Source organism: Diceros bicornis (assembly GCF_020826845.1).
Source record: "Diceros bicornis minor isolate mBicDic1 chromosome 13 unlocalized genomic scaffold, mDicBic1.mat.cur SUPER_13_unloc_1, whole genome shotgun sequence".
Classification (NCBI taxonomy): domain Eukaryota; kingdom Metazoa; phylum Chordata; class Mammalia; order Perissodactyla; family Rhinocerotidae; genus Diceros; species Diceros bicornis.
Window position 1 is genome coordinate 9,518,998 of NW_026690866.1, and position 72,089 is coordinate 9,591,086.

Consider the following 72,089-nt stretch of genomic DNA (forward strand, 5'->3'; position numbering starts at 1 on the left):
ATGCTAAAAGACCTTCTCCAAGGCATATAATAGTAAAATTCACAAAAGCCAATGACAAAGAAAAAATATTAAGGGAAGCAAGACAGAAGAAAATAACCTGCAAAGGAACCCCTATCAGGCTTTCAGCTTATTTCTTGGCAGAAACTTTACAGGCAAGGAAAGAATGGAATGATATAATAAAAATATTGAAAAACAAAAACTTTGGGCCAAGAGTACTCTATCCAGTGAAATGATCCTTATCATACAATGGAGAAATAAAAGTTTTCCCATATAAACAAAGGCTGAGGGAGTTCATCGTCACTAGATGTCCCATACAAGCAGTGATCAAGAACGCCATCATACCTGAAACAAAAAGAAGACAAATGTCTACAAAGCTTTGAGCAAAGAGATAAATAGAAAGACAAAATCAGAAAGCTACAGCTCTGTTTCACAACAGGGTAGCAAATACTTAACTATAACTTAAAAGAAGAATGGAAGGAAAGCATAAAAAGTAACTATAAACACTTCAGCATAGTCACAAACGCACAACACAAAAATGAATAACTTGTGACAACAATAACTCAGAAGGAGTAGAGGAAAGGGATGGAACCTGCTTAGGCTAATGGAGATAAGAGGCTATCAGAAAGTGGACTATCTCATCTATGAGATCTTCATACAAACCTCACAGTAATCAGCAAAGAATCAGAGCAGAGCCATAGATCATAAAAAAAGAGAAAACTTCCAGAGAAAACCACCAAAATGAAATAGTAGTCCGAAACAGAAAGGAAGAGAAACAATGGAAATATAGATTAGGTGGGATTAAGTCCTCAGGTATCAATAATCCCTCTAAATGTAAATCGATTGAATTCTCCAATCAACAGACACAGAGTGCACAGAGTGGTGGGGTGGATTAGAAAACAAGACCCAACAATCCGCTGCCTCCAGGAAACACATCTCAGCACTAAAAACACCAGGCTCAGAATGAATGGATGGGAGACAATACTCCAAGCAAATGGCAAATAAAACAAAGTAGGTGTTTCCATAGTTATATCAGACAAAGCAGACTTCAAGATAAAAAAGACTATGAGAGACAAAGAGGGGCAGTATATAATGATAAAGGGGAGTTTCCACCAAGAGGACATAACACTTATAAAGTTATATGCACCTAACGCAACATCACAAAAGAATATAAAGCAACTATCAATAGACCTAAAGGGAGAAATTAACAGCAACTCAATAATAGCAGGGGAGCTGAACATCCCACTTACATCCATGGATAGATCATGCATAGAAAGGCAACAAGTAAATAGTGGATTTAAATGAAAGATATGATCAGATGAACTTGATATATATAGAGCATGCCCTCCCAAAAAAGCGGAATACACATTCTTCTTAAGTGCACATGGAACCTTCTCAAAGATAGACCATATGTTGTGAAACAAGGCAAGACTGCATAAATTTAAGATTGAAATCATATCAAGCTTCTTTTCTGACCACAATGCTATGACACTAGAAATCATCTACAAGACAAAAGATGGGGAAGTTACAAATATGTGGAGACTAAAGAACACACGACTGAAGAAACATTGGATCAATGAACAAATCAAAGGAGAAATCAAAAAATACCTGAAGACAAATGAAAATGAAAAGACCACAAAACTACTCTTATGGGATGCAGCAAAAGCAGTTCTAAGAAGGAAATTCATAGCAATACAAGCGCATCTCAGCAAACAAGAAAAATACCAAATAAGTAACCTTAACCTACACCTAATAGAACCAGAAAATGAAGAACAAATGAAGCCCAAAGTCATCAGAATGAGGGAAATAATAAAAATTACAGCAGAAATAAATGAAATAGAGACTAAAAAAACTGTAGAAAGGATCAATGAAACAAAGAGTTGGTTCTTTGTGAAGATTGAAACAAAACTGACAGACCCTTAGCCAGACTCACTAAGAAAAAAAGAGAGAAGGCTCAACACTTAAAATTAGAAATGAAAGAGGAGAAATTACAACAGATACCACAGGAATCCAAAGGACAATAAAAGAATACACTGAACAACTTACATGCCACCAAATTGGATAACCTAAAAGAAATAGATAAATTATTAGATTCATACAACCTCCCAAAACTGATTCAAGAAGAAACAGAGAAAATGAACAGACAAATCACAAGTAAAGAGATCGAAATGGTCATCAAAAACCTCCCAAAAAACAAAAGTCCAGGACCAGATGTCTTCTCTGGAGAATTCTACACAATATTCAAACAAGATTTAATACCTATGCTTCTCAAACTATTCCAAGTAGTTGAAGAAGATGGAACACTTCCTAATTCATTCTATGAGGCCAACATCACCCTGACAGCAAAAGCAGGCAAGGACAGCACAAGAAGGAATATTATAGGCCAATATCGCTGATGAACACAGATGCAAAAATCCTCAACTAAATATAAGCAAATCGAACACAGCAATATATTACAAAGATCATATACCATGTTCAAGTGGAAATTATACCAGGGAGGCAGGGAAGGTTCAACATCCGCAAATCAATCAATGTGCTACACCACATTAACAAAATGAGAACTAAAAATCACATGATCCTCTACACAGATGCAGAGAAAGGATTTGACAAAACCCAACATCCATTTATGATAAAAACTCTCAATAAAACGGGTATAGAAGGAAAGTACCTCAACACAATAAAGGTTATATATCACAAACCCATAGCCAACATCATACTTAATGGTGAAAAACTTAAAGCCATTCCTCTGAGAACAGGAAGAAGACAAAGGTGCCCACTCTCGCCACTCCCATTCAACATAGTACTGGAGGTTTAGGCCAGAGCAATTAGGCTGGAAAAAGAAATAAAATGAATCCAAATTGGAAAGGAAGAAATGAAACTCTTGCTGTTTGCAGATGACATGATTGTAAATATAGAAAACCCAAAACAATCCATCAGAAAACTATTAGAAATAATCAACCACTACAGCAAAGTTGCAGCGTACAAAATCAACTAACAAAAAGCAGTTACATTTCTATACTCTAATAATAAACTAACAGAAAGAGAACTCAAGAGTACAATCGCATTTACAATAGCAACAAAAAGAAAAAAGTGATTAGGGATAAATTTTAAAGACCTATACAATGAAAACTATAAGACAATATTGAAAGAAATCAATGATGACCTGAAGTAATGGGAAGATATTCCATGCACATGGAATGGAAGAATAAACAAAGTTAAAATGTCCATATTACCTAAAGTAATCTACGGATTCAAAGCAATCCCGATCAGAATCCCAATGACATTCTTCATAGAAACAGAACACAGAATCCTAAAATATGTATGGAATAACAAAAGACCTCAAATAGCCAAAGAAATCCTGAAAAGAAAGAACAAAGCTGGAGGCATCACAATCCTAACTTGAAAATATATTACATAGCTATACTAATCAAAATGGCATGGTACTGGCACAAAAGCAGACTCATAGATCAATGGAGCAGAACTGAAAGCCCAGAAAAAAACCCACACATCTGTGGTCAGTTAATCTCTGACAAAGGAGCCAAGATCATACAATGGAGAAAGGAAAGTATCTTCAATAAATGCTGTTGGGAAAACTGGACAGCCACATGCAAATGAATGAAAGTAGATCATTATCTTCCACCATACACAAAAATTAACTCGAAATGGATAAAAGACTTGAATCTAACACTTGAAATCATAAAACTCCTAGAAGAAAATATACGCAGTACAGTCTTTGACATCGGTCTTTTCTGCACCCTTCCCAATACTATGTCTACTCAAACAAGGGAAAGAAAAGAAAAAATATACAAATGGGACTACATGAGACTAAAAGCCTTCTGCAAGGCAAAGGAAATGATGAACAAAACGAAAAGACAGGGCCAGCCCCGTGGCTTAGTGGTTAAGTGCACGAGCTCCACTACTGGCGGCCCAGGTTCGGATCCCAGACGCTCACAGACTCACTGCTTGTCCGGCCATGCTGAGGCCGCCTCACACATACAACAACTAGAAGGATGTGCAACTATGAAATACAACTATCAACTGGGACTTTGGGGAAAACAAAAAAAAGAGGAAGATTAGCAATAGATGTTAGCTCAGAGCCGGTCTCCCTCAGAAAAAAAGAGGAGGATTAGCACGGATGTTAGCTCAGGGCTGATCTTCCTCAAAAAAATTAAAAAAACGAAAAGACAACCCACGAACTGGGAGAAAATGTTTGCACATCATATATCTGTCAAGGGGTTAATTTCCAAAATACATAAACAACTCATACACCCGACAACAACAAAAAAAAGATAATCCAATCTAAAAATGGGCAGAGGATATGAACAGACATTTTTCCAAAGAAGATATACAGAAGCCCAACAGGCACATGAAAAGATGTATAACATTACTAATTATTAGGGATATTCAAATCAAAACTACAATGAGTGATCACCTTACACCTGTCAGAATGGCTATAACTCCCAAGACAAAAAATAACAAATGTTGGAGAGGATAAGGAGAAAAGAGCACCCTCACACACTGCTGGTGGGAATGCAAACAGTTGCAGCCACCGGGGAAAACAGTATGGAGATTTCTCAAAAATTAAAAATGGAAATACCATAACTTCTAGCTATGCCACTACTGGGTATTTATACAAAAAAATTGAAATCAACAATTCAAAGAGATTTATGCACTCCTGTGTTCACTGTGGCATTATTCACAATAGCCAAGACATGGAAGCACCCCAAGTGCCCTGCTACAGATGAATGGATAAAGAAGATGTGGTATGTAGTATATACAATGGAATACTACTCAGCCAGAAAAAAAAGACAAGCTTGTTCTGTTTGCAACAACCTGGATGGACCTTGAGGATATGATGTTAAATGAAATAAGCCAGACAAAGAAATATGCATGATTTCACTCATATGTAGAAGATAAACATACACAGGGATAAAGAGAACAGATTAGTTCTTACCAGAGGGGAAGGGGGCTGGGGGTTTAGTGAAAGAGTTAAAGGGGCACATGTGCATGGTATGGATAAAAGTCAGACTACTTGTGGTAAGCACGATGCAGTCTATACAGAAATTCACAGATAATAATGAACACCCGAAATTACACAATGTTAAAACCCTTTATAATTTCAATAAAATAATTAAAAAAGAAAAAAAAATCATTATTTTTTATGGTTGAATAGTATTCCACTGTGGGGCTATACCACACTTTGTGTATCCGTTCACCAGTAGATGGACATTTGGGTTGTTTTCCGTTTTTGTCTACTATAACTAGGTTATCATCATGTGTGTACAAGTCTGTGTATACAAATATGTGTTTATTTCCCTTACATGGATTCCTAGGAGAGGAATGGCTGGGTAGACGTATGTAATTATTAAAGACACATCCAAGCTATTTTTCACCAGCACTGATGAGAGTTTCAGTGAATTCACATCTTCAACAACATTTGCTATAGTCAGTTTTTTTAATTTTAGCCATTCTCAAGTATGGTGGAATCGTATGATGACTGTCACTTACATTTCCCCAATGACTCATGTTGTGAAGGAGAAGGCAAGCCACACACAGACTGGGAGAAAACATCTGCAAAACATATCCCTAGAAAAGGATGTGTATTTATAATATATAAAGAGCTCTTACAACCCAATAGTAAGAAGACAATCAACACGTCATGTCTTGCCAGGAGACAGTACATCAGGTTTGTGATGAGCACCAGGAGGCCCGCCAAGCAGATGAGGAAGAGAGCCCAGAAGGGGAGGTCTGGGGAGACAAGTGGTGTGGTGAGCCACGTCCTGTCATCACCCCAGGGCTCCTGGTGACCCCACTGTGCCTCAACTCTCCTTGACAAGGGTTGGCCAACATTCTTCATCATCCAAGGCACTGTGCGCATGGTTCTATTCAATGGGACACAGCATCAAGATACTCGTCTCCTACCATGGGCTAGGACTTCCTGCAGGTTTACCAGGTTTCTCAGTCAAGGTGTCATCTCTATTGGGAAAATATACTGGAAGTGAATGAAATGGAAAATGCACGTGTGTGTGTTTCACTCTTTTTAATAAAACTTTTTAGACACAGAAAAATAAAGGGAACAGTTTCATAAACATCCACCATCTAGATTTAACAATGTATATTCCATCCAATTAAAACAATATTTCATCAATGTATAAATTATTAACACTTGCCACCCTTGATTCATCCCATGTTTTCAATGAAATATTAAAGTCAAGTAGACATCATGATGTTTCACCCCATTTTAGTTTCCATCTCTAAAAAGTGAGCACACTTTGCTACAAAATCCAAGACCATTATCACAGAACAAAAGTGTAATAAATTAAACCAAATTCATACCTCTGGCCACAGAGGACTGAATTTGGGCTGGACTTTCTTATGACGGTTGGGGGGAGAATGGTTCATCACAGTTGGCAAGCCTATGGGATCTCTCTAAATTTGTAAAATCCCACTCAAATGTGTTCTTCCATGCCTGGAAACACATCATCCCCTTCTCCTTTATCTATTTGCTTCATATTCATTTTCTAGGATTAACCTACAATGTAATATCCTGCAGGAAGTCTTCTCTGATTACCACCTCCAAGTATGAGTTTGTTCACATCAAATAATTGAGAAGTTTCATTTCTCTATTCTTGTTATTGCCAGCTACAACATAAACTCGAGGAGGGGAGGACACACAGCACCCAGTGGGCATGGGGGGAGGCGTACAGGTCCCCCTACTTGTACCTCTATCCAGACAACCTCTTAGAGGTGTGCTGTCTGATATGGAGCAGCAACAAGTCTCTTTTTGAATTAAAATTAATTTTAGTTAAATAAAATAAAAAATCTAGTACCTCAGTAACATTAAAAATCAGTACAAATAAAGACCAATCACAATACCATCCTTCGAGTACTCAACAGCCACATGTGACTATGCACTGGAGAGCACAGATATAGAACATTCTAACACTACAGAAAGTTCTAGCGCATTGGTGCTCATCTGGAGCGGGACTGGGTAAACTATAGCCTGTGGATCAGAAACCACATGACGCCCAAACCTGTAAGTCTGCTTCACACACAGCTGGAGACCCTCACTGACCATCTGGCCCAGTGGTTTTCAGTGCAGAGATAAGGAATCAAAAGTCCAGAGAGGGGAGGTGTCTAGCTTGAGGTCACAAAGTTGTCTAGGAGAAGGTGACGGCCTCCTATATTACACTGGTGTCCTTTTCTCTCTCTCAATGGTGGGTAAAGACTGGGGGACTATGCCACCTCCTGCCAGCCTGAGAAAGTTCAATGCTCTCTCAGCCCCAGGCATCCAGAATCCCCAGAAAGTCCTCATTTCCTTTCACAATGACCAGGGAGCCTTATCATTCCCAAGGACACTCTTCCTGACCAGGGTCAAGTTCTGCAGCTGGGTCCATTCTGGGTCAGCCACAGGAATTCCTCCTAGATGGCAACTCTGTCCAGCCTATGTGCCAAGGCGGCAAGGGACACAGGGAGTCCACTCCAGTGTGGTTACTGTGGGGGACAGACCTGGAAGGGCACAAGGGATGAAGAAGGATGTCTAGAATTCTACCCTGATTCTAGATTCCCTGCTTCTGGGTTCTGTCCAAGATAACTTTCTGCAATAATGTAAACATTTGTCTGCACTACCAAATACACTCATTATTAGCCCCATGTTGTTATCAAGCACTTAAAATGTGGCTAGTGTGTGTGAGTGAGGAACTCAATTTATCACGTAATTTCATTTTAAGTAATTAATTTATAAATAAATAACCACAGGGAGAACATTTTTGAAACATTTGAGAAAGGACTTCTGCAAATGCATAAAAACAATGAGAACACTGGTAAAAAAAAAAAGGTCAAAATCAACTTTTCAGAAGTCTAGAAATTAATCAACAGCTTGTAAGAATCTGAGGAGGGTTTAGTGAAGAAACATGGTGGAATCTTGATAACGGGAGCAAACTTTGTGGCATTATAACTTGCACTATTCCCATCGTGCTCTCACAATATCCTACATAACTTTGAAAACCATCAGTCTCAGAACCATGGTAGCTGAGACAACCAGCAGCCAAGCAGACATGATGGGTTTGGAGCTCTGAAAATAGCCATCCCCACTGAACTGTCACTAGGTGACCTGCCTGGCAGCTTCTCGAAAAAGCCCCATGTTCAGGGCTTGACGTTACTTGACTCAGAGCTTGCCCAGGGAGGAAAGTCTGTCACCAGGGCACTTGCTAAAAATATTCAGGGCTGATTGTTTTCTATTGTAGCTGTCTGAGGGAGTGATACCAGCTGAGGCAGGCAATGGTGAGCCAAAAACTTAGAAGAAAAATTGGGGGAATGAGATGTCCACAGGGGGCTTTGAAAAGCTCCAGTGTATTTGCGGGCATCTAGAGGGCCACAAGTGCTCATTGCTGTGGCACGCCCAGGAAAGACTTGAGACCATCTTAATCTCTCACCTCTAGTTGAAGGGTTGGCTTAATATCTGAAAACTTGATTATGTATTACACAATATTAATAGAATAAGGGCCAATACCACGCAATCTCGACCATATATACAGAAAATAATTTTACAAAATACAACGCCCTTCATGTCTAAAAAAGAAAACACTAACAAATTAGGAATAGAAAAAAACTTTCTCAACCTATAAACAGCATCAATGAAAAACCCACGGCTAACAGCATATTCAATGGTGAAAGACTGAAAATTTCCCGCTAAGACCAGGGACAAGAAAATGATGTCTTATCATATCTCCTATGTTAATCACAGGTACTAGAGGTTCTAATGAGGGCAATTAGGCAAGAAAAAGGAATAAAAGAAACCCAGATTGGAAGGGAAGAGGTAAAACTATTTGTTTTGCAGATGAGAAGATATTGTATATAGAAAAACCTAAAAAATACACTCCTCCCCACAAATAACATGTGAATCATATCTTAATAGGTGTATAAAAAATTTAAATTGCCCCATGTGGTTAGTGGCTCCACTATTGGAGAGCACAGTTAGACTGCTGATATTTGTTGAAAGTCTCCAGAAGAGGAAGAGGAGCAGGATGCTGGAGGTTGGTGGCACCAAATGTTAATGCTTTTCTCATCCCCCAAAAACCTATGGAAGGATATGTTAGGATTAGCTGACAAGGATGTGGGGCAGAATGGGCACGATGTACGTGACTTCCAGATCAATGATGTGTCACGGGAGCTCAGAGTCATCAGCCACCAGCTCAGCCAATGCTTCCAATCTCCTCAACCTACATCAAGTCGGTGACCAGGCAGGAGTGGAAAATGTCTCACAGCTGGCTGCCTCTGTAGAACTTGGTGACCTAGAACAAACGCGAGGGAGAGTGGGTGAGGTGGAGGTCTCCTGGGGATGCAGGGCGCCACTGGAGCCAGTGAAAGATCACAGACCTTGGGGCAAGGGAGACCTGACTTCAAATCCTGGCTCTGTCCCTAACACACTTTGTGACCTTAGGCACAATACTCCCATTTCTGAGCTTCAGTTTACCCATGTGAGAAATGGGGATGGCAGCTAGGACATCACCTCTGGACACTGAGAGAACCCAGACATGCAGGGAAAGTGAAGGGTTGAAACAATCACATAACAGATGTAAGTCAGATGGAGGAATGATTGTGCCCTTAGGGCAAGGAGAGACGGGAGAGGGAGACTCCACCTGGTCTTGGGTGTCCCCGAGCAGGGCAGTGTACTCCAAGGATGTGGGCTCCGAGTTGTTGAGGTTCCAGCTGATGATGCAGAAATGTAGCTGGTACTCTCTCTGGATGGATAAACTCTGGACTGCAGAGCTTGAAGCCACCGAGAGGAAGAGCAGACAGGTGGAGATTCTCGGCTCCCAGCACAGAGGCATGGTGGCCCACGGGGTCAGCGTGGTGGGTACAGACAGCGTCCACACTGGTGGCTGCCCCATCCTTCTCAGGCCTGGGGAGAGAGGGATGTGGGGACTCTAGAGAGAGGTCATGAAACCTCTGGGGTTGGGGGCCAGAACAGGAAGGAGGAAATGGGAGGACTGTGGGGAGACAGAGAAGGGTGGTCACAAAAGTGGTCATTAGGGGCAAATGCTCAGGGGAGGGTCTCACCTGAGGGAGAGCAGTCTGCAACTCGAGTAGAAGAGGCCCAGGCTGCTGTTCTTGAACAAGGATCCAGCTGGGGAGGAAGGAGGAGGAGCAGGAGGGACAGGGGTTGAGGGAGGGGCTGCGTGGGATTTAACCCACCAGGAGCTGCTGGGACCAGGGTCTCACCAGGCTCTGCAGGCCCCTCTCAGTGAAGTTAATCGTGGCTTAGTCTTTGATCATGTCTGAGGAATACCAGAGGGTGGAGATGGTGACGTTGACTGTGAGGGTCTTCATGTTGCGCCCCAAAGCTGCAAGACGAGAGGGAGAGCGATGGCCGTCTCTGAAAGCTGGCCTGAGACCACACCAGAGTCCTGCACTCATTATAATCTGTCGTCTTCTGTCCCAGTGGCACCACCATCCACACGTGCGTGTGGATCCACCCAAGTCAGAACCAGCATATCTGCTCAGCTCCTCCTCCCTCCCAGTAACACCCATTCACCTTGCACACTTGTCCTCACATACATTCCCTCTCTCCATACCTGTCCTAGTTCAGGTCTTAACTTCCTTCACCCGGACAAACACCCCAGCAGGCTCATTGGATGCTCTGTCTAAAGGATGTTCTACGTGGACTACTAGAAGAATCTTTCTGAAATGAATACCCCACTAGGGCCACCATTGCTCTAGTACCACCCATGGCTCCCTACGGCCTTCAGTGTTTAGTTCAACCTTCTTGACCTGGCACTCAAGGCTCTACTCAATCTGACTCCTGCTGACCTTTCAGTCTCATTTTATCCATCTACTGCGGGTTAATTATTATGCTTCATGCAACCCAAATTCGGTTCAATTCTCCCCATACGGAATGTTGTTTCTGGCCAGAGTCTTTGCTCATGGAATCCCCTCTGCCAGGAAAACCCTTCATCCTCTATTTGCCGGGGTCCCTCCTACTCATTCTTAAAGACTTCATTCTGGTGAAACTTTCTCTAGCAAGCTCTTCCCCTCCAAATTATGCCAGGTGCCTCTCCCCGAAATATCTCATATTGTATTATAATGGTGTGTTAATTTCACAAGACTAGGGGCTCTCTGAGGGCTGGTCTTAGACTGAATCGTTGGTGTAATCTTTGTAATCAGCATGAATGCCCTAAAACCAGAATTTCACACCCTGGCTTCCCAGCTCCTGGATCACAACTGGCTGGTAGGGGCTGGAGAGCTTCTCTTGCAAAGGAAAAGGCACCCCCAGATACCTGTGGTGGCTTCTGGTGGCACAGGTGACGACCAAGTATGCAGGGATGTGGTGGCCGGCTAGGGAGCTGTGGAGAGGGCTGTCAGCAAGGACGGACAGAGTGGGAGGAGCCCCTAGGCTCACACGGGCTCCATCACTGGCTGTCTCAGGACCACCATTCACAGGTGAAGCATAAATGAGAGTGAGGGGACGGGTGACTGTGTGAGCAGAGGGATGAGCAAGCCTGTGGATGAGAGGAGCCCAAGAGAGAGAGATAGGTGAACAAGAGAGACTGAACTTGGAATAGAGATAGATAGACAGGCAGAAAAATGGGAAGATGGATGGGATACCTGGAAAATGAGGACCAAGAGTGGGGCTCTAGGAGAATTAAAGTGAAAACCACGTGGGGTCAGAATGTGGTGGAGAACATATCTGTGTCTAAGGCTTTCTCACAATGGGCTGGGACTCTCCACCAGAACCCGGGAGGGAGAGAAGGGATGAATTAGGTCACTTCCAGGTGCCTCCCTCACCAAGGACAGCAGGTGAAGGAGAACAAGTGCTCCCAAACCCCAAATGCAGACGAGACATAGGAGATCAGGGCCAGGAATACTCACTGTTGGTAGTCAGGGCCACGGCTCCATAGGTGTAACCTGTGGAGAGAAGGTGAGAGGAGATGAGCAAGAGTTGGGGTGAACATAAAGAATTAAGGGAGAGGAAGGATGTAGGGACATTTGAGGGGAAAGCAGAGAGGATGAGTGGAGGGGTGTTCAGGGGGAAGGCAACTAGATGCAAGGTGGTTGGACCCAGTGATCACACAGTGATGAGAAGACTGAACCCTGACCAGGAGGATAGAGAGATGGATCATAGCTCACTTTAGAACAAAGGAGGGAACACAGAACTCCGACTGGGAGAGAGAGCGTGGCTGTAGCAGAGCCCCTCACCACTGACGTAGAGGCTGTCCCCGTCCAGGGTGAAGGAGCCCAGGTGGGTGATGCACTGGGTCTCATGGCTCAGCTCCCAGTAGAGTCACTCTCTGTCCAGCCTGGGGCCTGCAGGGGTCAGAGTGGAAGGTGCAGATGATGTCCACCACAGTGGCTGCCCCACCCTTCTCAAGCCTGGGGGAGGAAGATCATGGTGAAGTGGAATACTGAGCAGGGGTCATTCTTGGTGCCGAAAGTGAGAGAGGGGAAAGGAAGAGGCTGATGGAGATGCTGAAGGGGCTGCTCTGATGCCTGCAGGGACTATCCTAGGTGTCTCCCGTGTGAGACAACCCCCTCACAAGTAAGGCCTGACTTCTTTTAGGATGTCGAGGGGGGCCTGTGAGTGGCAAAGAGGGGTGAACACACAGACCTGGGTAAGGGGGCACCTGCAGGTCTGCACGGACAGCAGCGAGGAGCACAGTCAGTGCCCTGTGCCATCTGACACATGCAGGCAAGAAAGTACCGTTATGTTCTCTCGGTTCTACACTCCAATATCTTTTCTTTCTACTTCTTTCCTACTCCACAGCCATCATCCAGGCCTAGGCAACAATCATCTTATTCCTAATCTTATTCCCAGCACCTCCCATCTTGCATATTAAGTCTTCATTCTTAACCATGAAGTCCATTTTTACCCACATGCTTAGACCAAACCCTAATCACATCATCCTTCTACTCGCATCTCTCCAGAGTCTTCCCACTGGTCTTAGAACAGAGTCCCAAGTCACCCCTGATCTGGTCCTGCCTTTCCTCCCCTCGCTGGTGTGGCTCACACCCCTCCCCCTGTGTTGACTCGGCTCAGCCATCCCTCTTCTCAGTTCATGGACACACCAGGCTCTCTGCTTCAAGGGTGTCCTCATGCGGTTCCTCTGCCTGAAATGCTCTCTTGAACACACTCTCACACCCTCACTCCAGTCTAACCCTCTGACCAGTTAAATCCAGTCCCAACTACAGCTCTCAAGCTACATATCAGTCCTTCTCAAGAGGGCTTCACTGCCCCCTCAGGTTGATTCCCCTTGTGCCAAACTCCTACATCACTCTCATCATTAACTTTTCAAAATCCAAATTCCCAAATACAATATAAATTCCATGGAGGTGGGACAAGGTCTCTCTGGTTCTCCAGGTCCCCATGCATGTGGCCCAGGGCCTGGCTCATGAGATGAGGAACCATCCCGGTTTGTCTAGGACTGCCCTTGTTTGAACACTAAACGTCCTGTGTCCTGGAAAACCCCGCTGTCCTGAATAAACGAGGATGGTTGGTCACCATAAATTATACACTCAAAGACTATCTATTGCATGACAAGCACACATTCCCCTCAAGAACATCACAGAAAGCTAGAATGAAAAAGTCACACACACATACACACACAATTAGTAGAGGCCAACAACTAAATACAAAATTATTTAACAAGATTCTCTGCAAAGTGAATCACCAGACCGTTATTTCAGAAAAGTTTCAAGAAACAAAGTTAATTCCCTTTAGAAGGCAAGGTGGTGAGGACAGTCTTTTTGGAGACTATTGCCCTTCCCTTCAGTCTACAGTGTTGCTTAGTATTCCTCCAAATGATTTGAAATGTCATAAAGAAAAAAATGTTCTAAATGAATCTGGCTACTGGCAAATTCAATTTTAAATTTGTTATTAATACAAGGAAGTTCCAATCATCTTTTTCCCTGAATGCTCCTCTATTTCAAATTTTTGTGGAGGATTTATAGGACTTTAGAAGTCAAATTGAATGGGTCTAAGGAATGTTGCTGAGTATCCCTGCTAATATTTCATGGGATGTCTTCTAATACTACATACACATGCAAAACATTTCTGTATTTATATTATATATAAATCCTGACTTTTGAGTATTATGCAATGCAAGTAAATCTATATTTTCTACTATAATACACATTTGCAGTTATTTACGTTTGTTTCATGTGTTTTTATTTGCATATAACTGTACTTACTGAAATATTTACCACACAGAACCACACACAGCTTACCATCTTTCCATCCATCAAACATCAACAATATTTCTCAAGATACCCTCACTCTCAGTGACTCCATGTGGTGACAACCTGAGCCCAGGAAAGCCCACTGGCAGGTCTTCTGCACAGCGGAGGCTGCCGGAACCTGTTGGTACCAGGTCCACAGGGTACTCACCTGGTCACACAGAAATCCATGGATCAGCGAGGACAGGTGGACCCTGAGCCTGGTTTCACCTGAAACTTGAGCTCCACGGATGCTTTTCGTGTCTGAGGGGGGATAAAAAGCGCAAACAAGCTTTTGAGGCCTTTTATAGGGTGTTGGATGGAAAGGACAACCCCATTCACTTTTCTATTTTTGTATTTACTGATTTAACTGTAACTGTTAGCTGTGGCTGGATTTTCTCGATTCCTATCCAGCCACCTGCTGCTCCCCGAGATGGGAGAAAGCAGCTTCGTGCTGTGTGCACTTGAGTCACTCAACTCACTTGGCTGGACAGAGACTTTTTGGTGACTCTGGACACTTTAAACAAGCTTGTCATTTAGGGACCCTGTAAGTGACTCGCTGACTTGTCAACAATTTCCACACTTCATTCAAGGCTCGGGAAATTTTCAGGCCCTGGAGCAGGTTTCCCAACCTCGGCACAACTGATATTCCGGGCCAGATAAACCTGTCAGGCTGTCCTGGGCCCTGGAGGACGCTGAGCAGCATCCCTGGCTCCCCCTCTAGATGCCAGGAGCACCCCAATTGTAACAACCCAAACAACGTCTGCAGACGTGGATAAGCCCTCTGGGGAAAAAAATCACATGGAGGACGATGATCTGGACTCTGAGGAGGGGACAGCGGCTCCCGGAGCCAGGAGGAACAGCAGCCTTGGGCGCACTGAGCCAACAGCCCCGGGGGAAACGGGGCTCCGGGAGGACGGAGGGACGCCGGGCCCTGACGGGGCTTCCCCTGGCCCAGGCCCCTCCCTGGACCGAGACTGGAGCCAGGATAGCCCACCGCTCACCGAGCACCGCCCATGAGGGTGAACGTGCACGGGAATGCTGTCCGCGCCAAGACGGAACACACCGCGCAGAACGCCCCCTCCATCCATGGCGCCGCACGTGCTTCCGGTTCCGGTCTCGGGCGGGAATTCGGGGAGGACGAACGTTTGGGGGCTGCGGGTTGAGGCGGCGGGCGGGGCGAGGCCGCACACCCCAGCCTCGGGGGAAGTGTCTAGTTTCTAGAGTGAGTGAGAAGCTGGAAAGCGGGCTGGGTCAGCATCAGGGACAGGGACAAAATCTAGGGGCGGGGCTGTGTGCGGGAACCAGTTCTAGGGGCGGGATGTGGGTGGGCACAAGGCTGTGAGTGACAGCAGGCCTGGGAGGCGGTTCTGTGGGCGGGAACAAGGGTGCGGGTGGGGCAGTGATCCGGGACCAGGCTGTGGGCGGGGACGAGGTTGTGGGCGGGGCAATGAGACGGAACCAGGCTGTGGGCGTGGTCCCGGCTGTGAGCGGAGCAAGACCCGAACGTTGTGGGCGGAGACCAGTTCCAGTGGCGGGAAGAGGCGGGGATGTGGCTGGAATAATTCAGGCAGACTTCACAGGGGGAGGAAATCAGCTCCACGGGCGGGGCTGGAGGCAAGGTTTTCCGTGGACCCCTAGACTGTACAGGTAACTGGATGATGAGCAGCTGTTCTTCATTCCTTTCCCCACCTTTACACAGCCTCATAGAATGATGTGCCCATATTTAGAATTCTAAATTTTTTGTGCATTTGTTGTTAATTTCGTTAAAAAATTGGATCATATATTCCCATTTCTCTACAACTTGCTGTTCCAAGCCAGTAGATAAGGATATAACGCTATTTTAATTTTAAAAATCTGGGGGGAGGGAGACCTACGTCGTAAGTGCACGTATAGGAAAACTTCAAAGAGTGGTCCAAAGTCAATAAAATATTCTCACTCTACCACTGTCTCCCGTTACTTTTGCACAGAGATAAACACCCTTTCCTGCTCTATCCTTCCAGATATACTGTGTATATGTGGGACTGTGTATATGTTCAAGCCCAAGAGGGATGTCCCCAAGCAAAACCTGAAGCCCATGAATTGTCTCATGCATCAGAAGTTAATGATAAGAGATTTAATTTTCTGGTGGAAGGAGATGAACCAGTGATAAATCCATAGGAAGACAACAAAGAAACAAGAGAATTTTACCATTTAAAAGGTCAAAGGAAAAAGTGAGAAAGAAAATGTATTCATACTATCTGACGTAGCACATCTCTGGATAAGATTCATATGCTATAAAATGGTAAACACTTATGTCATAAAACAGTAGACATCGAATTTTGATTTATCCTAATTCATTAAATAGTTAAATTGGGCAAGGGGAATTATGTTTTTCACATATGTAGGAACTTTTCATGCTGATTTTTTCAGAGAAAAAAGCATCAATAGTCAAAAGACGAAAAATGAAAAAGCTGTATGAGTAGCTAATTTAGAAATATAGATTTTCAACCAGAAATTTAAAGTTGTTGTTTTTGGAACCAGAGTCAAGAATGGGGAAGGTAGCTTTTCATTATAAGGCTTGGAGTATTATTTGAGAGATGTGCGTATACATACACACACACGCACACACACGGGAGCCTGAATTTGTATTCCAAAGGGATCATCTAACTCTACAAAGAATTTGTAAAAAGGATTCACTTTGCAACAGTAGAACGTATTTTGAAAACTACAGACTTCATGCATTAAAAAAGCTGTCATCATCCCGGTGGAAAAATGAATGAGACATCACTTTCCAACCCACAGGGTGATAAGCATTTTACATACATTACTCTTGAGTTTTCTCACAGCAACCCATATGGAAGATGGTATTATCTATCTCCATTTTGCAGATGAAGAAACTGGTGACAGCATATTGCTAAAATTTTCATATAAGTTCTCAATAGATATTGTTTTATGTTAAAATTGGTTATTGAATTTTCTTTTCATTAATAAAATATGTGTCACACTTAGAAATAAGCAAAGGCTGTGTAAAAACAATTTAGCAAAACTACAGTTTTCTTTTGATATATTTAAATATAACAATCACTTTATTATTTTTCTGCTCTCTGCCTCACATCTACGAAGATACTTCCTATCCTAAAGGCTTACTAGAAAACTCTACTAAAAATCAAGAATCAGGGAATACCCATATTATGCAAGGTTCCTGAATACATGCAAAAAAAGCCATTATAACAAATTTTTGTACCAAAATCTTAGATCGTTCATGAACTGATAACAACACAAATCATGATTAGGCAAGGTATTTCTGTAGAATGATAAATATTTAAACTTTAGACATTTAGAAAGGTAGTTCATTACAGTAACTAATGTGTATAAGAAGAATTTTTTCAAACACACCAAGTGCCAGGAAATCATTTGACAAAATGCACTGCAACATTATTCACAATAGCCAAGAGATGGAAACTACCTAATTGTGAATCCATGGGTGAAAGGATGAAGAAAATCTGGGGCATCTATACAATGGAATATTATTCAGCCTTAAAAAGGAAGGAAATTCTGTATTCAGAATTGCTTGACTGGATAATTTCAGTAGTCATGTGCTTTCTTCCTTAGTCCCCTCTGGTCCATTCACCAACCAGGAACCAGGGTGATCCTTTTACAACGTAAGCGCAACAACATCTAATAGATCCCTAAAAGAGAATTTGGAGGTGGACTGCCTGGCTACCAGCTGTGTGACATTGGTCAATTACATAACCTCTAATGTTCCTCATCCATACAATAGAGGTTAATAGTATTGTCTTCATGGCACTGTTGTGAGGATTAAATGAGAGAATACATGTCTGATGCCTAGAAAGTGCCTGGCACATGATAAAGCATCATGAAAAATTTAACTGTAATTATAATCAAATTAAATATTGTGATGGCCTATTAATTATGTTGAACCATATGAAATTTCTAATACTCAACCATTTTGACCCATTATTATTGTTGAATAAATGATAAAACTCAGTCTAGGCAGGTTTGGTAGAGTCAAAAAGGATTGGATAAATTAAAATATTATTAGAAAAAATAAGCTTAAATAGATTGCTTTGCAATTTACAAAGCAGTTTCTCATACTTTGTTTCATTTAATCTCTATAGAATGCTTTGCAGGGTATTATTACCACTGTCTCTGAAGGAGTAACTGACTTTCCCCAAATCACACCACATTAAATAACACAATTAGAGTGGAAACATCATTTCAAGTATAAATCCCATATGATATTTTGTTTCCCCTTCAGAATATCATCGGTCCTCACAAGAAAGTGATGAAATAATGCTGATTCCTAGGAACTTAGTCTTAAAGAGACATACTCTCAGATGATAAACACTACGTCTTTGAAACAGAGCTGTTGCGAGAAGTAACTTGGAACCAATGCTTTCTGGGTTTTCAAGTCCATGATTAGACTTCTGGTAAACCATCAAAGAAGGGAAAGGGTGAAAAATATTCCAGAATGAAAAAATTTTGACATATATGTAACATTATTGATCACCTCAATATTCTCTTTTTGTTTATGGTCTGTGTCACCCTACTAGAATATAAATGCTCTTATGGTAGATCACTGCTATCGTGCAGCAAGAAGTAGGTGCTGAGTAAATATTTATTAAAGGAATGAAAGTGGCCTTGAATACATCTGCTCTTTACTCACCAGAGAACAGCCCCATAGCAGGCACATGGCATCATTAACAAAATTTTAAAAATCATATCCTTATTAGCTCCTAACCATGGATACAAGGCTCCCATTTATTTCATACTTTCTAAGTACTTAAGCATTCTGGTGTATTAGGGAGTGTTTCCACAGCCTTTCTGTAAAATAAAGCAAGATTTTTTGGCCCGTTGATTGCTGTTTCTAGCAGGGCCCATCTCTATACTTACCTCTAAACAATTTACTATAGATTTGTTATCCCAATGAACAGCGATTTGGTATGGAACCTGTTTTATTAGTGTCATGCTAAAGTAGACATTTGATGTGTCTTTAAGGGGTGATATGGATAATAATGTTGATGCAGAAGAAGACAAGTGGAAATTCTCCCTGGTCTCTGTCAAGTGCATCTGGGTGAAGGATATCTTGTTGTCACTGGATTTCAGAACTCAAAAAGACTCGTCCAACTCTTCATGTTACAGGTGAAGAAACTGAGGTCTAAAGAGGTTGAGAGATTTGACCAAGACTAATGCCTGGGACTAGAGAAAGATCCTCTGATTCTCAGCTGGCCACGTTGTCATAAGATCTCCAGCTCCAAACAGCCAAGAGAAGCAAGTCTGTTGATTTCCAGACAGAAATGATTCCCCTTCACGTTTTTACTTTTTCCCCCTTAGATGTCTGCTCTGCCGTGACAAGGAATTTATCTGATGTTTATGCTAAACTTAAGAAGATGAAAATGCTCCTGGCAAACACTTGTGATTCAGTGTGGCACTGGCGACCACAGTCATGAAAAAATGAGAATCAAAAGAATAAGAGGTAAATAATATTAGAGAAGAAGAGAAAATCTATTAATTTAGTGGGATATAACTTATAAAGTTTAGAACTGGTAAATAAGTGCAGTAAAGTATAAGGAAGCTAGATTCCTATATGAAACATCAAAAATACTGTTACATGAGCAATAATTACTTTAAACATGTAAATAATTATTCCATTCATAAGAGCAATGAATTATTTAAGATGAGTTGTTAAAATAATTGGAACTACACATTAGTTATATGAAGAAGATTATAAAGAGATACAAAGCGTGTAAAAGCTCTGATTAAATGCAGAGATATTCTATACTTGTGATTGAAAACAGTGTTTCAAAGATATCAATTTTCCAAACATTATTCAGATTCCATATGCTTCAAATCAACTTTTAAAATGATGTAGTGTTTGTTTTATAGACTAATAGATATCCATTTGTAAAATAAAACACTGGACCATCAACTAACATTAGTCACAAGTAAATCATTCCAAATGGATTATAAGGGCTAAAATTAAAAGGAAAAATCCCCCGCGTATAACAGTGGTGGATGACAATATAGAAGAATGTCCATAATCTTAAAATTAGTGAAGATATTCTTAATATATATGCTTAAAAATGTCTGGTTGAAAAGAGGAAGGAGAAAAAGTAAAATGGAACGTGATATGGTCTCTGATTTTCTTTCAGAGATTTAATCTAGAGAAAAATATTCCAGTCTACGATATTGGATAAAGAAATAGAAATCTGTGATAATTACACAAATAATGAAAGGACATATATAAATGGTAGCATAATGTATCAACTAGCTTCTGCTGTATAACAAACCAACCTAAAATTTGGTGGCTACAAATAAGAATAGTTTACTTTTTCTCAAGATTCTGTGGGCTAACTGGGCAGTTATTTTGATCTGGACCTATTGTTGGCTCAGCTGGGATTGGCTGGTCTAGGACGGCCTTACTCACATATCTGATTGTTGACTTGAAGTCACCTGGAGTAATAGAGATATGCAGTCTATCTAGACTCATTCACATATTGATGGCCTCAGGCTTCCCAAGGGCAGACAGAGAAGGACAAGTACCAACAATGAGCAAGTGGTTTTCATGCCTTTGCTTATGTCATTTGTTCATGTCCCATTGGCCAAAGCAAGTTACAAGGCCAAGTCTACCCAGAGTCAACGTGGGATGCTACGACCAAACAGACAGTGGGAGAAGACTAATATGTGGCCATTTTCGTAATCTTTCACACATAATTTTAGATGAGAATTAGTATGAATGTTTTTGTATTTGTTCATTTGAATGCCCAAGGAAAATTGTACAAAGCCAAAACAAACGTAAAGCAAAAAGTTAAGTGGAGATGTAAGGTAAGTTTAGTTGGTACTTAAAGTGGATCTGCAAAAATGTGGTAGTTTATTTTTCAAGTGTAGACAAGTTCTTGTGACCTATGAAAATAACTTACATTTCGATTATTTTCTCGCTGAATGTGTTTAATTCGTTAACACATATGATGTGTTTCTCTCTGGCCTTAGGAAAATAACGTAGCACTTGGGAGCAAAGATGCAGCCTAATAGCCCCACACTGGAGGCCAAGATGGAGCAGACATCCACGGCCACCATGACCTTGCGCTTGGTGCTGTGGTAGACGGGGAGGAAGGTGACCCAGACACTGCAGAACACCAGCATGCTGAACGTCAGGAACTTGGCTTCATTAAAGGTGTCAGGCAGGTTCCAGGCCAGGAAAGCCACAGTGAAGCTGCCCAGGGCCAAGGAGCCCAGGTATCCCAAGACACAGTAGAAAGCAGTGACCGAGCCCTTGTTGCACACGATGAAGATGTGGCGGTGTTCAGAGTGTGCATCTGTGTCAATGAAGGGAGGAGAGGTTCCGAGCCAGATCCCACAGAGACTCAACTGGATAAAGGAGCAGATGGGAAGGATGAAGTTAGGTTCCTCTGACACCAACCACTGCCACATCCTTCTCCCTGGTGCAGTGACCTTGAAGGCCGCAGCCACAGTCATAGTTTTGGCCAAGACACGGGAAACAGCCACAGTAAATACAACTCCAAATGTGATTTTTTGAAGACTGCAGGTGGCTGTCTTGGGACGACAACTGAAGAGGAAGGAGCAGAGGAAGCAGAGGGTGAGGGAGATTAGCAGGTTGTAGCTGAGAGTCCGATTATTGGCCTTGACTATGGGAGTGTCTTGGTGCTTCACAAAGACCCCCGGACCACAGCTGTGAGGACAGAAAAGCACAGAGCTGTGCAGGTCAGGGCCATCCCCAAGGGGTCCTCATAAGCCAGAAAGGTCACAGCTTTTTTGAGGCAGCAATCACACCCTCTGTTGGCATACTGATGATCTGGACACTTCACACACTGATCCATGTCGGGGGAGAGATGCAAAGTGTCCTCAGCCCAGGTTCAGTCATTCTCTCTCATTCGCATGCCCCCAAAGAAGGCATTGGGTAAGTTTAGCCAATTGTCTTCCTTTGTTGCTCCAGGCACCAAATAACAGAATGCTCTGCAGAGAACCATTCCCAGTTAATTCTGCCTATCTTATTTATGGTTAAGTAAACAACGCTATTATCCTTATCAGTATTTATCTTGCATATTCATGAAAGCAATTTTTTTCTCAGCAGAAAACCAAAAGTGCTCCCTGTCTCTCTGAGCTATACCCCTGTAAGATATGGCCTAGATTCACTCGTTCAATGAGCAAGCAGTTACTGGGAAACCTCCATGAGGCAGATAATATGCTACATTCTAGGGAAATAGAGATGACCAAGTCATAGACCTCACTCCTTGGCAGTTTCAAAATGAGACCCTTTCTACCATCTAAAATGATCTCCAAAACATTTCATCTTCATTTCACTTCCACCACTTCTGTTAAGATTTTAGTCACTTCTCTCCTATGTTATCATAAGATTCTTTTACTCTGGTTCCCTGCCCTTGTCCTGCATCACAAGTGATACTTCTACATGTAAGTGGGATCATGTTTATCCTCCATTAAAAAATCCGACAAACTCTTAGGAAGACCAAAAAGACTGTCTAACCTTGGTCTTTCCTACCTCTACTACCTCTGTTCTGATTTGTAAGATTCCCAAATCTTCATGTGGTTCTGAAACTGTTCCGTGCCCACTCATCCCTTCAGGTATAAATACATGCTTTTTCCTTCTACAGGGGCATTGCTCCTTCCTCTTTACGTCCCTTTAAATTCTCTCACTTTTCACGTTTAGAACTACAATCTGCCTGATAATGTTTTCTGTGGATGGTGTGAGGTAGGGTTGGCGAGTCATTGTCTTCTTCATGAAGACAGCCAATTTTCCCAACATGGTTTTTTGAAAAGTCTTTCATTTTCCCACTCCTCCTCAGTGTTTCCTTGTAAATCAGACGTGTATACATGAGTCCCTATATGAGCAGCTTGTATCTGAACTTACCATTTGGTTCCGTTGATTTTCTTGTTTATCCTCTTGATGAACCTCCTCTATTGTGATGCTATAATACTTGATGTCAGGTAGAGTAAGTCCTCCCACTCTATTCATTGTCTTCAAGATTTTCTTAGCTAAGTTTTTCCTTTATCATTTCCATAAGGATTCTATCAATTTTAATTTCCACAGAACGGGTCCTCATTTTAGCTGCAATTTTGTGGAAGCTGTAGATTAATTTGGACAGTTGTGATATCTGTTGAATTTTGAGTCTGTTCAGTCACGAATTTGATTTATCCCTCCAATTCTTTCAGTCTTCCTCCGTTTTTCTAAATGCTGTTCTATAAATTTATGGACAGAAATCTTTTGAAAGTCTCATTACAGTTATTTCTAGGTACTTCATACTTTAAGATGTTGTAAATGTCATTTTTTAAAATTTAAATTTTGAATGCTTATGACAGGTAGATGGAAGCCAAACTTTCTATATTAACCTTGTATTCAGCCACCTATAAACTCAGTTAATACCTTAATTTATATAGATTTTACATTTATACCATAATATCATCTGAAGATAACATCAATTTTACTTCTTCCTTTGAAGGAAATTATTCCTTTTGTTTCTTTTCCTGCCAATATTGTATCAGGCAAGACCTCCAGCAAAATGGCTTATAGAGGCAGTGATGTTGAACATTCTTCTCTTAATCTTGCTTTCAACAGTGTAAGACAAAGTTCCATTCTGTGAATACTGTGTATGGGAGTAAGAGAGTTTCCTTCTGTTCCTGATTTGGTAAGTGTTGTTTCTGTTGTTGTTGTTTGTTTTAAAATATGAATAGGTGTTTAATTTTACTAGTTTTTCTTAACAGTTATTGAGATTATTATTTCTCTTTTTTCAGAGATTAGTGTACTGAATTACATTGCATGAACCTAATTTGGTCATGGTATGTCCTTCTTATAAAATATAGCTAGCTTTGGAACCTTGATTTGATTTGATTTTTTTTTTTAGGATAAATGAATTTAATCCAAGAAAGAGAGTGGCCTGTAATTTCCTTTCCTACAATGATTTTGTTAGATTTTGGTTCCAATGTTAATCTAGTCTCTCAAAGTGAGTCAAAAAGTTTTCACTTTTTCCTATTCTCTGGAAGAGTTTGAGTAGATGTATATTATTTTTTACTTGAATATTTGGGCAGATTCATCATCTTTGTACCAAATAAATAGCTTACAATAAAATTTTGTAGAAATGTTTTAAAGGATGGTCTCAATTTCTGTAATAGGTATTGCAATATTCAGATATTTCATTTTTTCTTGAGGCAGTTTGGTAACTTTTATTTGCCTAGAAATTTGTGAATTTCCTCTAAATTTTCATTGTATCAACATGATGTTATTTACGTTTTCTTCATGTTAAAAATTTTCCATATGATCTGCACAGATTACTCCCTTTTCAGCCTTGGTATTATTTTGTTGTAATTTTTATCTTCTTTTGAACACTGGTACTAGGATTTTATTGAGCATATTTGTTATTTATTAGAATCTAATTTAGTTTTATTTAACCTTTTGATGTTTGTCTTTTATTTTGTTAACACTTCCTCTAATATTTATCATTTTGTGTTTTCTCTTTTCCTTGTGTTTACTTTTCTGCTCTTTTTCTAGTTTGTGATGAATGCTTAGAACTTAGAAATTCAACCTTTCTTTATTTAAATATATACAATAATATATAAATATATATAATCTAGGATTATATATTTCTCTTTAAGGATAGATTTAACTCCACCTCTTAAGATTTGATGAATAATATTTTTAATTGGAAATACATTCTAATTTCCATCATAGTTTACTCATTAATCATCGGTTGTTTACAAGTGTATTTATTAATCTCCAAGCATGTAGGAATTGAAGTTAGTGGACGTAGTGTTCTTTAGATGTGCGTATGGAACATATACCAAAACTTACCACATGCCAAATGTGCACGTGGAAACTTTATCTAAATAGACGACATGCCAGACTATATCATCAATCTCAGTACATTTGAAAAAAATTGAAATTATACAAAAGATGTTGTGAAATTAAGCTTCATATCAATCACAAAAATAAAATTAGATAAAGCCAATATTGAGGGGATTCCAGCATTGCACCGTTTAATATCATAAATCTGAGTAATTCCAAGATGTTAATTATTGTATGAAAAATCTTCAGTTTTGGTATTCTGTCCCTCTTCTATTTCATGACCCAACTCCCAAAGCCACATTGTCTGTGTTCTAGTCATGTTGAACCTTTTCTCAGTTCCCTAGAATACTAAATGCAGGGCTAATTTGCCAGTTTCTGACATTTCTAAGATTTCCACCAAGAATTTAATCCGCTTTCATTAGTCTGATATAATACTAATGCTATTGCCTCTATGAAGAAGTCCATGACACTTCCCTCCCCACAAACTTATATACTATCACTTATTTCATCCCATGGGTCTCTGTGTACCTATATTGCAGCCCTATGTCACCACCCTGAATTCGCATCACTGCATGTTGTCTCCCCTACTCACCTGTGAACTCGAGGAGATCAGAAACCAAGCTGTACCATAAGCTCATTGTACACTATGGAAATACTTACTTCTTAAATCAAACACAACCTTTCTGAGCTCCTGTTCTGTGCCAAGAACAGCATCAGGCACTGGAAAAATAAGGATTTGTTCAATGTGATATAAATGTAGCTTTAAAGAAGATTAAAAGTAAGGACTTACAATACCATGTGTTAGATTCCATGAGAGAGATTTAAGTTAGTTACTGTGGAGTGGTCATAAAGGGTTTCCTTGAGATCATAATGCTTGCAAAGATGCTAAAACGAGACAAGCAAGCTAGTTCAAGGTAGAGAAAGAGTGTATCATTTTGGGAGGAAATATTATTGGCTATAAAAGTTAAATTACTAAATGGAGGAAGGCAACATTTTGACCCTGCAGTCCTCATCACAGCGTTTCCGTTTCTTTGGGAGAAGGGTGCATACAAAAGAGAGGTGGAGAGCCAGCCCTGATAGCCTAGTGGTGAAAGTTCAGTGCTCACCACTTCGGTGGCCCATGTTGGTTTCCTGGTCATGAAACCACACCATCTCTCTGTGAATTGCCATGCTGTGGTGGTGGCTCACATAGAAGAACTAGAATGATTTACAACTAGGATATAAAACTATGTACTACAGTTTTTGGGACAATAATAAAAGAACAAGATTGGCAAGAGATGTTAGATAGCTCAGGGCAAATGTTTCCCTTCAAAAAAAAAAATAGAAGTGGAGAATGCTGCTGCAAGGCATATCCTCACCTATCTCATTGGAAATCACATTCTCTGGGCTGGGAATGCAAGCAATACAACAGGAAGCCCTGCTCTCTTGAGGGCTCTTCCTGAATCCCAGAGTGCAACTCTCACTGCATACAGAGTGTGGAGTCTGGAGAAAATCAGATAACACTTGGTAACAGCTGTGACTTTTACCTAATTTTCCCGTAACTAGAGTGTTTTAGAGTGTTGAGCCTTAACAAACTTAATCTTGAAATATCTAAATCCAATTCATTGGTTGGACGCCATGTTTATTGTATGATATCAAACACTGGTACACCTCAGAAATACTGTGGGTTTCTTTCCAGAGCACCACAATAAATCAAATATTGCAATAAAGTGAGTCAGACCAATTTTTTGATTTCCTAGTGCATAAAGAATTTATGTATACACTATACTGTAGTGTACTAAGTGTGCAGTAAAATTATCCCTAGAAAACATGTACATAACTTAATTAAAAAAAAATATTCCTGAAAATTACTAACCACCTTCTGAACCTTCAGCAACTTGCAATCTTTTGCTTATGAATGTCTTGCTTCCATCTTGGATTGTTGGTAAATGAAAAAATTACTTCAGTTGGAAGTGAATTGTTAAATTCCCATATGTGGCCCTTTATGAAGCTCTGAGGGGGCACAAAACCCCAACAAGATTTTGGTTATTCATGTGTGGTGTAAGCAATTGTGATTGGGTTCAACCCACCTCAGTAAATCCCGTGTCCCACTCAATCACCGCCTCAGATAAAGACAATTCTTGACCACGTGGAGCCTGTTGGAAATATTCTCCTACTTTTACCTTAAGTCCAAGACCTTTGGGAAAATTCCCAAAGCTGAGAATGGTTTACTCTGAATCTCATTTTCCTTCATCAGCCAAATTCACTGAGTCACCAGCAGGATTGTTAAGTTCTATGTTCCTCAGAAAAAGATGCAGCTAAAAGAGACACATCATCCTGTGGTGAAGTGGGCCCGGGTGTTAAAGAGAAAAACCCTGAATTGGGGAAAGCCTTTCATTGTCTGTAATCCTTGCTTCATAATTTACCTTTATTACAAGTATCCAATGAAGTAAAGCAAATGAAATCATATGGAGAACTAAAATATCATAATGTTTCTAAAATATCAGTTAGTTTCAAGAGATAATGCCTAAAGACAAGAATATTAAGATGATCAGTGGTGATAAGATTCAGACAAATCTCGAGTACAAGGTACAATCTAGCCACCCTCATGCACTCTCTGAATTTTCCCAGACCATCAATCTGCAAAATGATGTTAGCAATACCTAAAGTTGTTGCAGAATTAAATGAGATCATTTATGTAAAGTATTCACTATGATGTTCAGCACCAGATAGGCACATGAAGAACAAGTTCTCTTCTTGTCATTGAGGAGCTTCATGGGAGAAGACAGGATATTCCCTATTGAAACGTTAGGCAAGAAGGACGTTGGGATCCTTTGTAACACAAAGCATTGATATTGACTCATAGCTCACTTCCTCGTTGCCACTAGAACCTTCTTGTAGATGTCTTACTACTCAAGACTAGATATACCTCCTAGAGAGTGAAACAAGTATAGAAACTCTTGTGCTTTTCTAGGAGAAAGAATCCTAACTGCTTGGTTTGAGCACCTGTGGAACCATAAGAAAGTCACTTTTACGAGTGTACATTCTGTTAAGTCGAAGAGACTTTACCTGCCAGGGACAAAACACCAGACCTTCCCCATTTCACGTTGGCTGCATTTCTGCATGTTGAAGAAGCATCTTGTGAAGGTTCCAGGCCACAGCATACACAGCATTTTACATACTTTAACTCCATTTAGTCATGCTTGTGTCAAAAATCTGCCAAGGCAGCCATCCTAAGGAGGCATTAGGTGGACAATTCTCCGGTGTTTTACAGTAAGACTCAGAAATCGTGCAAGGAATAAAGGGAAACCACAACATAGTGAGGTAAATGTCTTCTGGATCTTTGGAAGGGTTAACTGTCTGGATAAAATTTTCAAAGACAGGGACCTCACTATGGTGGTGTGAAAAAATGAGAGTCCCATGGAATGAGTCGAGGATGAAATCTCTCTCACTGTGGATAAAATCCCACTCTGATGTCGTGACCCAGACTTTCCATATCACTAAATACTCCCAAGTAGAAAAGCTCAATCTTATGAGAGAGTTGGCATCATCATAAATGATAACCATATTCCCTTCTGTTTCCTCTACTTGCAAATCATATGGCCATGTCCTTGAGTAATATGACCTTTCAGTCACAGGAAACTTTTCCACAAAGGCTGCACAGATTCCATTCCTGTCCATCTCTCCTCTCAAGTCTTAGAGAAACACAACACCTTTCTTGTCTTCCGAGATGACCAGCCCCACCCAGATCCAACTGAAATGAAGCAGCAAAGAGTCCATGACAATGGCTAGAGATGTGTCCCTGGGGCCCATGTAATAGAGAGATGGAAACTGCTTATCATCATTCAGGGTAAGATCAAAAGGACCATAAGTAAGCTAAAACGAAAAGACAATTGGAAGCAATATGAGGAAGGGGATTGGCAAAAATCAGACTCTCAGTCTTGAAGGCTGTTCAGCAACACCTGGAGTGGTAGAAGGGGACTATTGCTCATTTCATTTTCTAATCATTTTCCACTCCCTGAAAGCTTTCTATAAAATAAGATCAGTCAGAGTTCCAGGAAACTGTTTTGTCTCCTTCCTCCTCAACCTTCTCTCTACTCCAAATAAAGGAAATGTCATACTCGATCGAGGTCCTGTACACGGACCCTTTGAGATCATATCTTTTGAGAGATGCACAAACCCAGTCTCCTCCTCTCTTCCTTTTTAGGCCTCTGAGAATGGCACCAAAGGAGACGTGGTTTCATCTCCCCCCATCCCACCCAGTCTTACCTGTGGAAATTTGTACAGTTCCAGCAGTGTTCCAATCTAGGCAGAAATTGCCCAGGTAGTTCCTGTAAGGACCGCTAGAGACTTACTCTCTCTCCTGCAGTCGTAATTAGGGATGTCCTTGTCCAACCCTGAGAGCCAAATCAGGGAACTCTCCAATGTCCTCCTTTCACTGGGCAGGGCATTACAGAGATCAAATCCCAGAGACATGTTGGGCAAGATATGAGGGTTCCTGTTGATTTCCTCAATGGCAAAAACCAAGGCCAGAACATACTAGTAGTTCTTGTACTGAAACCTGCATAGAGGGATAAGGATCCTTAGGGAAAATACTCAAAATGATTTCCTTCAAATGCAATACAATGACTTTATTAAAATGAATTTGCTATTGATTGGAATGTCTGTGGCAACAGATGGCACTCCTGAAGCCTTAGAATTTATAACTAAAGAAAATCACAGGAGTCCAGCTGTGGAACGTCCTTAGTGAATTCCACACTCATGAAAGAAACTGGCTAAATACACAGAAGAAATTACAATGAATGGAAAAACAGATCACATTCAGAGTAGACTTGTAAATGGCTCTTTGGTTCAGGATCCAAAATGCTTGTTTATATGAGCACACCATAAAATCCTTCCTAGAAGAGCAACAATATTAGCATGAGATTGGAGTAAGCCCTGGGGAGGAAGAATAGTTGCAACTGGAAGATACGTTAGAAGCATAGACGCATGACATGTGCACGTTGTGAATGGTGCAACAGAAGGTTGTCAATGAAATTGCCTAAACCTCTGTCCCCTCAAACCTGTGCGTCTGCCACCATCAAAACCAGGAAACTAAGGTGAACTTCAGAGATCCAATGAAGGAGGAATCATCAACAGGCAGGAACAATTGAAAGAATCAAGAAGGACTGAAGGGAATAGAAACACTTAGGAATCTAAGAGACACAGCATTGTAAATTTTAAAAAGCTTCTCATCCATTTCTTATTTTAAAAATATAAAATTAAAATTAATCATTAACATCTTTAACGGTACCTATTCCCGATAGCCCATATTGTCTTCATCTTTTCTACAGACTTTCTACACACAAATAACACATAAGCCAAAGAAAATTCTCTGCATTTCTATTGCCTGGGATTTGTAATAGCATCAAGAATAAAATAGAGCAGTCACTTGTATTTATTTCAAGTGTTCTATTATTTGAGGATTGATTATTACCCTAGTTCATGCTCATTGCTTGTTAATGCTCCCCCTGTCCATGTGAAGAATAGGTGTTCTTCACTTGTTAGGTATAGGGTTCGATGTGTATCCATTAAATGCAACTTGCTAATTTGTTTTTCAAATACTCTATTATTAGATATATGTTATTCTTTGTCTCAGAGGAAAGTTGAAATTCTTCACTATGATGATATATTATGTCTACCTCTCCTCGTCCTCTGCCTCCTTCCCCTGTACTTCCTCCTCCTCCTTCTCCGATTTTTCTTCTTGTCTTCTCCTTCTTCTCCTTCTCCTCCTCTTCCTTCTCCTCTTTCCTTTCCTAGTTGAGGCTATATTATCTTCACATGGCATCGTGTGTAGTACAACGACTATATCTTCATGCTAAGTTGAACTTATATACCATTGGGGATTAACCACTTAATTCCTAATGATGCTTTTTTCCTCATCTGTTTTATCTCATATTATTATAGCTACCCTGGGTTGATTTTTGATTGCTATTTTCCTAGCATATCTTTATATCTTCTATTCTGTTTTGAATTTCTAGTTTTCCATGTTTTTTAGTTTTCACAAGACTTGTAAACAAGATACAGCTAAATTTATCATTGTCGCATCAAATTTAACAATCTGTATTTAACTGGAGAATTTATTCCATTTACATTTGTTGTGATTATTTATATCCTTCTTTTGCTCCCACTATGTTTTCCTTCTATTTTTTCCACAAGTTTTATTATGTTATTTCCCTTTAAAATTTATTCATTTATACTTGTTTTCCATATTCTATTGTATCTCCTCTATTTGGGTGAGAGTTATATTCTCTACTTCTATTTTACCACCAGCCCACATTGCCTGAAGTGGATATAGTTTCTCATCTCCTGAGAAATTTATAGACCCTTTAACTTTCAGTTTTACCCTAATGAATCACTTGTTTTTGTTGTACAGTACTTTATTTCTCCTTTTTCTTTACTTTCTCTCATCATATCCATATCTAAATTATCTTTCATGTTTTTTAGTTCCTTGTCTTTCTATAAATTTGGTTTTCTATTCTCTCTTCTGTTGTAGAACCCATCTATGAAGTTTTAAAACTCAACAGTTATGTATTTTTCATCTCTTAAATTTCTATAAGGCCCTTTGCCAAATATGTCAGATCATTTCTAGAGTCTCCTGTTTGATTTTGTTATTCCATTTTTTGTTGTTCCATTTTTTTATACACAGTTATTTTATAGCTTGAAGTTGGTAAGTATAATAGTGAAGGTTTTAGTGTTTAAATCTATTGTTTTACTTTTAATTTTCTTATGTCATATGACTCTTATCGACAATGGCATGTATTCCTTATTTGTTTGGAGAACTTTGATTATGAGCTCATATTTGTCTGATTTTAATGTGTACAGAATGTAAGGCTTTAGTTTATATTCTTTCCTCCAGAAAAGTATGTCACTTGTTTCTGCTCACAGTCATGTGAGATGACACCAAGCTAAGTGCCTTTTTTGTGTGACTCACAACTAATCTGTGACTCCCAGATTCATTCTCTCAAGTCACTGGTGACTCAAAGACAAATCCTTTCATTAGAGGATCATACTGGCCTTTGACCACTGGGTGAATCCAAATTTGTCTAGTGCTTACAATTTCCTTCTTCTGTCCTTTGAGACTTGGCTTACATCATGTAAATTCAAGAATAAAATAACATTATATTTTATGGAAGATAGTGTTATGTGGAGGGAAACTCCTTTGAGGTATCTAGTCCTCCATACTCCTAGTATTTCATTCTTTTGGATACTTCTTTGCATTTCTTTCTTTCAATAAAAATTCTTTCTTTAACTTGAAAAGAAAATAAATTTTAAAATCAAACGTGTGAGCTTGGGAGTATAGAAATAATTTACACGCTATTCAACCAAATAAGTTTAAGATATAGAAAATTTTACAGTAATGTATGTATGGATTATGTACATTTAACTGAAACTAAGAACCTCTATTTAGAACATATTTAATCAAGTTTTAGGAGAAGAATCATTGAGATGCACACTTCAGGAACATTCTGTTTCTGTGAGGTGCACACATACTACAAATATACCTGATCGTCATGTGACAAGCCATGATATGGCCAACTTTAGTTCAACTTAGTTCAGGTGTGATATGGTCAATTAAACTTGAAGAAGGGAGAGTGTCCAGAGTGTCCAGAAGCCCCATGTGTTTCCAATGTTAGAGCCTTAAATACTGAGAACAAGGAAGAATGGTGCAGGTGTTGTATAAATAAATTGCAATGTCTAAAGAGCAGAGAACAGCATCCACATTAAAATTATTGCAGATTGTGTCACATTTCTGAAGATAAAGCACCCCTTTAGAGGAAAAATGAAGAACGCTTTTGTGTCAGTTGGGGCCTCCAAATGTTGATGTGGAGTTAGGAGTACAAGAAGATTATTGTGGCATAACAATTGTGAAAAATCAAAGGCTTGGGTAGGGACAGCTCGCACACTCATATACGGATTTTACTGCCTCTGAAATGAAAAAAAATAAGGAATGTTAGGCAGAGAAGCTTTGAATCACAATGTGGAGATGCTAGTCTCCACCCGAGACCTACTGAATCAGAATATTTGGGGTGGGGTATAGCAAACCTTCTGTGTTTTAACAAGGCTTCCAGAAAATTCAGATCCATAATCAAGTTTGAAGTTGACGGGTTTCAAAAAAAAACACTGTACCAAACAAGTGAACACTGAAAAATTAAAACAATTGTCTCAGTACTTTGTGTTAATGTGATTTTTAAAAAATGCAAAACACAAACTACTTTAAAGAATGTGTATAAAATTTAAAACCATCTTGAATCAAGAGTTTAATCTATACTTAGAGACACTGGATTTGGAGAAAAAGAAAAGAAGTAAAATACTAATTAATTTTTCATCTAACATTGAGGAGGCAGTGAGGCAAGACTTCAGATTCTGGGTTCTTCTTATTTCTCAAATTAAAATTATTGTAAAATAGCGGCCAACCTGGTGGCATAATGGTTAAGTTTGCACGCTCTGCTTTGGTGGTCTAGGGTTCATGGCTTCAGATCTCGGGTGTGGACTTCTGCACCGCTCATCAAGCCATGCTGTGGTAGTGTCGCATATAAAGTAGAGGAAGATGGTCATGGATGTTAGCCCAGGGCCAATTTTCCTCAGCAGAAAAAAAAATTCTAAAATAGAATGTCAAAAAGATGTATATATCCAACATGGTGGAGAAAAGTTTAATACGGAAAATTACTTTCAATGGAGCAAAACAAGGAAAACAGAAAAAAAGCAAAGTACAAAATTTAAAAATAAAACCACAGAGATAATGCTACATATAGCAGTTATACTATACTGAAGTTACTTAAATCACTTTTTCAATATTGACTGTTACTCTACATTCCACGAAGACATAGGAAACTAACACTGAACATTGATGCTGAAAGAAAGGAGATAGTCAGTGATATTCCATACACGTGCTCACAAAAGTAAAGCCACAACTAATATGAAACTTTTATATATGAATGTGTATAATGGTACACATATCTGAAGGCAAAATATTTAGGGACTAAAAGGTGGTTAGCAGTCAAAATGTATATGTTCAACTATAGTATCATATATTTAAAAAATGATTTTAAAAATATGAAGTAAAGTGAACTTAACTACAACCAAAGTAAGAGTATTCAATTAACTTCTCAGTATTTGTCCAAAAAATGTCAATATAGGAATCATATATATTGTTAACCTTGATTTATCATTAAATATGTTTGGAGCATACACACACACGTGCCTGCATATAAATATCAAACACCCTACTCCAAAGCAAAGAAAGCATATTATTATAAAATTAAGTCCTATCCTTGTCCAGCAAACAATTTCGACATAGCAATCAATTCCTGAAGCCGCCAGAAGAGAGATACATGGCCAACCACAGACATTCTGACTCAGTAGCTCATTAGAGGAACGGGCAGAATTGAAATCCAGTTCCTTAACCAACTTGCACGCAAAAATGCTCATTAACTGCCAACATATCTTAAACAAATCAGACAATTTATAAGCCAATAAACACTCTCATGAATAACTGTTTGGTCAAACAGGAAATCAAACCAATGATTAGAAAGCAGTGGTGATGGTTTGTAATTGGTATTAGAGTGGTGAACACGATGTAATCTATGCAGAAATAGAAGCATAAAGATATATACCTAAAATTTATACAGTGTTACAAACCAATGTTACTGCAATAAACAAAAATTATAAATAAGTAAATAAATAAATGAAGGAGTAACAAGGAGCCCTGGAGAGAGAGGAGAGAGAAAGGAAGAAGAGAAGAAAACTGTCTGTTCTGAGAGAAAATATCTCAGCAAGGGAGGAGGAGAGGGGAATCACCTCCTGCAAACCTGGAGGGGGAGAGAGAAGGGGAGGAAAGGGGGAGAGAGAATCCCCCTCTGACCATTCCCTGCAGGTTCTTAGGGCTGGCCAAATCCTTAACAAGACAGGTTGGCTGGAGAAAATCAGACCCAGCTGAAGAACATGAGTCCGTGGGAGGAACTCGGGAAACTGAGTCTCTCGCAACAATGGCAGGGAGTTTCATCTTGCATCCTCTCTTGTGCTAATGACAAAGGTGGATGTCGTGGGTGGGCCTGTGGGATGGGAGAAGGGATGAAGACGATTGTCATTCAGAGAGACATGTAAAGGTTTGTCCGACCAGTTTCCCCTGCACTGGAGTCAGGTCCAGAAAGGCCGGCACGGAGGTGACCAGGAACCGTCCTCTCTGTGGTGGGGCTGGCCCTGGGGCGGGCGTGGTGGCGGTGGGTGCAAGTGGGATGGCGTGTGAGTTGGCAGCAGCCAGCGGTGGAGGCAGCGACTCAGAGGTCATGGATCTCTCTCTCTTTCCCTCTCTCTCTCTTTCTGTTTCTCTCTCTCTCTTTCTCTCCCTCGGGGACCTGAGGAGAGGAAGGTGGCGCACCCTGCCCACCTCGCTTACATCCCCCATGGGCCCTACTTTCTCTGACCGCTCCGGGAGTCTTGCAGGTTTGTGTTCAACCCCCACACCCCCGCACAGGCCAAGGGCGCATGCGCGACTGCCAGGGCCTAGGGCTGGCTTCAAGGGTCCTCAGTGAAGGTCCCGCCCACCCGCCAGGCTCTGACGGGCGGGGACAGACCTCTGGCGCCTCCCCACTGCAGCTGTTCCATCGCCACCCTTCTGGACTTGGCTTCAGCTGTTGTCTCCCTCCCCTCCGCCACTCCCACTCAGTTGAAGGCCGCTTCCCTTCCTTGGAAGCATTGCTCTGGCCCTCATGGCCAGAGGCATACTGGGCTTCAAGCTCAAGGATCTGCCTGGGCCAGCTGCATCATCGAGGGGCTCCTTTCTTCCTGGAAAGAAAAAACCATGGCCTCACCCCACGTCTGCACTTTGCGTCTGCAGCCAGGTCAGGGGTAGGAAAGGCTCTGTGGAGTCAGAAGGGCAGAGACAGGCAGATGGCACCACAGGCCTGGGATTCAGGGCCAAGTGGGCAAGCCCTTCTGGCGACAGGTCCCAGCCTCCTCCCTGGAGTCGGGAAGGCCTGGCCTTCCTAGTGCCCAGACCACGGCTCCAGGGAGAAATCCGCCAGGGAGGGCACGCGTGAGACCTTCTGTCTGAGGTCGCATGTGTCACACGCAGGGCCACTGCAAGCCTGGCTTGGCTTCGCTGCTTCCTTCAAAGGAGGCTGGCCAACCAGCCAAACCTGGCACCTGGGCCAGGCCCCTTCCAAGGGGACGAGTTCTGGAGGACATAGCCCTGGGTACAGCTGCCAAGTCTCCTGGGGCGTGTGCTGGGCCACCGTCAGAGGAGGAAGCAGCCTGCCAAACGGTGTGCCAGACCTGAGATCTGGAGGCCTTCCACACCTGGGTCCCTGTCCTGCCCATGCCTCCCAATGGAGGACGATGGTCGTGGCAGTGGCGAGTGAGGTGGGGCTGGCACTGAGCCTGCCCTTGGATGACCCGTGAGAGGGCGCCGGGGCATGGGCTGCCCCTGGCTAGGTCTGAGGCACCGACCCATCTTGGGGCTGTCGGGGGCAGAGAGAGAATCCCTCTCCGCCATTTCCCTTCAGGTTCTGATGGCTGGCCAAATCCTTAACAAAACAGCTTGGCTGGAGAAAATCAGACCCAGCTGAAGAACATGTGTCCATGGGAGAAACCTGGGAAACTGAGTTTCTCCACACAGGGCAGAGATTCTCATCTTGCATCCTCTCCTGAGCTAATGACATAGGTATATGTCTTGGGTGGGCCTGGGGGATGGTAGAGGGGAAGAAGGCCATTGTCATGTAGATGAACATGTAAAGGCTTGTCTGAACCATTTCCCCTGCACTGGGGTCAGGTCCGGAAGGGCCAGCATGGAGGTGACCAGGAACAGGCCTGTCTGTGGTGTGGCTGGCGCCGGGGCGGGCGTGGGGGTGGTAGGTGGAAGTGGGATGGCGTGTGAGTTGGCACCAGCCAGCGGTGGAGGCAGCGACTCAGAGCTCAGATGTCTCTCTCTCTCTCCCTCTCTCTCTCTCTATGTCTCTCTCTCTCTCTCCCTGCCTCAGGGACGTGAGGAGAGTAAGGGGCTGCGCCCTGCCCACCTCCCTACTTCTCCCATGGGCCCTTCTTTCTCTGACAGCTCCAGGAGCCCTTTGGGCTTGGGTTCAACCCCCCACACCCCCGTACAGGCCAAGGGCATGTGTGCGATCGGCAGGGCCTAGGGCTGGCCTCGGGGGTCCCCAGTGAAGGCCCTGCCCACCCGCCAGGCTCTGACAGACCGGCTGGTGCCACCCAGCTGCAGCAGTTCCATTGCCGCCCTTCTGGACTTGGCTTCAGCTGTTGTCTCCCTCCCCTCCCCCACTCCCACTCAGCTTGAAGGCCGATTCCCTTCCTTGAAAGCTTTGCTCTGGCCCTTATGGCCACAGGCGTACTGGGCTTCAAGCTCAAGGCTCTGCCTGGCCAGCTGCTTTGTCCCGTGGCTCATTTCTTCTTGGAAATACAAAGCTATGGCTTCACCCCATGCCTGCACTTTGTGAGTGTAGCCAGGCCAGGTGTAGGAAACGCTCTTGAAGTCAGAAGTGCCGAGACACACATATGGCATTGCAGGGCTAGGGAGCCAGGGCCCTACTGGCCCTACTGGGCAATCCCATCCCGCAACAGGTCCCAGCCTCCTCTCTGGAGTCGGGAAGGTCTGGCCTTCCTAGTCCCTGGCCATGGCTCTGGGGAGAAATCCGCGCCGGAGTGTGGCATGAGGCCCTCTGCCTGAGGTCGCATGTGCCACACCCAGGGCGACATGAAGACTGGCGCAGATCGTGTGCTCCTTCCAAAGGAGGCTTGCCTCTTGGCTCATCCACCTGTGCCGGGCCCCTTTCCTTGGGGGATCATGTCCGGTGGAAAGAGCCTTGGTGCCTGCTGCCAATTTTTTTGGGTGTGTTCTTGCCCCCTTCTGTGAAGGGAGCCACTTGGCAACTGCTGTGCCACACCTCGGGTCTTTTAGCCTCCCTCAGCTGTGTCCCTGCCATGCCCATGCCTACCTCCATGGAGGGACTACTAAGGTCTTGGCAGTTGCCAGTGGAAATAGTCATTAGAGATTTAACTTGGAGTTGTAGTAAAAGAGCATAGCATCACAGCATTGAGCTTGGGCTCTGCCATTCATGAGCTGTGTAACCTGGATGAGTTTTCTGGCCACTGTACCCAGTCTCTTCATCTATATAATTGTGAAAAGACCAACATCTACTACGTCGGGATATTTTGAGGATTATGTGTGTTAATGTATCTTCAAGCACAGAATTAACATTCAGAGTGTAGTGCCTGGCTCAGTAGAAGTGTTTGCTACTGTTATTATAATTATCATTATTTCATGTCCTTCACTTCCTCGTGAGTTGCCTGTAAAACCAACCATGGTCCATGGTGTCAACAGTTTTATTCCAGGCTCCTGCTTAATGGCCTGCAGAGGGATCCTCCCGTTCATAACCTCTTATTTTTATCCCAGTCTCTGGAACTCTTTCTTCTTGGCACTGAGGCACTGAATGGGGTCCCACACCCAACCCTGTATGTCCTCCATTTAATATCCCATGCTTTTGAAACACTGTTTAGTGTTTACTTGGTGGAATATACTCCCTGACTTGAACAACGCATGAGAGATAGGATTTAGGAAACATTGTTCCATGTAGGGCTCTGATCTTATCATAACACAGAGTACAGTTGATCAAGGGTCAAGGTAGAGTTCCTTATTGCAAAAATCTTCAGAGATGAGGGTGTTCTAATGTGATACCACCTGAAAATAAAGCCAGCACATAAAAGCAGATGTAGTTTTAAAAGGAAAAGCACACAACTGAAAGAATTGATCCCATTACATACACTATTCTATTCGTTTATGTATCAAATTACTGATAGGTAATAAGGAGGTGTACGGATAGTAGAATTATCAATTTCACAGAGAATTCTTTTAACAGTTGTTTATATCTTGTGTTTTACATCATTTATTAAGGTAATATTTTCATCTTTACTTTTCCTTGTGTCTCTATCTTTCTCAACTTTTCCAAGAGATATATTTATATTGTCTTCTAAAATTTTAGGGAAAGTTAAAAAAAGTTATGAAACATTTGAAGTTGTTGATTTTGTATATTGGAGGAGGACTAGATTGCAAGTGAATTAGTGATAATTAGAGTTTTAGTTTGGTAAAAGATGGTAGTTGGAATTGATACCAGGATGCTTGTAACCTAGTTTTTACTTCATTATTTGATATAGTTTCTAAAATGTCAGAACCGGTCATTTTAAATATAATGACTTGTCTCATTTTAAAATGTGTGTTCTTGGAGAGGGTAACTGAGGTAAGTAGACAATAATTGACTGTGGTGACTTGTTTGTCTCCAATTAATCTGTTATAAACCCAAAAGCCATATAGCATTCTTTTGTCCAAATGACCTGATGGCACTTTCTTAACTTTTCTTGCTGTGCCTCTAGCAATCTGGGGTCACACCACCCTCTCGCTCCTAGTCATGCTTTCAGTTGTAAGAGTAACATTGTCCATAATATGGTGACAAATTTGCACACAGTCTACTATTTACTAAAATATATATATCAATTGCAAACTTTGATAACATAATTGTTAAGGAATGAACAATTTGCAGTGCACTTAACAACTGATTGCTACACATTATTGTGTACTGACATCATGGTTAAAACCATTATTTGCAACATGTGGCCCCTTTCAATTTTATTTTAATGGAAAAGATTCAATGACATTTTTCTTTTGAAGAAGAAAGACTTGCATTTCCATCGTAGAAAATTATGAGCTTGTTTTTAGCCCTTTTTCTTGTCTTCAGCTCTTCTTTATATTGATTACTAATTCACATCTCCAGTTACTTCAGATTCATGGTGTTATCTCCTCTGTCTTTTTCATGGTTCTCACATTAATTTTTCCATAATCCATTCTGTGAAAGAGGTTTATCTCCATCTTCATATATTGAGGAAGGAACCGACACTCCTTTATGTGAACTTGGAAAGAAAGGCCAAGGTGATGCCTTGGTGTCCCTCCCCACCATTGAGCTGCAGAATGGCTGCAGAGTCCTTTGAATCTTTTGCTCACCTCCTGGCTCCCTACATACTTGCATTGTCTGCGCGGAGAACCCCAGCTTGTTACAATTGAATTTTTGAAGTCTCTAGAAGCCGGCTGAAGGATAAGACTGGCTAGAAAGGACATCAGCAAGCAGTGTACTCCAAAAGTTGGTGGCAGAAACATTAAGAAGAAGAAAACCTTTCCGTTTATCTTGTTTTCTCTTTATCTTCTCTCTTTTCATTTTCCTTTAGTTATATGGTATAAACCCTATCCACCACCAATGGTGTTTCTGTTTTTTTCCCTCAAAGCCCCAGTACATTGTTATATATCTTAGTTGTAGGTCAACCCATGGTGGTTCTTTTTCCTGGAGTCCCATGGCATTTTATTCATATCTCTTTCTATCACATTATTTCCATAATGAAATTTATCTGTTTATACATATCTGTCTTCCTTGCAGACCCCCAACATCAAGACCTTTGGGCACATGATATATACTTAAGTATTTGAGTGAATCAATGAAGATCTCTTGTTGAATAAGATCTAAATAAATACAATACATACTCAGCACATGAATGCAAGCATTTGAGAGAGAGTTTTGTGTCTGCTGAAGCAGGCTGTGAACTAATTTAGGGGCTCAGTGCCAAGGTTACTCAATAGATTGAGAGAAAATGAAAGAGATAATTAACTATAGTTTTAAAATTCATGGAGAACAGCAGCAGGATATCTAGGTGTGAATCAGCACTTGATCATTCTTGTTGCATCTTTGGAAAATCCAGTCCTTTATTTTTCTATGAAAATGTGACAGGCCAAGAGGGTGAACAGAGGACTGGTTTTTAGAAAGGCAATTTTGTCGCAGGAAATCCTGGAGGAAAACATATGGAAGGAGAGCTGGTAGAAACATGGCAGAAACTTTTTGTGTAGAAACCCTAAAAATTGAGTTTACATGCTGGCTGAAAGATTTGTATCCCAACATTCCTCCAATATAGGTTAGAGCATATTTTAAATATCTAGGTATACAAAAGGAATACAAAGGAACATAGATCACACTGAAAGGAGTTTAGAATAGAACAAAGAAATGAAACTAAAGTAAACCAGCACACTAAAATGTGTTTCAGAAGGACCTGTAGTTTTTAAAGGTAGTTGGAAATTTATCACTTAGGTTTAAAGTAGAAAGGGAAAGGGGAACAATTCTCTATAATTTCATCTCCATGAGATTAAAAGCTACAGTCTGTCAGAGAAGAAAAACTTGTATGGCCTCTAATGTCCAAAAAAATGTTTTGAATCTTGCCTAATGAAAGAGAGTCTGTGTGATGTAATGCGAATACAGTATCATCAACTCATTTCCAAGTTTATTACAAACACTTTAGCACACGTTTAATTGAGATAATGCAGAATTCTATATGGGGCCAAGGAAGAGGTTGATAGCATTCTCTCTTTCAGCTTCTCACTTGACCAAGGGAGAAAATGTTCTTGAACCGATTGACCACGTTTCATAAAGACGGTGCTCATTTTCAATTTTTCTTTTTATAAACTCATCCTGCATTTCCCCTTACTTATGCAAGCTAAAGCGTGTGTGTAGACATCCTTCATTGGCAATGAGGACAGATCCATACTATTAAATAATCAAATAAGCGGAACATACGGTTGGTGCCTTTTAGGAAAATTACAGGTTTAAGCCCACCCTCACTGGTGGAAGGACATGGTATACCTGAATTAAAATATCTACCATTTATTATGCAGCTAATCATGTCATGCTATTTAAATGAAACTTAATGAATTCTTCTTCTATAAAATTGATTATATTTTAGTCAAACTGATGTATAATTTTATATAAGTGCATTTTTACTTAAAATGTAAAACTCTTTAGAGTCTGCTTCATTCAGTTTTAGAGGCATATTTTGTATATTTTGGTGTGATTTTATTAATTATCCTTCAGAGCAGAGAGGCACATCCTACTCTTTTTCTTGCTGCCCTCTCTCTACAAGATAAAACTCATCCAAGTTTATTTTGCTTCATACGGCACAGGCTTACTTTGTGATGAAAAAGAGATCATTTCTGAAACATATTTGGAACTGTAGGGAGCCCAGAATTTTAGACTATGCTCAGAATTTTGTGAGGTAACTTCAAAAAATGGAACATTTAAAGTTTACCAGGAAAGTTTTCTGCTACTTTGCTTAACAGTAGGTTTTTTTTTTTTAACAGTTTAGTTTCTTAAATCTTTGGAAGGATGAGTGATGGATTTGGCAGGTTTAAGTGTACCCTTGATAGAGCTGTCTTTGGGTTACTCTTTCAAAACAACCATCTCAGTTGAGGAATATTTAATGGAGACTCTGTCAGTCACAGAGCTGAGAGAGGCAGTTCTCAAAGCTCCAGCAGGTCCTGGGAGAGGAGAGCGCTGGTAACCAGTGCCGTTCGAGTTTGGATGAAGCATGGTCTTTCTCAGGATGTTAGAACTGAGTGGAGTTCTCAGATGCAGCCCAGTGACTCTAGACCTAAGCCCTGCTCAGAAGCCAGTTGACTTGTCATTCGCTCTGAGCCTGGTGTCTTCCCTCTGCTCGTGCCCTTTTCTGCCATTTCTCATGCTTCTCCTAACGCTCTCTCTTTGCTTACACCTTCTTTCTTCTTTTTTCTCTTTTTCTTACTTTTACTCTCTATTATATTCCTTCTCCTTATCATTTTTTCTGTCTCTTATTGTTCTCATTCATTTTCTTTTTATTTTGTAATACAGTTACTCTGTACATCACTTTCATCTTAAAATCTTGACACTCTACAACTCCTATACTTCAGCTAGCTATATTTTTTAAAGATTTTATCTATTTTTCATTTTTCCCCCCAAAGCCCCAGTAGATAGTTGTATGTCACAACTGCACATCCTTCCAGTTGTTGCATGTGGGACGTGGCCCCAGCATGGCCAGTGAATCAGTGCGTCGGTGAGCGCCCGGGATCAGAACCCGGACCAACAGCAGCGGAGTGCGCGTACTTAACCGCTAAGCCACGGGGCCGGCCCTCAGCTAGCTATTTTGAAGAGAGTATTTTGATAAATTTCTCTTAGATGTTATAACATGCTGATTCAAGGAAATAAAAACTATCACAAATGGGATGGGGATGAAGAATGAATTCTGTTCAGGTAGCCATGGAATTAGACAGAGGGAAACTGAGAGCTTAAGTGTAAGTGTTCAAAATATTTCCTGATACATCTTTGTAGTTCATTGTTGTGGTAAACTGCACACAGTCTTATTTACTGCTGGAGCCCAGATGTTTGCTCCTTGGGCCATCTCATCAGACCTCGGCCTATAGAAAAGAAGCTAGGAAACATTGCATGCATTTCTAATATGAAGAAATGTTAGTGTTCCACCAGGAGACACCTTGGGCTCTTCCCTGCACTATCTGAATAGAAAAAGAGGAAAAGAAGCTTTTCTCCATCTGCAAAAAAACAGGAACTTATCTTGAGTTTGAGAGGATTGGAGGTGACTGAAAACAAAAGTGTTCCCGAGTTTGGATTTGCTTTAACAAGAACTATTTGCTGGCTTTGATGTTAAAGGTCTTTATTCAAAATTGACTACCTCTAATGCTAAGTTCAGAATGGAGATTTGTCAGTATAAGAGAGAAGAATTCCTTTTTGATTATGTCACTGAAATGCAGTATTTGGGAGAATGGTTATATTTGAAGGTCACTTGTTCATATTCTGTTGCCACAGTGACATCTGTTGGTAAGTGACTACTTCATGCTATTCTCGATGATTTCTGTTTGAAAGACATACCGAGCTTGATAAATAAATGGCAAGCAATAGGATATATTAGAACACATGAGGAAGCCATTTCGGGTAAAGCTAATTCAGCCTGAATTTGTTTTTCCAAAAGGATCTGTCACCTGCACTGTGTATAAGCTTTGCCATGTCCCAAAGAGAAGAGTAAATGCCCTTAAGATAAGAATGTAACTTCCCCCTCATTGACATTTCCTTAAGGATAAGCATTTCTCCCTAGGTTTGAATTTGATTGCTACAGTCATCCTGTGACCACCCAGCTCCAGACAACAGACGTGACACCAGCCATGGCCATCGAGACAGCAGATCTGCTCCCCGCTGTGTCCATCAATAGCTGTTCTGGCAGGGCAATCTGGCAGGGCTGATCTCGTGGCTATTGTAAAAGGGACATTGCAATCACTTGCGATAAATGCTCTTTGATGGTATATAACCGCTCTGTACACCCCACTTCTTCGACGCCCTTCCTTCCTTAAGGAAGGAAGGCCACAGGCCATGGTCCTCAAAAGTTGGCTCATAATAAACTCAACCCAATTTTGATTTATAGATTGATTATGGATTATTTACGTCGACAAGCTGAGGTGCAGGAAGCAGTAAAGGCACAGTGGTACCCATGTTGCCTGATATAAAATCTTTCCTCCCTCTTTCCCTTCCCAGGATGTCCACTCTTCATGGTGGCACTTACTTCCATGGTGTGATTATTCTTCTGATCACTCCTTTCATTCCCTCTTACAATTACTCAACAAATATTTAAACACCTACTGTATGCCAGGCTTGGGATACATTAAGGAAAACTTTTTCTACAAAATCTCTGTCTTCACAGAACTTGTTTTTGTTGGATAAAATCTTTCCTCCCTCTTTCCCTTCCCAAGATGTCCACTCTTCATGGTGGCACCTACTTCTATGGTGTGATCATTCTTCTGATCACTCCTTTCATTCCCTCTTACAATTACTCAACAAATATTTAAACACCTACTGTATGCCAGGTTTGGGATACACTAAGGAAAAATTTTTCTACAGAATCTCTGTCTTCACAGAACTTGTTTTTGTGGACTAAGTGAGATAATGAATAAGTAGGCAGACAAGTGAATTACTTAGTCTATCGTGTGATGATCTGTGTCAAGAAGAAGGTAAATGACAGGCAATGGGGAGAGCTAGAGAGTGAATGGGTTGTTACTTTAATTAGAGAGCACAGGGAGGCTGGAGCAAGGCCCATAGGGAAGGGACAGAGCAGGAGGACATGCAGATATCCCAGGGCTGCAGAGATGCTGAGGAGGAACTGTGACTCGGGTGTTGTTGGTCAGCAAGAAGCCAGTGTGGCTGGAGCACAGTGAGCAAGAGGGGAAAGGCAGAGAAGGTTTGAGATGCTGGGGAGTGTGAGCAGATGAAAGAAGGCCCCTGGGCCCATCAAAATTGTGCTGTAAGTGAAATGAAAATTTTCAATGTCATTTAACTATACGTTATACAATTTAAGTAGTAAATACCTTTTGTTTTTCTATAGTCTTGTCAAGCACATCAACTAAAATGCTGCTAAATTGGGAATGTCTAAATTATCCCCAGGAGTGACTGCTGTATCTTGTCAGGCGTCTGGTCTGCACAGCAGTTGGGGGTGGGAGTGATGTGACAGTCAGGAGACGAACTCTAGTCTTCAGTTTGTCACCAACTGTTTGTGTTATGTTTCATCTGCAAAATGCGGAGGACGGAAAAGATGAGTGGTTTTCAGACTCGGATCCATGGAGCACTGGATATTCCTGAAGGTTCTTGGTTTTTGTTTGTTTGTTTGTTTTTGTGAGGAAGATCGGTCCTTGAGCTAACATTTATCACTCCTCCTCTTTTTGCTGAGAAAGACTGGCCCTGGGCTAACATCCATGCACATCTTCCTCCACTTTATATGGGATGTCATCACACAATGGCCTGACAAGTTGTGCATCGGTGCACGCCCAGGATCCGAACCAGCAAACCCTGGTCCGCTGCAGCAGAGCGCGCACACATAACCGCTTGCCCCACCCAGCTGGCCCTGAAGGATCTTTGTTTTTTTTCTTATGCTTATAAACTTCGATGCAAGCTTCACGTAGAAAAAAGTGTCGCCTAGCTTTAAAAAGATTCCTGGACCTGTTCCTCACTAAGGTTTTCCAGTATGAAGAATTTGCAGTCTCACAGACACCCAAAGGACAGACAAAAGGAGCAAGATCCCTTTTTTCCGAGTGTCTCTTGTGACAGTGCTCATTGTCTCTCATTCAAACCAGAAGGTGATTTGTCAATAGTGAGATATAGCATTTGAGACCCCATCCTTCAAAATGGCTGAGTTGTCGTCCATAACTTTACAGACTTATGCTAAGTGAATAATATAAAATGTGAATGTCTCAGCAGGTACTCTCTAACACAAAATAGAAAATAGGAATTGAGAAAAGTAATTATGATTGATGTCTGTCAATAAGGGCATAGGGCTAGTCTAATTCAAAAGTAATTAAAGGCATGAGTGTCAGTCACTGTACATATTAAATATATTGAAAAGTATTCATGTTCTCATAACACAGAATTATAACTAGAAGATAAACTAGAAGTTTTTGGTACTTATGGTTAAAGATATATTTTATTTAGTTTTGTTTTCCGATTGAGGAAATGAGAAAATTTATTTTTTAATATATTGACTATCTTCTTCCTTTCCAACCTAGAATCTCAATCTGTTATTTTGGAAAATCTGAAAAATATGTTCAAATGCTGTTCAACAGGTAAGAAAATCTTGTTAGGATGTCAAATCCTTTTCTCTCTTATTTATCATAAAATTGTGACAGAATCTCCTTTATCTTCCTGTCTGCCCATCTGACTAGGCAACCTTGTTTCTCTAAGCCTGCAGGGGAATCCAGTCAGGTGGACGGGCATGTTTTCTTCCACTTAGACTTTGCAGAGAAAATCAGCCTTGAAGTGGAACTGAGCACATGCTTTTCAGAAGCTGCATCATTCTGTTCCCAGCCAGAGCATTGGGCCTGACAATAGCTGGATCCAGCAGAAAACTGGACACTCTAGTAAATGTTATGTGGAGATGTGCCTGGCTGGACTAATTGTCACATGGATATGAGTTTTAAAATAATCTCTCAGAGCTTTTCCAAAATCAAATAATATTCTTAAGTTGTTGTAGTAGATTAAACATTAGTTAGTGTCTTTTTAATTTCAACAGAACCTTTTTTTTTTTTGTTACTAAAGAAGGCAAATTTCATGTCATTTTTCTTGTTACCAAAATGGGCTTACTATTAAAAAAAAGAAACCTTCAAGAAAGGAAACACTCATATGGTGTAGAAATTGTGGGTAGCAATTGCTACTTTTTTATATAAAATCATCTGTTTTATTTATTTACACTTTCTCCCAACTGTGCTTTTGAAAATACCTTAGTATTAGAAATTACGAGTAAGAAGAGGGTGTGCTCCCTTGAGTGTGGTCCAGTAGAAGTCAGGTGACTCAGACCTGAGTTCTAGGCCCAGGTCTGTTTCTGGTTAGTGTGTGACAACGTACTTAGGCTCTCTGGAACGTAGTATTCCTTTCTGTAAAATTAAAGAATTTGATGATTTTTGAGAACTTTCCCAAATATTAAATGACTTCTCTTATAAAATGTAAAAAGATCTTTCTCAAACTTATAAATTATCAAAAAATTTTTGTGACCTTTCACGTACCAAGAACACCTGATGTCCCTTAAATTATATTGATTGAAAATAAAGATCATAAAAGTATATATTTGGTAATCTAATAAATGAATTAGCATAAAAATGAGGCAGGAAAAAATTTATGATCAATCAATATATTACACTATGAAAGTATTACTGTTTGTTACAGTATATAAAATTATGACTCTAAAATAGTATCTTTTTGCTGTCTGTAAGTTTATATTCTTACTCATATATCACTATTAACCCTATAATGTTTTACAAGTAATAAAATGTGTTGAAAGGAAAAAACAATAAAGCAGCTGCCCTGCATTACACATGAAAGTTGTGCTCCCCCTGGAGGGAAAATGAGGATACAACATTGGTCGAGTACTTCATTTTGTAATCCACTGGTGTCTTTCAAAAATATAGCTATTATTGTCATAGTAAAGATATTCTTAAGACTAGTGCCACAAAACTGGTTTTCCAGCTTCTTTTTGTCAGAGCTGAGACCTACATCAGGCTGGGGCACTTGAAGAGGCATGGGGGACTCAGCTGAGGGTGCTTTAATTACTGTGAGATGATTAGCCAATAGTAAATAAGACAGAGAAAGATTAAAAAGAGGTAAAGGGAAATAAAGTTGGAAATAATTATGAAAAATAGTGCCTTCAAAATATCCTCTCATTATTTTTATAGCTTTTTATTTATTTTATTTCTTTTTAAGGCATGACTAGGATAGTATGTTAGATTTCTCTAAACCCTTATCTCCAGGGCATATATTACTGAGTTCTTCATTATAAATGATAATGCCAAAGAAAACCTGGACAAAAGTATTCTGTACTATCCACAAGGACAAAACATGTACAACATTGCTCTATATATTAAGAGTCGAGCTGTAATAGTCAAGATATATACTCATGTGTGTAAAATTATAATAATTTTATAATTTTCTCGGGCTGTGAACCATGGTAAAATATACAGTAATAAACAGGAAACCTGAAAAACTAGGTGATTTAAAAAACCTGATGTTACAGCTAGATCATTCAAGGGTGAAATCAATTTAAATTTCACACCTTCTCCTTTCCTTGTAGCCAGTGAAGTGACTGGAAGACAGAAAACACATAAAATTAATTGAGAGTTAACAGTATTTGGAGGCAGTTGAGGTTAAGCACTCAACAATGATGTCCCTTACTTCAGGAGCCATTGACTTTTTGTCATAAGTTTACTTTATACACGGGTTCTCTTCTTAGATTATTTCTGTATGTTTCTTAGAAGAGAGACAGGGAAGGAGAATTAACTATCAATCTACTGTGCACCGGTTCTTTTACTGTATTACCTTATGCAATTCTTACAATAATCTTTTAAAGTAACTGTTATAATTCATATTTGATAAAGAAAACCATCTTTACAAAATTGATCAAGGGTAAGAGGGAAGAGCTGAACATCAGTCCGTTGGGATAATGCCTCATATTCTCTCCACTGTGATAAAAATGGTGCTTCAACATGGGTACTAACCATCTGGCTATTTAATACCGGCTCCTGCAAACAGCATTGGATGAGATGAGATGAGAAGTTATTTCCAAAGATATTCTATTATATTTAAACTGTACTTTTTATGAGTCAGATGTCAAGACATGTTTTAGAGGCACAGAGAGCAACTGATTAGTTCACCTACACATTATTAATGTTTACTATAACTTTCTTGTACCACATCGTGTCAACTTTACGAACTTTAGTGCTTGACTGTTCTTTTTGAAAAAACTCAGAATGTCACTTTTCATGTCAAACACCTTGCTGTTTTCTTCTTATTCACTAAATGACAGTTCTGTATCTCTGTAAATTACCACTGCAGCAGGAAATGAGAGGTCTTAAGCCAGTTCGCTCTGCACAAATGATGGACATAGGAGGACTTCTGCTCCATCAAGGCTGCCTGTGTTATTCCGTGGCTGTAACGAGGATGTCCAGGACTGCTTAGTCAGAGGCACGAAGCAGAGTCAGAAAGCATCCTCTAAATTCTTCTTCAGCTGTGAGTTCAGACACCTGTCCTCTCACCTGAGCACACTGTAGTTTATTGAATGTGTTCTGACTCTTACTTTCTCCCTGTAGTTAATAAGTCTGGGAGCTCCATACCCCTAGAAAAAACACAAGACTCATAAAGCCTTTTCTCAACTAAACGGAGTTGAGGGCTATGGTGTTGCCCAAGAGTCTGATGCTTAAAGAAAATACAGCTGGTGCTTAGGAGGAAGGCAAGAGAGTCAGCCGCTCCCGAAGGACTTTTATTGATGCTCCCATGGAATGAGCAAGTTTAAAAGAAAAGCACAATTCTTAAACCTCACTAACTGATTGTTTTATTTTCAAGTAATATGCTGTGAAATCTGCTCTGTCTAAAAAACCATTTCAGGCCGGCCCCATGGCTTAGTGGTTAAGTGCGTGTGCTCTGCTGCTGGCTGCCCGGGTTCAGATCCTGGGATCGCACCGACGCACCACTTCTCCGGCCATGCTGAGGCCGCATCCCACGTACAGCAACTAGAAGGATATGCACCTATGACAGACAACTATCTACTGGGGCTTTTGGGGAAAAATAAATAAATAAAATCTTTAAAAAAAATAAATAAAAAAATAAAAAAACATTTCATAAAACTTAAACTTCTGAATTTTATTCTCTGGTATTTGAAATTATTATTAAGACTGTAAATCCTTTAACATTCTACAATATACAAATAGGCAAATATCAATTATATTGTCTAAAATGGTTTGTTCCCATGTTAAAGATTCATTTATGGTAGCAAAACAGGTTACCATCCAGTTTTTAACTCATTTTTTGCTTTTGAAATTACATATAAAATTTGTGGTTTGAAGTATTTTCCTAAAACTCCACAACTTTCTGATATAAATCGAATAGATGAAAGATAACTAAAATGAAATTTGATCTTTAAAGATTTTATTTATTTATTTTCCCCCCAAAGCCCCAGGAGATAGTTGTATGTCATAGCTGCACATCCTTCCAGTTGCTGTATGTGGGACGCGGCCCCAGCATGGCCGGAGAAGCGGTGGGCGCCGGGGATCCAAACCCGGGCTGCCAGCAGCAGAGCACTTGCACTTAACTACTAAGCCATGAGGCCGGCCCGAAATTTGATCTTTAAAACTCGAGCTTTGTGTAAGAATTGGTAATATCAGGCAGTTGAAAGTTGGGTCTCTCCACTTTATGATATTTATTAATTGTGAATAGCCACATCTATTACAAAGTGCTGAAAAATAAAAAGAAATTGAACAATATCAACACTCTCTTACCCCACATATTGTACAGTTTATATGCAAATAACTTCTCAAAGGTCAGAAAAATGTTTATGATGTCAGATAACTGTTGAAATACTATCTCATTCCAGTTTTAACCTCATTTGAAATGGACTGAAAACTCTTCTCTTAGGATTTTGCTCTGATTAGTACCCCCAGTTCCTCTCAATGCCTCATTTGCTTGTAAACTTATCTGAGGAATTGAATATTCTTTTCCATTTGTTCTCTTTAAGGGATCTGTGATAGTGCTTTTTATGCAATGACCACTTGGTACAATTTATTATTAGTTTCAGAAACATGCTTATTTAGGAACAAATCAAGGAAACAGATGTGAGGAATGCGGGGTCACCTAGCTGATGGTGTTCGAGGGATTCCTCATGTGAATCTTGGCATAGAAAAGTTCAAAGGGTAAAGCAGCATTGGTCATATCAAAAGTGTGGGGTGAACATAATTCTGAAGGAATAATGATGGAGACATAAAAACAAGAAACCCCTTGAATTACGTTGGAAGTTATTAGACACATCAAAGAGCTGGGAAAAAAAACATTGTTTAATGTAAGTTCTTTCTAAACTCTAAGGCAAAAAGTAACATGAATTTTCATGGTAGTTATAAACCACAAAAGAACAATTCAAAAGATAAGTAAACAACTGAAGTAGAAACAAGAGTGAGAAAAATCGAGGTTAAAGGAGAGATGGAAAGAGATGGTTGGGGTCAGAAAATATGGCTTAGTCATCCTTGAGGTCTCCCTCAGACTCTGCACATTCTTAGTGCTCAGTAAACACTTTGAACCCATGAGCCTGGGGAGGAGCAAAGTGACACGTGGTTGGGAGAGGAGATAATGCCGAGATACCTTTGTGGAGGCACTGACATTGAAAATCAATGACATTTTGCAAAGGTGTTTACCATAATATTTTAAGGATTATTCTGGAAAGTTAAGGATTTTTCTGGAATGTACGTTTTCATTTTATGGAAACTCCAACAAGCCCAGTGAAAGATTTTAGACATTTCAGCTTTAGAAATAAAAAGAGGGGCCAGCCCCGTGGTGCAGCGGTTAAGTGGATGCACTCCAGTGCGGTGGCCTCATGTTCACAGGTTCGGAACTCGGGTGCTCACAGACACACTGCTTGTCAAGCCATGTTGTGGTGGCATCCCATATAAAGTAGAGGAAGATGGGCACAGTTGTTAGCCCAGGGCTAATCTTCCTCAGCAAAAAGTGGAGGCTTGGCATCAAAAGTTACCTCAGGGCTGATCTTCCTCACAAAAAAAAAGAAAGAAACAAAGCCATAATGGGAAATTTTTTCTGTCAGTTTTAAGAATGAAAACCAGTTAGCATTTGGAAATCAGTTGCAATTTGAGATGAGAATGTGAAGAAATATTTAGATGTCACACGTTGTTTGCTTCTCTGAGCCAGTAAGGCTTGCAGGGGGAATGAATTTCCATCTTTGCTCTACTGAGTTTGTGAAGGTGTAAAATTCATTTGTGCTGGGCAACACTGTTGACCTGTGGAGAAAAACAAATGGTTTAAGCAGCTGATCTAAAGGAGTAACTGAGCTTATAAAAGTTCTTAGTTTATAAAGGGTGCTTCTTCTTTACTCAACTTTACTGGACATCCATTGACCTATATGAGCAAGGTATTTGTGGTAGGTATTGAAGGAAATACAAAGAATTATAGGGTTCCAAGCTCCTTCACATACGTGATATGGTTTGCAAGATGTAATTTAATTCTGTCAAGGTATTTAGTGTATGTTGTATTACAGAACCTAAAAAATATGGCAATGTTATTGAGAAATTGTAATTAAAGACAGCTTCTTAGGAGAGATGGACTAGATCAAGTCCTCAAAGAGACCACTTTGGATAGGTAGAGGGAAGAAAGAGTGAGGATTTCAGATGGGGGAAGAGAGAAAGGTAAAAAAGTAGAAAGGAACATGGCATTTGTGCATGGGGGAGGGGAGGCCATAACAGGCACAGTCTTCCCGTGACTGAGAGGCAGCTCAGTTTCCTCCTGCAGGAGCCCAGCACTGCTTCCCATCTCCTGGCCTCCTCCACTTGCAGACCCCACGCCTGAGCCAAGGCCTATCTTATCTGGATCGCTACTTAGTTTCCCAACAGGTCCCTTTAATTCCAGCCCTAATTTCTTCTAATCTTTCCTTCACCACGCCTGCAGAGTTACATTCTAGAATCCAAATTTGCTTAAATCTGATATCTGCTTCGACTCTTTCAATAACTGTTTGGAGTAGCCTAGAGAACATTCAGATTCTTGAGCTGGACACGCAGGTTTTCCCTTGCTGTCCTCATCTTTACCCTCATCACCCACTCTGTCCCACATGTTTGCTTTGTTTCAGCCTTAAAAATACCACCCATTTTCTGAAAGGTTTAGCATCCTTTATACCTCTCTTTTTATATGTGCTTCTTCTGTCCTCCTACCCCATTTTTTAATCAACTTAATTCCTATTTTTTAATCTAAACTCATGTCAAATGTTCCTTTCTCTTGGAGACTTTTCCTGAAAGGTCTCCATCTAGAGATCCATTTTGATGTCCCCACTCTGGGACCATATACTTATCTACTTTTCCATAACTGTTGTTTCATTCATGTGTCATAGACAGTGAGCTCCTTAAAGCTGAGACTATCCTTCTTCTTGATAAATAAATGGCCAGCAACAGGATACATTGGAGCATATGAGGAAGCCATTTGGTGTAAATCTAATTGGGTCTGACTTTTTTTTTTTTTCCAAAAGGGGCCTGTAGCCTCTGTTCATCCATTGTATATCCACTTTAAACAATTAACATGTCCCAAAGACAAAAGCAACACCCTTAAGGTGTAAATGCAACTTCCCCCACATTGGCATTTCCTTAAAGATAAACATTTCTCCCTAGGCTATGATTTGAATGTTGCGCTCATCCTGTGACCACCCAACTCGAGACAACAGCCATGCCCATGGAGACAGCAGACCTGATACCCACTGTGTCCATCAATGGAGGTGCTGACAGGTCAAGGTTGCGGCTATTGTAAAAGGGACATTGCAATCACATGTGGTACATGCTCTTTGATGGTATATAACCACGCTGTACACCCAACTTCTTTGGAGTGCTCCATTTCTTTGCGAAAAGACTCTCCCGGGCTATATGGTCCTCAAAGGCTAGCTCATAGTAAACTCACCCCAAGTTGGTTTTATATATTTTTTATTGATTATTTGTGTCGACATTCTATTTGTCCCTCTAGTATCTAAACACAGTACCTGACACCTTGGGGACACTCAGAAAAAGTTTGATGAGTGAATAAGTATGTGGGAGACCACACTGGCTGGAGAAGAAGGGGCTTTTTGGGGAGTGGTGGAAAATTCCCTCATGTTCCTACCATAGTGGTTGAGGCTGTGGGCTTTGGACCAGTTTGTCTGGGCATCAATCCCAGTTATCCCGCTTTTAACTGGAGAAGCTGTGCAAAGTATTTACTTTCTGAGCCTTAGTTTCCTCATCTATAAAATGGGGCTACTGAGAGCTCCTGTCTCATAGGGTTTTAGTGAGATTTAAATGCATTAACTTACGTAAAGTATTTAGAAGTGCTCCTGGCAAATAGTAGGCATTAACATGTTAGCTGTTGTGTTATCATTATTGCTCTTATATCTTAATGATACTCTGGTTTTGAAAACATGTTTTCATAATATAATTGATCCTCATTATCTGTGGATTCTGTGTCTGCATACTTGCCTACTAGCTAAAATGTACTGTTAGCCCCCAACTCAACACTCACAGGGCTTTCATGTCCATTTGCAGATAAACGCAAAGTGGTGAAAAATTTGATTCACTCGAAGTGCATGTTCCCAGCTGAGGGGTACAAGGTGACTCTCTGCCCTGTTGTTTCAGCCCATACTGTAAACAAGTGTCCTTCATACAGTGTATTTAGTTCCTCATTTGTTATCTTTTTGTGCCTTGTGTTGGTGACTCGACTGTTTAATATGTCCCCCATGTGTAGTGCTGCAATGCTGCCTGGTGTTCCTCAGGGAAAGAGGCTGTGACGTGCCTTTACAGAGAAAGTATTTGTGTTTGACAAGCTTCTTTCAGACACGAGGTACAGTGCTATTAGTCTAAGTTCAATGTTAATATATCAACAATATATATTAAATAAGGTGACTTTAAAGAGAAACACACAGAGAAAATGTTATGTATTGATCAGTTGAAGAAAATGTGACTAAGGCTTGCAGGAACATAATCCTGTATTTCCTGTAGGAGCAGTGGGTCATATTCACTAAATTCAGTGTTCACAGTGACTTTGTAGAATGTCACACTGTGCATAACGAGAACTGACTGTATCTTAAGTAATCCTCACACACTCCTTTATAACAGGCAGGGTAGGGAACAGAGTGTCCACATTCTACGGGCTATTACAGACCTTATGAGCCAAGTAGAGAATTTAAAATATCTTGTGTTCAGCATAAGAGCCATGAGTTTTTGAGCAAGGAAGATCTATGATGAACTGATGTTTAAGGAAAAATTACCTGGCAAGAGACTGTAGTTTTGAGAGGAAGAGGGAGAAGTGAGCCAGAAAGAAGGACCAGCTGATAACTCTCCAAGTATTCCCATTGCTAGGTGAGGCGATTCGGAGCTAAGGTGCTGATGTGATAAAGGAAAAGTAGCAGCCAAGGGATGAAATAATGGATTTGGTAACCATATATAGGGTGTAAGTTAAGCTGTGGTTCTCTAAGTGGGGTCCCTGAACCAGCAACATTATCATCACCTGGGATCTGGGAAGAAATGCAAATTGTCAGGTTCTGCTGCAGACCTGCTGACCTGGAAGTTCTGGGGTGGGGCCTGACAACCTGGGTTTCAACAAGGCCTCCAGGTGCTTCTGGTGCCCATCAAATTTAAGAGCCAATGAAATAGAAAAATGATTCCAACACGTCACCATGCCCAGGTAAGCCACAGGGCAGGGAGGTGGTATTTGTTTGGAGGATAAGACACATTTTAAATTTTAGGAAAAAGTAATTCAGTGTCTGTTTCATCATGAGGATTCCAGACATACCATTTTAGCTCTCTGCATGTGAAGCCCTTTTTTCCACAATATGTTCTCCTTTAGAGAGCCCTTGGTAAGTGATTTACCACTTACCACATGTTCTGAGAGCCCCTTATTTCTTGAAATCCCCTTTCAGACGTGAAAATGTACTTTATTTTTGTGCACAATCTCCTCTCTTTAAAATCTGGAATTCTCTTCCTATACGATCATGTATCGCACATGCAGCCTTACTGTCAATTTGGAATGCCATTGGTTTGTTCCAAAAGCTTAGAATATTTTAGAATTTAGAACCTGATGAATAGAGAATTTATATGCTTCTGTGTAGAATTCATATTTTTCAGATGTCTAGAGGTATCCCAACTTGCCAGTAATGTGGCCTTCAGATTTAGCAGAACTTGAAAACCTGAATATAGTAGAAAATTAATTACATCTGTAATATTAACATTTAAAAAATAAATGATCATATTGTTAACGTAGCAATAAGCACTTTCTATATTATAGGCTCTGAAAGTATCTTGCTTACGTAGTAAACCTGATAAAGTTTCAAAGATGAGCCAATTATCTTTTCAGCAAAAGCTTTACTTGAGTGTGTCTTGGCTTCCTTTTTGACAGTTTTAGCCTTAATGTCACAGTAATGTTTTCCTTTTCTGGGAATCATATAATCTTCTAGTTGGTGAACACTTTAATTTTTAATGGTCACTTGTATTTTGTGATATGCACGTGTTCAAATAATCTATAAGAACTAACCATTACCACCCACATATAAGATTATACAGGAATGGAAGAATTTTGGCTGACTTACTCTATATAATAGTTCGGCCAAAGCAGATGGTTGACTCTACCACATACAATGATTTAGGGGTTTGAAGCAGTATCTTTAAATACAAATAATGTCAAAAATGTTAATATATAAAGTATATTACTTACTGTGTTAACTAACCAAAATAGTTAAATTTGTTACCTTTCCTCCCTTTATAAGGATGAACCCATTATATAGATTCTGTACAAAGTTGCAAAGATCAGTTTTTTCCTTTTCAAAATTTATTTATTTTCATTTTTAATAGTGAGGACCTTAGTGTTGGGTAAATTGCTGCACAATTACTGGAAATGCTGAGAGTCTTTTGGAAAAGTATAGAAGTCTAAAGATAATGAAAAGTACATTTCTCCAATGTCAAGTCTTTTGAGCTTCTGTCTAGCTGTACTCTGAAGAGATGGAAAATTAATTACCAGCACAGGACACAAGGGAACAGGCTGCCAACTTGAGGGCTTCCCATGGAATACAGAGTTCCTGGCAGACTTTTGGAGATTGAATCTGGGCTTTGTCCATGGCTGGGCCCTGAGAGGGGGATTTTGCTTAAATGATCAGAGAATAGACCACCTTTTTTCTGGATAATAAGTAATATTTTCCATGTAAATTTCTTTATAAATCTCTGAATAAAACAAAATTATAACCCGTATAGAAATCAACTCTTACTGACAAGCCCCACAGCCTTCTCTAGAGAGCTCAACAGAAAATATCTGAGCTGACTGTGAATTGGTCTTCTCTGAAAGCCAACCAGCCCTTCATTGATAGCCCTGGATAAGGAAGGCCAGATACAATTCTTTGAAGATGTTTAGCTGAATTCAGAAGCAAAAATCATACCTCCAGTTGGCTCCTGTGTGAGAATGGATGGCCGGCCCTATTTCACAGCCTGGGAAGTTGAGGTTTCAGATGAACTTAATTGTTCTCTTCCACAGGAATGGAAAAGGAGGAATGTGACATCGATTCAGTGCTCAGATTTTGCAGGTAAAGACAGGGTCATAGAGGGGAATAAAGATTTCAACAAATTGTTTTTTTGTTCTCTACTGTGGAAGTAATTTAAGAAACAGATAGTCTCTCACTCCAACTTCTCCTCCCTGTTATCTATCTGTAATATCGCTGTAAAAATTCTCTCTTTAAAGATTTCAGTCTTGGGCCAGCCCTGTGGCATTGTGGCTAAGTGCGTGTGCTCCATTACTGGCGGCCCGGGTTCAGATCCTGGGCGCACAAGGACCCACCCCTTCTCCGGCCATGCTGAGGCAGCGTCCCACATACAGCAACTAGAAGGATGTGCAAATATGACATACAACTATCTATTGGGGCTTTGAGGAAAAAAAGGAGGAAGATTGGCAGCAGATCTTAGCTCAGAGTCAGTCTTCCTCGGCAAAAAGAGGAGGATTAGCCCGATGTTAGCTCAGGGCTGATCTTCCTGACACACACACACACACACAAAAAAAATTTCAGTCTTTTTTCTTTGCAGTCTGTTTATTATCATCTTTATGAATGCTTTGATTTCACCGTCTTCTTGGCACCACAACGGTAGCCATTGAGATGTTATATAGATTCAGTTTTGCAATTTTATCATCTTATCTCTATTTCCTCTGCCATTTCTTAGTTTTAGTTCTTACTGTATCTTATGCTTGAAAATATTTGAAGCTTATATTGTGTATCAGTTCCTTATTTTCTCAACTATTATTATCTAAGTTCCCTCAACTATCACTTTTTTAAAACAAGAAGTGAAATACATAACAGAACAATACACTGTAATAAACTGACCACTTATAAAATTAAGTTAAACCTGAAATCCCTCTCCACTTAACAGAGACCATCTTTCATAATTCACCATGCTTTAGTTTGGACAGGGTCAGTTTATCAATGATTTTTGGATGTTTTAAACCACACGAGATGAATACAATATGGTAAAATTGTTAATCTTGCAGAAGTTGTAGAATTTCCTGATGGTTAAAGAAGTTGATGGCGGAGAACCTGAATCATATGAAAAGTAGTTGATTACTTAGCACCTGACAGAGTTTGTTAATATGTTAAAGATGATGATAAGACATACATGTTAAAAAGATAACTTTACATATCAGAGTATTGTCAGATGCCACTGGGAAAATTCATAATGTTCTCACATACTACAAAAAATGACCATTTTTTCATAAAAGATGTCACACATGATGGCATCACATACTTATGTCAGAAAATTTGCAATGAAGAAAATTAACACTTGAGTCATTTTAATTCTAACAATTTGTTCATGCTTACTATTAGGTTAAAAACAATTTTTAGAAATATAGTGATAAATTATGTACTTGCTTAATTTTTAATTTTTTAAGAAAAAACTTTTTCACATTTTTAAAAAATATTTATTTGTATTTATTTTATGTTGAATTTATTCCTAGGCCCAAAGGCTTTTTTTTAATTAACTAACACCAGTTCTTTTCAAACTCTTTCAAAAAGTTGAAGAGGAGAGAATACTTCTAAAGTCATCCTATGGGGTTAGCACTAGCCTGATATCAAAGGCAAAGACACTAAGAGAAGGGAAAACTACAGATCTATACCTTTCATGAATATTGATACAAAAAGCAAATTCAGCAGCATATTAAAAGGATTATACATCATTTTTAAGTGGGATTTCTCCCTGGAATACAAGGATGTTTCAATATATGAAAATGAATCAATGTAATTAACCACATTAATAGAATGAAGGGAAAAAAGTGATCATCTCAATGCATGCAGAAAAGACGTTTGACAAAACTAAACATGCTATCATGTTAAAAACACTAAAAACACTCAGAGTAAAAGGAAGCTACTTCAACATAATAAAAGCCGTATATAGAAATCCACAGAGAACATCGTATTCAAGAGTGAAAGACTGAAATCTTTTTATCTAAGATCAGGAGAAAGGCAAGAAGGCCCACTTTCACCACTTCTATTAAACATGGTTTTAGAAGTTCTAGCCAAAGCAATTAGATAAGAAAAAGAAAGTAATAGCATTCAAATTGGAAAGGAAGAAGTAATATTATATTTGTTTATACATAATATCTTACATGTTGAAACCCCTAAAAATTCCACAAAAATTTTTAGAACTAATAAATTATGCAGAGTAGTGGCACACAAAATCAACGTGCAAAAATTAGTTGTTCTTCTATACATTAATAACAAGTAATCTGAAAAAGAAATTTAAAAACTTTACATTTTTATTTACTATAGCATCAAAAACAGTAAAATACTTAAGAATCAACTTACAGAGGTAAAAATTCCAATGATTTTTTTTGCAAAAATAGAAAAATCTATCCTAAAATTCATATGGACTCTCAAGGGACCCTGAATAGCCAAAACAAGCTAGAAAAAGAAGAACAAGGGCCGGCCCAGTAGCTTAGTGTTTAAGTGAGTGTGCTCGGCTGCTGGTGGCCTGGGTTTGGATCCTGGGCACACACTGACACACCACTTCTCTGGCCATGCTGAGGCCGCGTCCCACATACAGCAACTAGAAGGATGTGCAACTATGACATACAACTATCTACTGGGGCTTTGGGGGAAAAAATAAATAAAATTATAAAAAAAAAAGGAAGAACAAAGTTAGAGAACACACACTTCCTGATTTCAAAACTTACTACAAAGTAATCAAAACAGTCTGGTACTGGCATAAATACACACAATATACTGATGAAATATTATAGAGAGCCCTGAAATAAACCTTTGCATATATGGTCAAATGATTTTTGACAAGGGTGCAAAGATCATTCATTGGCGAAAGGATAAGTTTTTCAACAAATGGTGCTGGAAAACTGGATGCCCACATGCAATAGAATGATGTTGGACACTCACCTTATACCATATACAAAAATTAACTCAAATTGGATCCAAGATATAAATGTTAGAGTTAATGATATAAAATCCTTAGAAGAAAACACAGGGTAAAAGCTGCATGTCATTGGGTCCAAATGCCATTGTCAACAATGGTTTTTTTACTATGACACCAAAGACATAAGCAACAAAAAAAATAACAAATTGGACTTCATCAAAATGAAACGTTTTCTGTATCACAAGATACTAACAACAAATTAAAAAGGCAACGCACAGAATGGTTGAAAAGATTTGCAAATCACATATCTGATAAGGGATTAATATCTAGCATATATAAAGAACACTTACAACTGAAAAATAAAAAAAATCCAATTTAAAAATGCACAAATGACTTGAATAGACATTTCTCCAAACAAGTTATAAAATGGCCAGTAAACACATGAAAAGATGTTCAACATCACTAAGTATCAGGAAAATGCAAAATAAAACCACAATGAGATACATCTTCACACCAATTAGCATAGTTACTATCACAAAATCAGAAAATGACAAGTGTTGGCAAGGATGTTGAGAAATTAGACCCTTTGTGCAAGGAAGGTGAGAATATAAAACTGGCAAACAGTATGGCAGTTCCTTCAAAAATTAAAAATAGAATTACCATATGATCTAGCAATTCCACTTATGGGTTCTGAAATAATAGAAAACACATTTATCAGTCTCTGCTTCCAGTTCCTGACACAGAGCTCCTAAAACTTTGTAATTTCCTAAATGATAAGAACATTAGGAACAACTTTTATTCTAATATTTGTCTTTGACACCATCCCTGACACAGAGAACACAAACCCTTGTAATTTCCCTTTTTTTTTTTTTTTTAGGACGATCAGCCCTGAGCTAACATCCGTGATAATCCTCCTCATTTTGCTGAGGAAGACCGGCTCTGAGCTAACATCTATTGCTAATTCTCCTCCTTTTTTTTCCCCAAAGCCACAGTAGATAGTTGTATGTCATATTTGCATATCTTTCTAGTTGCTGTATGTGGGATGTGGCCTCAGCATGGCTGGAGAAGCGGTGCATCGGTGCACACCCGGGATCCAAACCTGGGCTGCCAGTAGCATAGCGTGTGCACTTAACTGCTAAGCCAGGGGGCCAACCTCCTTGTAATTTCCTAATTGATAAGAACACTAGGAGAAGCTTTTGTTCTATTGAGGCAACTCTGAGTGTGCTTCTGGATGGCTCCTGGATGGGGGTTGGTCACCAGGAAGACCAAGCCCTGATTAGAAGCTTCGAATTATTAGCCTAACCCCTTATCCTGCAGAGAGGGAAGGGGGGCTGGAAACTGAGTTAATAATTGATCATGCCTACATGACGGAGCCTCCATTAAAATCCCAATAGCAGGAGGTTCAGAGAGCTTCCAGGTTGACAATGACAAGGAGGGCTTGGAGAGTGCTGCATTTGGATATGGCATGAATGCTCTGTGCCCCTTCTCCATACCTTTCCCTATGCACCACTTCCATCAGGCTGTTCTTGAGTCATATCCTTTTATAATAAACTGGTGATCTAGTAAATGTTTCTCTGAGTTTTGTGAGCCACTCTAGTAAATTAATCAAACCCAATGAAGAGGTTGTGGGAACCTCTGGTTTATAGCCAGTCAGTCAGAAGTACAGGTAACAGCCTGGGCTTGTAACTGGCATCTGAAGTTGAGGTGAGGTTGGATGGGTGTGAAGTCTTATAGGACTAAGCCCTCAACCTGTGGAATCTGATGTATCTCTGGGTTGACAGCATCAAATTGAGTTGAATTATCTGACGACTAGCTGGCATTCCAAGAATTGCTTGTTGGAGGTGTGGGGAACCCCCCACGTGTGAAAAAATGAATCTCAGAACACCATTTATGGGCATACACCCAAAATGATTGAATGCAGAGGTATAAAGACATAAATGTACACCCGTGTTCTTAACAGGATTATTCAAAATAGCCAGAAGCTGGAAGCAAACCAGGTGTCCATCAACAGATGAAATGACAACAAAAATGTGGTGTATACACACAGAGGAATACCATTCACCCTTAAAAAGGAAGAAATTCTGACACGTGTTATGACAAGGATGAAACTTGAGGACTTTATGCTAAGTGAAATAAAGCCATCCACAAAAGGAAAAATACTGTATGATTCCACTCATATACGGTATGTAGAGTACTCAAATTCATAGGAATAGAAAGGAGAATGGTGTTTCCTAAGAGCAAGAGGGAGGGACAACAGGGAGTTGTTGCTTAATGAGCACAGAGTTTCAGTGCAAGGTGAAAATAGTTCTGTGGATGGTTGGAGGTTATGGTTACACAATAATGTGAATGTACTGCATGTCACTGAACTGTACACTTAAAAATGGTTAAAATGGTCAATTTTATGTTGTGCATATTTTATAACCATTTAAAAAAATTAATTATTTTCAACAAATGAACAAACACTAGCTACATGTAATAGCATGGATGAATATCACAACCAAAATGCTGCATAAAAGAAATTATATTCAAAAGGCTATATATATTTTAATTCCATTTATATAAAATCCAAAAAAGAAAGAAAACCGAGGTCTGGCTTCCAGTAATGGTGGAGTGGCTTGTTGAAGTAACACTCTCACAGATAACAATGATAAAATCTGCATAAAATATTATATGTATTTATATAGAATCATGTATTTATATGTGATACACATATAATAAATGTGTATATGTGTATATGTATAAATATCTTCCGAAAACAAGCAGAACTGAGAGGGACTCTTCCCTTAAATGATGGGAATCTCACCAGGAGATATTTGCAAGCTTGAGTCTTTTGCCTCAAAGCATTCCAAAATCTGTACATGGCACAGACAGGAAAAACTACAGTCTTACTTGTAATGTTAGAGGATGTATTTTGGGGCTAACAGAGTAGCTGGAAAGTTAAGGGAGAAATTCTGGAAAGGAAGGAGCCACAAAGAGGAAAATCTCAAAATATGTATGTAAGTCTCGTCCCGACACACACCAAATTGGCAGATCTTTGAACAACACACATGCAGGGTAGGCCCCAGAGGGCCTATTGTAAAAACAGCAGTTAGAAGAGGAGAGAATTGAATGAGGATTTCAGCTATGCCCATTGTAAAGGAGAGAAGATTGGAGTTTCAGTCCAGCCAAGTTAACTCCCTTCTAGAAAAATAACAACACTCTTCAAAGGAATACAATAGAATCCAGAGTCTCTATAACTATCATTCATGGTTTCTAGTACAGAGTTTAAAAAATCATGAAATTTGAAGAGATGGGAAAATGTAATCCACATATGACCAAAAGCAGGCAGTAGAAACTCTCCCCAAGGTGTTGCAATTAGCTGACAAGGATAAGAAAGCAGCTATTATAAAGATGATCAAGGTGGTATGAAAAATATTCTCATAATGAATGAACATATCTGGAAACTTAGCAGAGAAATGGAAATTACAAAAAAGACCCAAATAGGAAGATTAAATTTAAAAAAATGCTTTTGAGTTTACATGTACATTAGAAACAGTAAAAGAGGGCCGGCCCAGAGGCTTAGCGGTCAGCTTTGCACGCTCCACTGCTGGCGGCCCAGGGTTCGGATCCCGGACGTGCACTGATGCACCGCTTCTCTGGCCATGCTGAGGCTGCGTCCCACATACAGCAACTAGAAGGATGTGCAGCTATGACATAGAACTATCTACTTGGGCTTTGGGGTGAAAAATAAATAAATAAATAAAATTAAAAATAAAAAAGAACAGTAGAAGTAACATGAAGATAGAGCAATAGAAATTATCCAGTCTGAACCAAAGAATGTAAAAATTTTGAAGAAAAATGAAGAGAGCCTTACCTGTGAGATGACTGAGTCCCCAGCAGAGAGGGGAGAGACAGAAAAATTAAATGAGGCAGAAAGGCAAATCAATAAGTAATAGCATAAAACATCCAAAATTTGGTAGAAAATCTAAAATTTTAGATCCAAGGAAGTCAGCAAACCCAGAAAATAAAATACAAAATAAAACCACACCTGGGCACATGATAGTCAAGCTGTTAAAATCCAAAGATAAAAAGAAAATCTTGAAAGCAGTCAGGGAAATACATATATACAGGGGAAGACGTTACATACAGGGAGAAATAATGTCAATGGTGGATGATATATTATCAAAAACAAAAGAGACAAATCAACAACAAAATTACATCTTTTAAGTGTAGAAAGAAAATCCAAAAGTCAACACAGGATTCTATATTTAGCAGATCTCACTTTCAAAAAGGAGGCAGAAGCCACAATAGTATTCCGCACACCTATTAGGTGGCTGAAATAAAAAATAAAATTGCAAATATCAAGTGCTGGTGAGGACAAGGAGCAACTAGAACTGGGAATGCAACATGATAGTTGCATTCGTATAACGGTTTAGCAGGTTCTTATAAAGTTAAACATACACTTATTATATGACTCAGATATCCTACTCCTAGGGATTTACTTAAGCAAATTGAAAACTAATGTTTAAACAAAAATCTTTGGGTGAATCTTCATAACCATGTTATTCATAATTGCCACAAGTTGGAAATAAACTAAATGTCCTTCATCAGGTGAATGGAGAAAGAAACTGTGGTGAATTGGGACATTAGAATACTACTTGGCAATAAAAAAGATAAACTCTTGATTCACACAACAACATGGATGAATCTTGGCTGCATTTCTCTAAGTGAAGGAAGCCCAATTCAAAAGGCTGTACAGTATATGATTTCATTTGTATGACTTTCTAGAAAAGTCAGCATTACAGAGATGAAAAATGATCAGTGGTTGCCAAGGTATGGAATGGGGGAAGGGGTTGACTACACAGGGACAGTATGAGAGAATTTTGAGGGGTGAAGAAAACAGCTCTGTATGCTACTGTGGAAGTGGATACATGACCATAAAGTTGTCAAAACCCACAGAACTGTACACTACAAAGAGTGAATTTTACTCTGCAAATTTTAAAAATCAATCAGGATTCTGGGGAACTCAGAAGAAATGCAGTGACAAATGAATCTCACTGTATTACAAGCATGTGACATAGCCACACATAATGGGTGGGGATGAAAAGTCCTGACCTAAGTTACTTTGGAAGACAGTGTTTTGATGGGATACTGTAAAAATAAGTACTGTACACAAACACTGTACTCTAGGTGGTAAATTTGTTTTTCATAAGGGTATGGATTAGCAATTCTGAAACTAGTTGACACATTAGTAAATATATTGTAGCTAACTGGAGTTAAGTTTCTCACTGTTGGTGAAAGAAGTTAAAAATAAACAAAAGGAGAATGCTAGAATAAACTATGTGGTGCTGGATAGGAGTTGGAACTATCAGTATGAATCCATGTCACTTCTAATATATCTATCCAGATAGATGGATAGATTGATAGATCAATAGATAGATGTGTATACCTGAGTTTATATTCATACATATATTTCCAGGCTCTGCTGAGAGGGTCCAGAAACAGTGACACCCTAGTATCAATGAGCACACTTAGCTCCCAGATCTTGGTTTCTAAATATCATTCTCCAATAAAAAGAACTAGGTTTCCTTGTAGAAATGGCTAATTCTAGGGCTGGAGATGGAAAATACAATCTGAGCCTGGACCATCTTGTAGTGCCAGAAAGTAGAAAAGTGCTTTAAATAAAACACAGCAAATGATGATATGTGTCAAAATGAATCAATCTGAAAGATTTCTCAATGGCTCAAGCTGGAAAACTGTGAGCAACATAATAAATAATGGTAGCATTGCATTATTACACAGAGAATAAAATAAATATCCATGAGTGTATACTGACGTAAAATAAGAAAGGAAGAAAGAAAGAGGAATAAAAAAGAATAAGAGAAGGAAAGGAAGAAGGAAGGGAGAGGGAGGGAGGGAATTTTCCTCACAGAATTCCAAATAATAAATATGGCTGGATAGCATGAAATAGAAAATCGCCACTAGAACACCACAGTAATAATTATTGTGTTAGGCTGACTGATGAATGTAAAAACTGTGGGTGAAACAAAAAAAAATACATTTACAGAGCCTCAAATCATCTGCCTCAAAATACATAACGTTTTTCTGTTAATTACTTTAAAAGACCTATGACTATTGAAAGCAAAAATTATAACACTGTATTGTGCGATTTATAACGTGGGAAGATGTAAAATTTATCACAAAAATAGCACAAAGGACAGACAGAGGTAAATGGAACTGTTCTGTAGCAAGGCTTCCATATTTTACATTGATTAAACTGGTGCACTATTAAGTCTAGGTAGGCTGTGAGATGTTAAAGATGCATATTGTAATCTGGACCAACCACTAAAAAATGCAAAGATGTGTCACTTAAATGCTAATAAAGGAATTAAACAGCATACAAAGAGGGTTTGTACAAAAATGTTCACAGGAGATGACCTGCACATCCCCAGGAGGAAGATGAGCCCACTGCGGAGCATCCTCAGAGCAGAACGCCCTCAACCATACCGAGGAGCAAACGTTGACACACACATGTTGGGAGAGACTCATCAACCTCGTGCCGAGGGAAGCAAGCTGGACAGAAAACAATATACGTGGGATGATTTCAGCCACGATGAACCTATGCTGAAAAAAACAGAACAGTGGTTGCCTCGGGAGAAGGAAAAAATTGCCTAGGAACGAACAGGAAGGGGTTTTCTGGGGGTGATGGAAATATCCTATTCTTAAAGGGGTGAAGGTTATATGGGCATGTTTATTTGCCAAAAACGTAAGGTTGAGATTTGTGCCTTTCAGTGTGCATACTTCTTACTCCCCACACACACAAAGGACTAAAAGAATAATAAAGTGAGGTGGGAATGGGATGGAGTGTCGATGAAACAAAAATGGCAGATGATTAGTAGTTGTTGAAGCTGGGTGATGAGCCTACTATGCTGTTTTGTTTATTTTGTATATTGTGTAAATTGTTCTGTAATACAACACTTGTATAAGAAGACAAACTCTATATATAGTGTTCGCTGGTAAGATGTCAGCTACCTTTGGGGAGGAAGGAGGGAGAAAGTGATTGTCGGGGCCTGAGTGAAGCTGGTGCTAGTTCTTGGTCACACAAGTGTGTTCACTTTGTAATAATTCTTTGAGGTTTACATGGATGACTTCTGCATATATTTCTATAAGCATGTTATACATCAATAAACATTTTAAATCCGGCATATTTGCAAAAAGATCCTAACTCAATATCTCAGAATAACAGCAGTGTTTTGTTTTAAAGTGGAACACTTTCTCTCATGATATCATCAGATGGGTTTTAATACTCCCAAGTATCTAGTAATGCTCTCACCCTTGAGTGACCCCCTGGGTCGTTCCATTTTCACCTCAATTTGGCAACTGGAATGGCTTTGAGTTTTTATGATGGGTATGGGCCCTTAAGGTGGGTGGGTTCCAAGGGGAGGATCTCTGCAGCGACCCTGATCACGAGGCCCATAGGGAGGACCATGGCAGGCTGGATGGATGGAGGGCATGGTAGGACAGATGGCCTTGAAAAGGCAAATTCCAAGATCCCATGCACCCGGTATTTCCATTTTAGATATTGAATTTACATTTCAAATACTGGCCAGGGAGCTTCCACCAGGGCTGCAAGCATTCTCAGCAATAGTCAGGCTGGTGAGCCCCACTCCTACGTGAGTACTGGCCTCAAAGGATGCAGCCCAACCACACAGCACATACTCTGGGGGATGGGCAAGGCATGGAGAGTTCGCATCATATAGAGAAGAGGCGGGGTAGAAGGTGGGATGTAGAAGCAGAGGGGCGTGGGCCAGGGGTGGAGGGACAGGTGGGAGTTGGGTCCCCTAGCTTTGCATGCTGAGTGCTTTTGTCTCTTAACCATTCCCGGCTGGGAGCTTGAAGGACTGCAGAACTACAACTCCCAAGACGCTCTGGGCACGGGGCGGTGCCTAGCCCTGGGGGGAGCAGCAGGGCGGTGAAGGCTTGCCTGAGGGCCAAACCGCCTTTGCCTCAGGACTCTGGTCCTGCACAGGCTCCAACTGGACTGAGTCCCGGAGGGATGTGACGGGACGAGAGGGACCAGGGAGTTAGGGTGTGGCAGCTGCATGGGCAGCCGCCAGCCTGCAGCGTGCAACTGCTTTTGTCCAAAATTGAAGCTGGACTCGGGCCTCTTCCCCACCGCCTCCCTCCTTTGCTTGATTCCTCCTCCCCCCTGTGTGCCTGTGGGTCTTACCACAGCCTCCTACCTAGTCCAGGGCCAGGTGCTTCTCTAAACTGCTTATGGGAACTGGTTTGACATCCCAGAAACTTTCCACTTTGCCTGCTGCCCTCTGCCTTCCCCAGCCAAAGTGTCATCATTTCATCAGCTTTTGGGAGACATTCGCCCTTGTGGCCCCTCTTGCAAGCACAACTTAAGAGTTTGCAGGGTGGTAACATTGGCTGTTGCTTGTTTTTTTGGCAGATGTGGAAGTTGAGGCATCTGTGAGGTTAATCACTGTTTTCCCCAGGATCCGCTAAGAGCAGAGGAGAACAAATCAATTCCCAGGCAAATATCTAGTAGGCCGTTTTCACCAACCCATTCCAGTGCAGAGGCCTCCGAAACAGCATCCTTAAGATGAGAATAGCTTAAGTATTTTGCTCTTTAGATTGATCACCTAATCTCAGCTCAGGCCTGAGTGGCCAGTCTCTCAGGGACAGGGATGGCGACTCTGATCCTTCAGGAAGAGACCCGTGGTCCAGCTTTGGGAAAGGGATGTTCATGGTAGACAGCACCTGGGCAGCATTTGAAACCCGTCAGCTTTAACACCTCTGCTTTGGATTCCAGGAAGGTTCCCAGATAAACACGCCTAGGGATAGTCAGACGTACCGTATTCTTTAAAAATTGATTACAGCAGTGAAAAGAACAGAACAGAAAATATCCTGCTCATTTGCAAAAGATAAAATGCAAGAAAGACTTTCTTGTTAATTTTTTTCTGCTCATTCTCTTGGCTGTACTGTACACTTGAATGCAGAAACAAAAAACTTGAATTGCCATATTCTCTTTTCCTGAGATTGGTAAATTAACTTAAAAGTCTTATTGAAACCTGTGGAGGAATGATTAGCAGTTTTTCTGATTTATGTCATCCTTAAAAGTCTGGGCGTTGATCTAAATGAAAACAAGTCCTTGTTTATATTACACATCCCAATAGGTTACATTTCCAATTCCTGAATGTGGAATATTATCAAAACAACTGGAAAACCTGATCATGGAAACTAGACTCTGTCACTTTGTCAAGAATTTGCCTCTTTATGAATTAATGACACATAATTTCTTTAACATTTTTGTAAAGCAAGGATGAGAAACACTGCAGTGTCTCTGAATGTGGCAAGACGGGGAATTCTCGTTAGAACACAGCCTCGGGTTCTTCTCTCGTGTTTAACAGGCCCGGGTGATAGTCCGTGTTGTCACATGCAGCGCAGCTCCCCAGCCCCCAGTGTTCTATCCTACTCTGGCCTGTGACCTCTTCAGGGGGTTCTGATGACACTCGTCCACAAGAGTTGGAAGGAGACATTGTAACATGAGGATATTCCTCATCCTGAAACAAGGATTAGTTGAGAGGAAAATCTCTGGGTCTGTGTGCTCCGATGCACTGCTGTTGGGGTGTGGCTTCAGTGACCACTGTACTCCCAGCAGTCCCCACAACGGCTGCCTCAGACATTTGATCACCTGATGCAACCAGAGCAGCTGTTGACAGAGCTGGGCGCTCGTCGTGGTGAAGTGTCTTCCATCAGTTTTTGTGGCTCTGACCCTCCTCTGCTCACCCCCTTCCCATTCCTAACTGCTGCATTGATTACTTTGTAGTTGTTTCCTAGGAGCCACTGTGTGTAAGTGGATTTCACAGTGTCTTTAGGGACCCACCCTCACTACACGAGTCACTGTACAACAGCCACTTATCCTGGTGTAGCCCATGTTCGTCCTCTAAAGTGGAGCTGTGAAGAACCCTGCTTACTCGGAGCTCCTTTCATTCTCATGCTGCTGGGGCTGCTTATGAAGCTGGGCATCTCGTCTTTGGTCTAATCACATTATTCTTTTCATCGATTATTCTGAAGTCGGATACGACTTTGTTAATAATGTGACACTGGCTGTCACAGGCACTTCTATGTATCTTCCCCAATAGCTCTGTGAAGTAGTCCTGTGATCCCCATTTTACAGGGGGGACACTGAGGCTCAGAGAGGTCGAGTAGGTTCCTTCACACAGTTCTTAGTGCATTTTGAGTCTCCACCTGGGACTCCGCCTCTCAGGTGTGTGCACTTAACTGGTGTTTCACTTTGTCCCTCTCTGCAAGCTGCCCCAAAGGCACACGGCCCATCCTGAGTCCATTGTCTGCTAGTTGGCAGTCACCCTGCACAAACAGGCCCTGGGTGGGGAGTGGACTAGCAGGGCGTGGTCGTCCGGCCTACCCTGGGCAGATTCTAGGTTTATTGCAAGTGCTGGAGTAGTGGAAGATACTGACCATCACACACCTGCAAGGTTTCTTATGTAGAAAAACTCCACTGACTTTTTGCAGGTGTTATGTCTTTTTGTCTTCCTTGCTCCTCTGGGCTTTCTCTTACATTCCGTGCTGTGCAGTAACATAGAGTACAGAGACTGTTGAACATAATACTGTTGCCCTGCACCAAACGGTCACATCACTCATTTTTCTAATTATGAAAGAATTACATACTTTGTAAAAAAAGGCAAATTACACAGATCTATGTAGAGTAAAGTGAAACCTTCCACTTCCATCCCTTTCCATGCAAACTCACTCCCCTACTCAGAAGGAACTATTGTTAAGAGGTTGCAGCTTTTTCTTCTGGACATTTCCAATGAATTTATAAATACACATAAAGTTTTTTTAACATAAATTACATAACTACATCGTTTTGCAACCTGCTGTTTCCCAAACCATATATCATAGACGTCTCTCCTTATCAGTGCACGTCACTCTAACTTAGCTTTTTAGAAGTTTTAGAGCTACTCCAAAGAACAGGAATACCACGATCTGTTTATTTCTTCTTTGCTAGAGATGGGGTTATTTCCAGTTTCACTATTATACATAATACTGCAGTAAGATCCTTGTATGGAATTTATTACACTGCTATTGAACAGCTCAATTTGCTTTGTTCCCTTTTAGTCAGAGACTATGATATATTTGTAACAATTTTATGGGAATTATTTTTTAAGGAAATTAATTTTATCTCAATAAATACATTTATGGGGAAACTTGACTTCAAGGTCAACCATCTCAGTATTCTGGAGAAAAATCATGAAACTTAGAAGATATTATGCTTGCTGCATCACATTCTAAGGAGTCACATTAACAATTTAAAGTTGAATGTTTGGGTTGGCCCGGTGGCGCAAGCAGTTAATTGTGCGTGCTCCGCTGCGGCGGCCCGGGGTTCGCGGCGGCCTGAGGTTCACAGGTTCGGATCCCGGGCACTCACCGATGCACTGCTTGTCAAGCCATGCTGTGGCGGGGTCCCATATAAAGTGGAAGAAGATGGGCATGGATGTTAGCCCACGGCCAGTCTTCCTCAGCAAAAAGAGGAGGATTGTCATATGTTACTCAGGGCAGATCTTCCTCACAAAACAAAAATAAAAAGCAAAATAAATAAAATTGAATGTTTGTATAGCCTCTACAGTCTTTGTTCAGAAGAAGGATGACTTTTTCTTGTCTTGAAAACTTCTAACTCCAGGGGCTCTCAGTTGGGCTTCAGAGAGGATAAAATGTTGGTGTTGTATCTGTTTCTCTTCAGCTGTA

The 72,089-nt window shown here is 40.4% G+C and overlaps 2 long non-coding RNA genes across 2 annotated transcripts; both read right to left on the reverse strand.

Annotated features, from left to right (window-relative positions):
• Positions 1-9,804: 9,804 nt before the first annotated feature.
• On the reverse strand, positions 9,805-11,879 carry LOC131401716 (uncharacterized). The gene is made up of 4 exons (XR_009217879.1): positions 11,869-11,879; positions 10,222-10,343; positions 10,060-10,126; positions 9,805-9,901 (listed from the first exon to the last, which is right to left on the reverse strand). It is a non-coding gene; the product is annotated as an uncharacterized LOC131401716 (long non-coding RNA).
• Positions 11,880-11,882: 3 nt separating this feature from the next.
• On the reverse strand, positions 11,883-14,590 carry LOC131401714 (uncharacterized). Its single transcript, XR_009217878.1, has 3 exons — positions 14,381-14,590; positions 12,196-12,303; positions 11,883-11,904 (listed from the first exon to the last, which is right to left on the reverse strand). It is a non-coding gene; the product is annotated as an uncharacterized LOC131401714 (long non-coding RNA).
• Positions 14,591-72,089: the final 57,499 nt, after the last annotated feature.